Source organism: Crinia signifera, chromosome 3, assembly GCF_055691185.1.
Source record: "Crinia signifera chromosome 3, ASM5569118v1, whole genome shotgun sequence".
In the NCBI taxonomy this organism is placed as follows: Eukaryota; Metazoa; Chordata; class Amphibia; order Anura; family Myobatrachidae; genus Crinia; species Crinia signifera.
The window spans coordinates 223,263,056-223,324,003 of NC_139219.1; the positions used below are offsets into that span (position 1 = coordinate 223,263,056).

General features: G+C 41.2%; 1 protein-coding gene and 1 long non-coding RNA gene across 9 annotated transcripts; one reads left to right on the forward strand and one right to left on the reverse strand.

Annotated features, from left to right (window-relative positions):
- Positions 1 to 2,956: 2,956 nt before the first annotated feature.
- On the reverse strand, positions 2,957 to 22,103 carry BCL6 (BCL6 transcription repressor). 6 transcript variants are annotated; one of them, XM_083177524.1, is made up of 10 exons: positions 21,960 to 22,103; positions 13,802 to 13,840; positions 13,364 to 13,538; positions 12,571 to 12,792; positions 11,477 to 12,439; positions 11,105 to 11,280; positions 9,266 to 9,433; positions 7,707 to 7,837; positions 6,537 to 6,674; positions 2,957 to 5,459 (listed from the first exon to the last, which is right to left on the reverse strand). In XM_083177524.1, the coding sequence occupies exons 3-10, from the start codon at positions 13,522 to 13,524 to the stop codon at positions 5,328 to 5,330; spliced, it is 2,091 nt and encodes a 696-aa protein (XP_083033650.1). In that variant the 5' UTR covers positions 13,525 to 13,538; positions 13,802 to 13,840; positions 21,960 to 22,103; the 3' UTR covers positions 2,957 to 5,327. The 6 variants fall into 6 exon arrangements, with proteins under 6 accessions (XP_083033650.1, XP_083033647.1, XP_083033649.1 ...); XM_083177521.1 differs by lacking the exon at positions 21,960 to 22,103 and adding an exon at positions 21,856 to 21,922; XM_083177523.1 differs by lacking the exon at positions 21,960 to 22,103 and adding an exon at positions 19,894 to 20,914.
- Positions 22,024 to 57,802, forward strand: LOC146064252 (uncharacterized). 3 transcript variants are annotated; one of them, XR_014471772.1, is made up of 4 exons: positions 22,024 to 22,691; positions 55,146 to 55,257; positions 56,198 to 56,321; positions 57,133 to 57,802. It is a non-coding gene; the product is annotated as an uncharacterized LOC146064252 (long non-coding RNA). The 3 variants fall into 3 exon arrangements; XR_014471773.1 differs by having other exon boundaries at positions 22,025 to 22,671; XR_014471774.1 differs by lacking the exon at positions 55,146 to 55,257 and having other exon boundaries at positions 22,027 to 22,691.
- Positions 57,803 to 60,948: the final 3,146 nt, after the last annotated feature.

The window sequence follows — 60,948 nt, forward strand, 5'->3', positions numbered from 1 at the left end:
ATCATGGAGCAAAGGAAGCATTTTTATGGGCCAAACAATTATTATTTTTTTATTGACTAGGAATTGGTGACACAATCACGGTATAAGGCAAAAAGTTGCTCGTTTCCAAGTTATTGTTAGGCAACTCTCTTATATAAAGGTTCAGTAGACAAGATGGAGGCATCCACTGTGGTAAGACATTGAGTCTAACTCTGAGCTGGACACAAGTGTTTGTGTGTGTATGATTGCACTGGAGCCAGATATATTACCTTATGCTAGTGCAATGACCCATACTGCTCGAGAAGATGCAACACCCTCGTTTTTTCTGTCACTGTTAAAGAGATCCATCAGAAAACAAGCTTCTCTTCACTGTATACAGGACACAAAATGACATTGAAGTCTAGTTACGTCCATGGCACTGCCATGACAAATCTCATGCATGCAACCTCAGGATATAAGGAGCTGCGTCTGACTCAGAAACAGACCCAATATTGGTACACTTCCATCTATGCTTAGTCTGAAAAAAGAAAAATTAGAGACCACTCCATAAAGAAGTATCTCGATTCCTGACTCAGACACTTCAACTTCATTATCGAGATGCAAGCTTATCAGGAGAAGCTCATTGATGTGGATACCTGACTACATTCCCAGCCTATAGTGTGTCACATAAGGACACATTGTTGAACTTTATCTATTTTGGCCAGGCTTCAAAGCAATCAACATCATATTTAATCTACATGCATGTTGATTATAGTATGTTGCAAGGTTTGTCTCTGAGGCTGTACCATGGACTTGTTTTCCAAGCGTTACATTCTCAAAGAACCTCATACTGTACATAAACTGATAATGGATAATACAGCGTGGCCCAGTGTCATCTGTCTGGAGAGGTTAGAAGTCTGTTTTTTTTACTCATTACACAGATTGCTCATTTTCCATATCATAAAACGAATACAGTTAAAGTGATGTTATCTATATTATACGTTATTAGTCACTTTTCTCATTTGAGGCTCCCAAAGGCTGGCTGCAATGACCTTCAATGTACACTGTATTTATGGGTGTCCCCTTTATAGTAGTAGTCTCAAAGAAAACATTTTTTTATTAATATGTAATATGATTCTTATTGTAGGTCACAAGGTGTTACCCATCCTCGACACAATATTTATATCCGGTTGTTTGGTGAACGCGTTGTAAAGGACCGCATGCATCCATGTCCAAATCTTGATCCAGAACCATGTCATTTTGCTTCTGATACCGCTTTCAGATCCCAATGCCAGGCATTTAACACTAAACCCAGGTCACCTTTTATACAGAGGGCTCACTAAATTTAACCCTTTATATAACTGCTGGATTGGTAGACCTAGGTTATTAGGTGCAGTGCTTTCACACCGCACCTCGAAAAGGGGTTTTAGGGTCCATGTACTAAACTTTGGAAAGAGGAAAAAGTGCTAAACAGCCAGCTCCTGTCATTTTTTCAAACACGGTCTGTAACATGGCAGTTGGGAGCTGATTGGCTGGGGCTTTATCTATGTACACTTTATCTCTCTCCAAGGTTTCATACGTAGACCTCTAAATGCAGTCTTCTGATCCAGCACATCAAACTCTGCATGAAGACAGCCAATGTTATTGTGTCCTATCCTCTGATTATTCGAAACCCTCCAAGTACTGCTGTTAGGGGTCTATTTATCAATAATCACGCACTGACTGCAAGCTGGGTATGATATTAGCACTTAAAACTTGCAATATGCGATTTAACTGCTGGAATGTACAGTATAAATGAACAGACACAGGGCGAGATTCACCAAACAAAAAATGCGGTAAAAACTGGGTTTTTACCGCATTTTCATATGCAGCAAAGCCCCATCGCCGGGGCTTTACTGCGGGGGGTTACGGCAGTTCTAGATAGCGTAACCCCATGGAAGCCTATGGGCTTCCCTTCGCGTCCCCCGCCGCCCCGCGAACCCCCCCGCCGATCCGCGACACACCCCCCTCACTGGTGTCCGGGCAGCCTCCTGCTGTGCTGCCCGGACCAGTGACTTCCTCCTCCCTGCACCTCTTCCAGCCAGGTAAGGGTGCAGGGAGGGAGGGGGGAACCCGCTGCACATCGCTGGCAATCGCCTTTGAGTTAATAATCTCATATGTTACTGCATATGCGATTACTAACAATGCGATGTGCACAGGGGGTTATTAGAGAATCCCGCCCACAGTAATGACACCAAAAGGAGTCCTGTCTCGGATGCAACTTTATGGAGATTTTGCCCCCAAAATTTCTGGATGTTATACCCAACAATTTATGGGGTGGAAACACAAACCACTTGTACTATTGTTGTGCCATGTATTGTCATCCCCATCTTCCACTACAGACCTGTGTCTGGTCTACTAGGCATAAATATTATTACCTGTATGCATCAAGGGCGGGGGGCGGAGAGGGACGTGGGGCAGCAGGCAGCCTCATTACCATATGGGAATGCCCATGAAACATGAGCGTTTCATGGCCGTTCCCATGAGAACACTGGGCGTTCTCATGGTAATGAGGCCGTGACACGGGTGGGGGGGGGGGGGTGTGGGCAGCTGACATCACCATATGTCAGCTGCCCGTCCATTTCCTCCCGAGGGTGCACGCATATGTAAGGTTGCCTCAGAGCAACCTAACATATGCGTGGGTCTTCCACATCATTCGATGGTCGCCGACCAATAATTTAAAATAATGGCAATAATTTAAAATAATCATTTTTCACCAATTTGGCAGTTTGAACCAATTTCTCATAATATTGGAAGTGTTGCAATTGCTGCAGCATGTACATAAGTATAACCTAAAACAATATCTCGAAACTGCTTTTACTAGACAAAACATAAACCCAGACAGGTTTATTGGACCTTTAAACAATTAAAACACTGTAGAGGCTTTATTACTGTTTACTGACAAATGGAGGATTTCACTTTCATATACAAATCTCAACTCGGACACCATTTTCTTGCTGTTAAGGATTTTATTTTTTCTACTTGTACAGCTATTGTTTACAATGCAATAATTCCGTTTTATAAACAGCCCAAACCCTGTCTCCCGGCAGTTTATTATTAACACAAGCAGGACAAAGCATCATGAAATCAACAGAAGGAGAACAAAATGAAAAGAAATAAAAAAAATGATTGACCTTTCCCTAAAGATTAGTGACTAGCTTTAGGCTGTACCTTTAAAAAGGAATTGGGATCAAACATTCATTAACCCCTTCACTGCCAGTGGGACTGACAACATGTTGCTGGACCCCCCTGGCACCAATAAGGTTAAAAAGGCACCAAAGACAAAATTTACATATTTACAAACATACATTTTGAACCAAAAAAAAAAAAAAATGTTACATAATCCTTCGACAGGGTGTCAGAGTTTAACATACTGTAAACTTTCACTTCCAGAAAACAAATAAAACATAAAAAATACAAATAGACTGTTGCGTTTAGACAAAATATCTTTTCACGTACACTGGTGCAATACTTTAAAATATGTTATAAGTGCTCTATCACAATAAAACAAATCTCAGATTGAATTCTGCCCGCAGATACAATCTAAACTTTTGCTGTATTTCAGAATTTAATAGCGCTTCGTTTTTTTGTAAATCTTTTTTTGTTTTTAATCTTTATAATATAGGTATATTTATTTATAATATATGTGTATATATATATATATATATATATATATATATATATATATATATATATATACTCTGCCATAAATTCCATTTACTTTGGTTACAACTATAACAAAGTTAAAGCCCTCTCTTAAAAAGCATACACAATAATTCTTTGTTCTATATTTTCTCTCCTTACATAGAGTGCATATTTTGCATACCATAAAATTAAATACTTTTGTATATTTTTTTTCAAGGGTGCAAGAAAGTTTGCGACTAGAAAAATATTAGATTTTGGTGCCTCCAAGTGCTGGTATAATATTGCAGCCATAGCAAAAAGGCACCTTCTGGGGTCACATCAGCCTAATGTACTGTACAAGGCAAGGCTACCACTGGCCGCATGACACCAGAAAGCCTTATTGCTGTAATTAGAAGCGACTAAGGCGGGGCAAGTGCTAAACTCTGCCTGGACAGAATGCAGCAGTTTATCGTCTCCCATTTAAAGAATGGGAGTCAGTTAATTCTGCCATGACAGTCTCATATTAGACCACAGCTTGGTGCATTGCTAGGCCTTTTAGCAGCCAAGAGATTTACATTGACTCAAGTTTCCCTTACCTCAGACTACATATAACATCTAGCACCTGGCACAATAACTATGAAGAAAGTGCATTCAGTCCCGTGTTGTATATACACGGCAGGACACTCTCCCCTCTAAGCAGGGATGCTCTTCCTGGGATAGTCATTAACAATTAGTGCTTTTATCTTCGTAATTGTATTTTATTTGGAAAATATATTCTCAAGGTGCCAAATACATACCACCATTTAAAACCACCATATGAACAGACAGGGACTATGGGTGCAAAATCTGCTTTTAGACAAGGTGCTTCATTGAAGTGCTTCATTGTATTGCATCCATAGAATTCCATGTCTTGCCCAAACATGTTGGTGTGATCTGTTACCATTGCCGTTTAGGGGGAGTCACGTCTAACACCACTTCCCAACAGGCTGTACCTGGTTTCCTTTTCAGTCACTAAAACATGGCTGATGGTAATAACCAGTCTACTGAGTTACACACCATTAGCCACCAACAGAGAAAATTCAACTTCTACTAAAAAGGTGGTCTGTTGGGTATCTTGGCAAATATTAACAAAGAAAAATGGTCTACTCCCAAAAATGCCTCACAGCAGACTTAGGAAACTGTGGGTCTCTAATTGTCATTTAAAAAAAAAAAAATTTCAGCAAATTGCCTGGCAAGGCATACCAAGACCTTGACTACTGTACAACAGTTGGATATCTACAAGTTGCTAACTTCTGCTGTTATAGCAAGGCTGCCTTGTTGAACCCCTCGCACTATATATAAATTGCATTTTGACCAATATATGGCTCTGCATGGGAGCGCCAGTGCACTGGGTCTGCACAGCAGGGTGTAACAGGCTTTGCATGTCCAATCACTCTTAGTTCAGTATTTACTCCTCAACACTCTGATTCTCTTGGGCTAAGAATTACAACGCTGAAATAATAAAGAGCGCATGGTCACTACACCACACACAGATATAGAAAAAAATATGTATGTATATGTGTATTTAATCTATTTACAATGAAGGGCGCACATTTCACATGACCAGGACAAAAATAAAATAAAAAAAGCTAAACCCGTTTTATTTCACCCATCTGCACTAACAGGTCAAATTAGAGGCACTCCAGAATCGGTGGACAGGGCCCGGCTCAGCAAGACTTGGGGAGCTCTGTAGAGGACACCCGATACTGGACTTTTGTGTTGGTGATTGCTCCGTGTTTCTGACGTAGATGAAGTCTCAACTGGCTCTTGTGGCGGAAATGGAGGTTGCATTTTTCGCACTGTAAGGAATAGAGACGTAGGAATAAATATTGATTTTGAAAATAAATGACAAAGTACAACAGCAATGCCCACGAAAACGGTAAGAATTAAGAAAAGAAAATCACATAGTGCACTTGTATGAAAAGGCTCAATAATGTATAAGCAGGGTGCAAACAATGTTACCTTTGATATTACGGTCTATAGAGCTGATTAAGGGGCACTTTTATATATCAAACAAAATCAAAATATTGGGTGCTAGTCCCTAAAAAAACACAGACACCACCTAACTGTATGTTAGAGGGACAGCAGCAGGTATCAGATAAGTGTTTCTTTCTATAGGGGCTGCTAAAATTTTAAATTGGCCTTTATAATATTGTTACAGACTTTCTGGCAGCCTGGTTCCCTCAGAGGAGGAATGTACAGGACACATGGCTTAATATAGGGGCAAACGTGGCTAAGGGAGATGGGCAGGGGCGTGGCTGCTCAACCGCCATCAAGGTTAAGTCCCTCTCCTGAGGCCATGACTATGATGGCGAGATTCAGTGTGAATGCATCATCTACCACCAGGTCCACCACTTCACTCTGCAAATGAAGTGAGACTTGCCCACTCTTCTGGGCAGCCGGAAGCATCACCTGATTTTGGACAGCCTTCTGGTCATCCCAGGAGAGTAGACAAGTTTGCACTAAAGCTAACAGATCGTGTTAGCCAGTTACGCCAAATTTTCTGGTAAAGACATTCAAAGGTTCCCCCACGTCATTTAATGACGGCACATGTGCCACCAGGTTTCAGACATGACGTAATGTGATCTAGTTTACAGTAGCTCCTTGTACTTTCCATACACACAACCATCATTTTTATTTCCATTATCTTGTGTATTCAGTGTCCTTCAGTCCTCTTACATTAAAGAATTTAGAGCAAACCATATTTACCTTCTGTTTCTTTTCATATCATTTAATTTGTTAATGTCATGATTCCTCTAAGTATATCGCTTTATAAAAAACAGACACTTCTAACTGGCTGAGGTCTGATTAATGTTATATTGCCATCTGCTTATCACAATAAACTCTATTCAGTATATGAAAGCCAGTTGACCTACATGATAAGGTTTCTCTCCGGTGTGAATACGAAGATGGCTCTTGAGCGTCTGCAAGTGCCTGAATCTAGTTCCACAGATCTCACATGGGTACGGTTTCTCTCCCGTATGAATCAGCACGTGAGCACGGAGATGAGCAACCTAGGAACACAAGACATATTACATGAATTTGTGCATTACGACATGAAAATTCGAAAATAAATGTGGTCGACTCGAGTTGCATTGCCAGTTTGACTATGCCCAAAAATGCATGTAAGAAGGAACACATTTGTAATAGATACTTTCGGAACACTTATTATTATGAACATGTCGTTATTATTAATAACAACATGTTTATAATAACAATAACAATAGTAAAGTGACATTGTATATATGCAAGAGGATATTACTCAGGAAAATACAAAATATATTTTATAGGTCATGTGACATTGAGCATTTGACATATAGGTAGTTGTACAGTACAACTTGTACTAGCTGGTTTTCTTATAGTATAGTATAATCTGTAAAAACACTATATGACTGTATAAAGTCCATGATTTGGACAAGCAGTAAAACTGACGTTAACCACAACCACCATAACCAGAATTCTGTTCCTGAGACTTATGTCAAATCTTAAATAATAATCTGAATAAATGTTGGCATAATAAGCATCCCCTTCTCTACCCTCAGCCAGTGTTCACATGCACCTCCCTAGTCCCCTGAATACGCCCATGTTATATTTGTATGTTCAAATGTACTGACAGTTTGACCCTGCTGACTACTGTGGCATTTTATAAATGAACGATTATGAAAGTTTCATTACGTAGAATTGTGGTTTTCTAGATCTATACTTTGCTCTCCAGGTAGGAAGTGCAGAGCAGCAGACAACAATAGGAAGTGTCTGGCAATACTCATAAGAAAGGGTCACTATAAAGTTTAGGGTCACCATCAAAAAATTGCTATGTGCTCCACAAATGTCTAGATTGGTGCCAATCACCAGTATAGGATATATTAGCCTCAGTGTCTTGTTGCACATCTTTATCCAACTAACCCTACATTGTAAAAGAAGGCCTAGAGGTTTGATAGAGGCGATACTGCCGTCAAAGAAAGTAACTAATTCACTGAGAAATAAATGTAACCATACAAATCAGCTACATAAAACTATGAACAAAAATAAGTGTGGTAACAAATTACCTGTACAAATCGGGCGCCACAAGTTTCGCACTTGTACGGCTTTTCTCCAGAGTGAATTCTTGTGTGGGTCTTTAGGTTTGCAGGTCTGTTAAACTGTGCACCGCAAATACTGCAGCGATATGGTTTTTCACCTAAATACCAAAAACAAAAAAAATTTGGACTTGAAGAGTGAATATAAAAAAAAAAAAAAAAAAAAAAAACACACACATTAGATAGATAGATATATATATATATATATATATATATATATATATATATATATATATATATATATATATATATATATATATATATATATATATATATATATATATATATATATATATATGAGGGGGTACAAGGCAGCACTCACTCGGATTTTCTTGGAAAGAAGCACTCACAGGCAGGGAGTGATGGTCAACGTTTCGGATTTTAATCCGTTTTCAAGGTCTTGAAAACGGATTAAAATCCGAAACGTTGACCATCACTCCCTGTCTGTGAGTGCTTCTTTCCAAGGAAATCCGAGTGAGTGCTGCCTTGTACCCCCTCCTGCATCTACCCTTCAGCAGCACCCCGGTCTGTGATACCCTCACTGTGAATGCTGGAGTGCCGGTTTCCAAAAATCCACATATATATATATATATATATATATATATATATATATAAATACAACTGTTGATAAAAAAACCTATTTTTTTTATAAAACAATTCAGAATTCAGCATACAGTATCAGACACAGTGATTTTCAATCCGTTTCATAAAAACATGGGAACAGACCCAACGCGTTTCGTCACCGAAGAGACTTCATCAGGGGTACTGGTTCCAACACCTTTAATTCGCATGGGTACACTGGAGTGAATTCCATAGTGGTGCAATTTGACATCATACAACACACAATTTAGGTGCAATTTGACATCATACAGTACAACACTGACGTTAGTTCTACAAAAAATTTTTCTCATGTGACGTCATTTGAACGTTGAGGTGCCAATAAAGGTCCAATCCCATGCCGTGCGAATTAAAGGTGTTGGAACCAGTACCCCTGATGAAGTCACTTCGGTGACGAAACGCTTTGGGTCTGTTCCCATGTTTTTATGAAACAGTTTGAAAATCACTGTGTCTGATATGCTGAATTCTGAATTGTTTTAATAAAAAAATAGTTTTTTATCAACAGTTGTATTTATATAAAAACAATTGTCCATTGAGGTGAAAGTAGCGCACTTTACATTTTTCCTACCATTTCTATCCCACTCTATCCTCCGCTAACAGGGAGGTTTTGTAAAGTGCAGCTGACCAATAGAGCACAAACAACAGTCTGTTCTTTCCGAACACACACACATACACACATACATACATACATACATACATACATACATACATACATACATACACACACACACACTGACTGTTCTGTTTAATTCGGTATATTAAGGCTTCAATGGGTGCAAAATTCTAATTGTATAGAATACTGTATTACATAGTATGGCCAATCTCTCAAGCGCTGCAGATAATTGGTCATACCCCAATCATGTAACTAAAAAAGTCAATCTGACCAATACTTAAAGCTATCAAGAACATACCAGTGTGAACGGTCTTGTGGCTGGCAAGGTTTCCCTTGTAGCGGAATGAGGCTTGGCAGCGGTCGCATTTATAGGGCTTGTCACTGTGCATCTGCAGAGTGTGCCTTTTTAAGGAACCTTCCTCAGAGAAACGGGAGTCACATTCATTGCAAAAGAATGTGCCATTTTCTGTGAAGAAAATACAAAATAATTTCAAGATTCTAAATATATGGGATTACATTTGCATTTTATGATGGGAGAGGGATTGTCTATATATGCAGTTCCCATGTACTAAACAAAACTGTATCAATGAATCAGACACCAAATTATATTAATATCATGCATTACAAAGCATGGAAAAAGAAGACTACAGTGTGTGTCAGTGGTTCTCAAACTCGGTCCTCAGGACCCCACACAGTTCACGTTTTCCAGGTCACCCGAGAGGTGCACTCATTAATCACTGACACATTTTAAAAGATCCACAGGTGTAACTAATTAATCACTTGATTCTGTGAGGAGACCTGCAAAATATGCACTGTGTGGGGTCCTGAGGACCGACTTTGAGAACCTGTGGACTATGTTAATCCATATTGGCTAATTTAACAAATTATAGTGGTATATGCAGGTCTCTCTCTAAAACCTAATTAATTACAAAGGCAACTAAAATCTAGTTAGATTAGATCACGGTCATCACTTTGATGGATATATTTATTTATTTATAAATCGATTCAGGAACTCTGGGTCTAGGGGTGCAGCTATAAAAAAAAAAAAAAAGGATAGATAGATAAAGTTGCAGTCAATGAGCTCCAAACTGACATGTTCCAGCATGTTTGAAAAAGGACAGGAGCTGATTGGGTCTCCTATTAAAGTTAAGTTAAATGTTGTAATGGAGACTATTGTATAGGCGGGTTCCTCTATCCGCTCCAGCTGTCTGGACCTGTGTGATGTTATAGCCATAACCGGAAGTGCATCACCGGATGCTGGGACAGTGTTGGCAGCGTAGAAATATTTTGCACTTTACATTTTGTTTGGGTGTCCTAAGGAAGGGGTACCAGAACCTGAAACATTTACTATAACACACAGACTGTTTCACCATTTATGCAGTGTCTGAGTGCCACCTAGTTCCCTATACTATAGAGTGAAGAAGGTGAGATAGATAGATAGATAAGATTAGATATAAAGAGAGAGAGAGATTGAAGGGGCACTCACCAGATTGAAGGCATAAACAAAGAGCAACTGATTTCTCACATATCAGCAGCAGAGATTTGTGAATTTCGGTCCAATTGGACCATCATCAGGCTATACAGAAGCACAGTTATACATCCATACAATTAGAGATCATGGAGCAACCAACACGTCACTTATCTCTCTGCTGCTGATATGTGAGAATAAAAGTTGGTCTTTGTTTATGCTTTCAAACTGATGACTGCTCCTTCAATCTCAGTATACATTAGATTGCCGTTTTAGTGTCTGCCTGAGAGAGTCTGCCTGCTTGTGAGTGCGGTCATGCTCATATATGTGTGTGTTTCTAGAATAGCTACAAACACACACATATATACACACAATGAAAATTAAATTGGCACATAACATTTGAAACCTGACAATTACGCTTTCATAATGTACACTAAACTATACATTGTGTTTGCTTTACTCTCTTACATTTTACCTCTAGCTGGTGATGAATAATGATGTTGAGTGGGTTTATAGAAGAATACCAGCAGAGGACAGACATATAAAAAAAAACCTATGTAGTCATTTACAGAGGTTTTATTTATATATTTTTTAAACAAAAGTCAATTGTGCTTACACCTGAAAAAGCCGGAAGCTCATTAGCAAATGAATATAAAAAGGCCGACATACCACAGCTTGAGTCGGAATATTCCGACTGGGTTTCAGCAATCTCTTCTCCAAAGTTAGACCCAGGGGTGTGAGGACAGATTTCAGGAGGGGATTGTGATGAAAACATGTTGAACTTGGGTGTGTGGATATAGAGAGGTGAATGTCCTTCACTGCCCAGAGGTGACCCTTCCATACTCCTGTGAAAATAAAGAATACAATATCTATGTGTTATGCGGAAAACTACATGTACAAAACAGTCATAATACCTACATAAAGTAAATGAGGGTCTAGCAAATGATGTAAAAACACATACATAATGAAATGCAACTTTTACTTTATAGCCAATGCCAAAATCAAGCTAAGCAGTCTTTTACAGACTGTTACTGTCATTACCTGTTTACAATGTTGTTCAGCTTGCTAGCCTGGGGTGCTGACGAGTCATCAATGCTCTCAGTAAGCTTAGCTGAGGCTTGACTGTCCATACTTTCAGACTTGACCGGTTGTTGACATGATGACTGTGAAGTGTAGAACTGTGGAGACAAGTTGCCCATTTCACTTTGGTTAGCGCAACCTTCTTTTTCTCTCTGGTTAAGGGAATTAAGCAACTTATACTTTTTCCAGTTGCAAGCCTTTGGGTCTGTAGAGGGCTTGGACATAGGGGAACCAGATCCCTGTGAGATGCGTGCATTTTTACTGCTGCTGGACTCTGTAGGAGAGTTAGGTTGGCAGTCAGACTTCTGTGGACTCTGAGGGCTTACAAGACCCTTGCGGTTGACAGGAGAATTTGCAGGTTTAAAGTGCTGAGTAATTTCATCCTCAGAGGATGTTCGCTCCTCCTCTTTCCCTTTGTCACAATTGTAGAATGGGCTGCTTCTAACAGAGGGACCAGCAGACCGGGAGCCAGCAAGCACATTATAGTGAGAGTCACTACGTGGATCTTCCAATGCAGCTTCCTTTGGTGAATAGATGTTGCTGTGGCACATGTTAACAGATATATCTGTCACAACTTTCCTGTAATCTCCTAACACAGTCCTTGAATTTTCTCCAGGCAGCACACTTTCCTTAGGATATCTATTGGCTCTTTGGATGTCAGCCATCTGAACATCTCTAATTTCATCCTCTGGGAACAGGAATCCATGCACTGGAATGTGGCTGTACAGTGGGTACGAGGATTGTGAACCATTGTACAGGTTGGGAATATAGGATCTTCCATCGCAGATGGCTGTGTTCCGAAGCGGTACAGTATTTTCTGACATCTCACAGTTTCTGTAGGCCATAACATCTGGAGCTAACATTGCTCGACTTTGTAGAAAATCCTCCCCTTTAGAGGGCTTCACGGAACTCACAAGATCTTCACTGTGAAAAACAGAAAAAGCCATTGAATGATTTCATTGTAATATCTTGAGTGAAACATTTGCAAAATACTTTTGCTCTAATTATTATAGAACAGCATTAAAAAAAAAACTAAATTTAAAATGAAAAACTACCTGGTCTTGAGGAACCTCTGACAGGTGTCCACAACATGTTCCATCTGTAGGTAAAGTGCAGTGCTCATTACTGCCATAATGTTGCTGTCTCTCAAGCTAAGCCGAGATGTGTACATGAATTCCAGTAGGACCCGGAACCCCTCAGCACTGATTTCTGGATCCAAGTTGATAATGTTCATATTGCATTTCATCTGGTCAGTGAAGATAGTGTAGAATAATCCACTGCAAGAAGATAAGAAAAATTATGACTCTCCCATTAATCACAGAGGGCTGTGTTCAATGCGGGCGGCGGTTTAAACCCCGCGCCATCCGCTCACCATATTCTACGTTCCAGGAGAATCCTCGCTGTCCGAGGATGGCAAGGATTCCCCCAAACAGCGAGGCTTGCAGCTAATGCAGGTAGCCCGCTGCATTTAGCCGCAAGAATGACTGTTTTAGCAGCCACACACACCGTTTCCCCGTCGCTGCAAAAACCTAGCCACATGGAAACGGTGTGTGCAGGGGATCAGATGAATACTGACCCTGAGAGCTGTGACAGCGAACAGTCGGCACTGCTCGCTGTCACAGCTCACAAAAATGTTTTTAATACACACAGAGCCTGACGTATGCTTTAAAATGTAAGTTTCTTTTCTCCATTAACAATAGACATAGATTTGCAAAAGATTCCTGAATAAATAGCTTTAGACACTTGCATGCCCTCTATAAAACATGCAGCAGCTCCCTAGATCACAAACGCTAGTTTAATAGCTACCAAGGTAAATAATGAATTAGATTCCAACAATTGCTCCCTTACCTGCAGGCCATGAGGACCGTCTTATGAGCTCGGAAGTGCTCCCTGTTCACAACGATGATCACATCTGTGAGAATGTCCCTACTTCGAAGTCGGTTAAGGTTCAATAGGACATCACTAGCATGTCTAGTGAACTGGATGCAGCTGTCAGTTGCAGATGTCATTGTTGCCCCTATCACTGATGTAAAAACAAAGACATAACTTTACAAATGATTCATGAATTTCATCAAGTATTAAGATTAGTGAACTAAACAGAAGACAGTGCAGGAGACAAGTGTTAGACTCTTGAATGATAAATCAAACAAGTTTCAACTTCCGCATTTAGCAGTTTGTGTTAATGTGGATTAGTGAATCTTCACCACATATGATAATGGACTGGTCATGTAGATGTGATCTCATGTGCTCACTAAAATAGATTCAAATATATGTCAGACCACTTACCCAAAATCACAATTTATAATCCAAATTCCTCTTTGAATCCTGAAAAACAAAACACAATGGAAGAAAATATTAATTATGATTTAGAATGACAATAACTATAATGATACAATATTACAATGGTGGTATGATCTTCATCAGGTTTAAAAAGCCTCGGACTAAAGCTGTTATGGGACTACAAGTCCCAGGAGTAGACTTGTACCGCAACAGGAGGAAAGTCACAAGTTGCATACCCCTGATTTATATAAACAATATCATCTTATTCATTTAAAATGGCAAATGATATATAGTTAGCTACAGTATTGATGTTAAATAGTTAACCTATTTTGTGCTAGATGAGTAAGCTAGAAAGTAATAAGCAATTGTGACTCATTAGTCTTCCTGTTCTTTGGAAGTCTGAAACTATGCATTTCCCTTATTGTGTGGTTTGTTGCATTTTTCTAGCACATTCACATGCATCCCAATAATACCAATGGGGAAGAAAAAATACCTGGCAGGTACACAATGCTACTCTGATTGCATTCTAAAAGGTGCCCACACATTGATAGATTGTACAATCCAATGGGTGGGATGTACTAAAATGACCGGCGGGTGCACGCATCAGATCATGATTATGCCCACACATGGAAAGTTTTTGAACGATTGGTCGTTCCGATCGGTCAAAAACAGCCATATCGTTTAAAAAAAATCTTACCGTGTGCAGCAGCTTAAAACTGGACAACATGATAAAACTGCAAAGCTGGAAACATTATCAAAATAGATTTTTGTATCTACAGTATATAAATAGTAGACAGTATTGCAATGGATGAGCAAAACAGATGCCTTTCAGAGACAGATGACATGTTTACCATACACATGCATTATATCATTCTCAAAATAGGATAGTGGCAGTTTGGGCCAGTTGACAATTCAGGCATTGGCTCGTCATCGGGTTAAATCACATATTCATTCCTTGTAATTGTATTCAAAGAGTTAAACATGTCCTGCAGTGAAACATGTAATCACAGGAATGGCCTATACTAGAAGACCATGTCTGAAAGTTCTTCACCTGTCTTGGCAACTCTCTGCAATGACATCACAGCAGCCAATGTGAATCTGTCAACATGAGTGGGGAACATAACACATTCTGTACAGCTACAGAACAGGGAGAAAACAACACTTGTATAGCCAGGTGTTTCATTGGCCAGAGCTTCCAAAATAAAGTATTTCCCCTGTTACTCTTTACTATACCTGACATTCCAGCATGGGTCATCTAATGTTCCTTCTAATGTAATGTACTTGTAATGTTCTAATGTAATATTCTGCACCCAGTAAAACATTCTTTAAACTCAGGTGACCACTCTGTCACATGGTACAATTAACAATCTGGTCTCACTTTATCGGGCTTACTTATTGGTAGGCCATTGTACAGTATAACAGAACTAAAAAAAAAAAAATCAAATCTTTTCCATGGAAATATAAATACACATATGCAATTAGTTTTCTGCTGTACAGATGTATAAGCAGTCTCTCCTTAATTTAAGTCTGTACAACTTTGTCTGGACCATCCACAGCGAGCTGGGCAGCCAGTTTCTAAAAACTGCAAGATGTAGGCATAAGAAGGTAGAGTCATTTACCTTACACATAGGATGCTGAGGGCAGACTCCTGAATGCATGGATCTGACTGGTAGAACATTAACTGCCATGCATCCCATGTTGTCATTAAACACAACCTGCCCACAGATGCTGTACATTAACACTGTTTTCAACAGAGGAAAAAAGGGGTGGATATTCCAGCCATATCATTCTGGGAAATATTTGACTCAGACTAGGATTACTTAACCCAATGAACTCCTCTACAATTAACTTTCCTGGAAAGTGCATTCAGGACAGGCAGTTACAGTATGTATCCTGTTCTAGATTTCCTTTACAAAAAGCAATTATCAGAAGTTTGTGTGTGTGTGTGTGTGTGTGTGTGTGTGTGTGTGTGTGTGTGTGTGTGTGTGTGTGTGTGTGTGTGTGTGTGTGTGTGTGTGTGTGTGTAGGGGGGGGGGATACCATCTATTGTCAAAAAAGCAGTAGGATCCATCTCAAAGGGCACAGTTGTGAAAAAATGTAAAATATCAGATTGCAAATAATGGCTAATGCAGACATGTCCAACCTGCGGCCCTCCAGATGTTGTGAAACTACACATCCCAGCATGCCTTGCCATAGTATTGCTATTAGGGAATGCTAAAATTATTGCAAGGCATGCTGGGATGTGTAGCTTCACAACAGCTGGAGGGCTGCAGGTTGGACAATCCTGGAATGGTTCTGATGTTTTAAGAATATTATATTATAGAACACACACACACACACACACACATAATATTCTATATTTAATATGCTATATACCCATCTCACATCACAGGGGTGTGACCAGTGCTCCTGGCACACTGGATTTTCCCTCATTCCCCTTCTTCATGAAGAAGTACCTTTAATGGCAGGTCCAACCCCCACCCCCCTAAACACACAGCTGAAACGCTATCAGGTGTGCAATCTGACAGGCCATGAACACAATTGATGCACAACTTTGCAAAAGAAAAAAAAACTGTAATAACTAATCCCAGCTGATTTCAGTACAAGGCCAAATAGTACATATTGCCCTCTTCCACAATGTATCAATAAATTATTTTCTGTCTAGCTCTAGGCACAGTATTGATTCTATGACATCTCTCGAGCTTCAAAACAAAAAAAAAATAGGTGGCAATCTTTCTAATAGGAAATGTTTTTGGCTGGATGTGTCACATAATTCAAAGAGATGCATTTGATGTTGGTTTCGTTATGAGAGTGGAATAAGTCCCTGTTCTCGCCAATATCTGAGACATACATTCTGAGCTAACAGGACTCTAGAAAGTACTAAAATCATCTGGTCCCGCTAGTATTTCATTGGTAGATCAGTCAGGGAAAAACAAACCCACATTACAGTCATGTGTTTGGCAGCAGTAGCAATACAAGTAAATCCGGCTTGTTAAAGAAGAACTTTTTCCAATATAAAGTGCGTCACTGCTCATACCGTCAATTAAATCGTTCACTGGAAAACCGTTGCGTAATATAAAACAGGGCAAGGCAATGTGTGCCACTCCAGCTGCTATGGGACTACACATGCTAGCAAGACCTGCTGCAGGTTTAGAATGCACTAACATTCTGGGATGTGTAGTTCACTGCAAAGGGAGAGCCACACATTGCCTATCCCTGATGTAAAATATGATACCCTTTACAACAACAAAAATCTAATCTATTCCCCATAAAACGATAAAGAAAAAAATAAAGAGGGGCAATTCTCCCAGTTTGCTTTCCAGTTGAGAATCACTTTCAAGTCAAATGGATTAATAATTTAAAAACACACAAGTCGCCTGGGATTTGTGACTGGCAGTGAGATGTGCCTGCAATGTTACTCATTGCTTATTTAACCAACAACTTGTAACAGTATCAGAGAAGTGCAAGTTCTAAGTGTTACCACATGAAGTGACACTTCACAAGGATAGTAGTTAGCTGGTTAATCCTGTTGCCAAGGTGAGAACCATCAGACTACAGAAAGGAAAGCATACATATAATCACCAAAAAGGGCTTTGTAAATGAGTGTAAACAAATAAGCAGCAGAATTCTGTTGATATGTACAGTACTTCACCTACACTAAATGTAGCCATAGCCCCCATTCGTTTCCAGTGAGTGGCAATACACAGTAGGAAAGCTTTCAAGCTACAGTAGTTTACATTCTTGTACGGAAAAGGGCCAACACCAAGCAGTTTTAACATAGATGTGCGTAGAAATTCTTTTAAAAATGTGCTTTTATTTCATAGAGGCCTATTTATCATTGGATCACATATGCAATACGATGTGGGCAGCTTTTACCGCCCAGAATCGCATTGCAATATGCAATATTTTTGGTTGAATCTATCATCCTGTAGAGGCAGGGCCCAGGGCCCCCCGAAAGGAACCCGTCCTTGCGCTTTGCTTCACCGGGTGCCAGGGGTTGGTGCATGCACGGTTATTGCTGACCCCTGGCCAACCCCGCTGACCACACTGCCCTGAAGTTGATACATTGGGCAGCATTGCATCCCCCATAGTAACCTATGAGTGGAGTGGCTGTGAGCAGGATCAGAGATTCCTGCTGCTGTCCCTCCTACATACATCCAGGGGATACTCAAAAATAGAAAAGGGGTGTTTTTCATGAAATTATACTGTGTCAATGTTCCAAAAAAAAAAAAAAGTTTTCAAAGCTCAAAAAAGAGATAAAATTGTAAGAGATCAACCAATCAGCTTCTGCCTTTCATACGCTAAGCTGTGATTAAAAAACTTACAATTATGAGCTGATTTGCTGGTATATGATCTCTCACAATTTTACAAACATTGACAAATACCCACCACAGGCTGCAGTAATTAGATTATTATTGGGCAGCAAAAAATATTTCAAATATTTAAGGAATTTAACAAAAAAAAAAAAAGCAAAGAAAAAAAAAAAGCAATCAATCAACTCTGATGCTATCTAACAAGAGACATTAATATTCTGATCTGGTCTATAAGAAAGACACAGAAACAAAATGCAGTGTGTCCTGTACCCCAATGAATGCACTGGAAGTAGTATAAATGATCACAATTAGAATGTCATTTATAAAGAAATATGAAAAAAAACAAAACATAATTGGCTAATTACACAGTCATTCTTGAAATAGATGTGTGCATTCTTGTGCAGTACTGCAGCAGCAGCAGCCACACGATTTAGTCCGTGACATAACTTGTGTAGACACTGGAGGGCAGTAGTAGATTTCCTTTTCAGAATCTGACATGTTTTCAGAATGGCTCCCAAAAAAAAAAAAAAAATGTTTTTGGATAAACACACACACACACATTTGTTCTGATGTTTTGCCTTTTCTCGCTTAAAAAAAAGCCAGCTTCTTGTGTAACTTTGAATCCTGAATCAATATGTGATTTCTTTTCCCTCCCCCCACCAAGTCACCCTGGCTCCAGAAGCTTGGCCATGAAATAACAGTGTTCAAGTATATGGCTTCTAGCCTTGGCAGGGGCCAGCCTTGGAATGCATTAGTTAGGAGCTGCACAGAAAGACACCTCCTTTGTAACTTAACCCGAACAGTCTCCCTGACAGAGCCAACTAACCTCCCAAGGATGACACCAGCATCCAGCCAAGAAGGAGATTTCTATTATGGGGACATGAAACCTGTACTTCACACTTTCTGGTGGCTTGTGCCACCCAGCCTGCTGGTACACTGTACAACAGAAATGAAAGGACATGGGGCACACCAAGTCCTATATTAGTGATACTTCCAGTAACTGGCAGATATCTCTTTATAAGCCTGCCAAGTACCACGTTCCATGCAGTGGTCAATAGAGTTTAAATAGTAACACCAAATACTATGGTACACAGCTTAATAAAGCACAGCTGGCACTATAATAATTAACTTTGTACAACAGTAAAACAAACTCTGCGAACATAGTCAATGGGGAAGTCAAATATATTATGGCGGAGGAGCCAGGTTGTAAATAGGAGACAAGACAGTAAATCGCCTGATTGATGGAGTGTTTTCTGTTTTGTGTTTTTGCTACACAGCTGAAACATGAGCATAGGGCAAAAATCCATTCGTGCCTTACAGCCAGTGCAGAGGAATGTGAAACCTCCAGTTAACCTCTCTCAAGCCACAGGGGGATAGAGTTTGTGTTTTAACTCCTTCTCTACATTAGATGGGTTACATCATTTGGGATTAAAACTCCGATTAGGATGTGTGCGCAATTGCGATCTGAGGCTTGTTGATTTCCCACCACAGTGTACGCAAAAACAAGCAGAGAGGCTCTAAATTTAGCGAGTCACTTGGGAATCGGAATAGACACTGCCAAAATAGTACTGGCCACCAGAGGGCGCCGAAGCATCGCATACATCGCGCAGACATATGTTATTTACCATTATTTGGACAATGTTCCGCTGAAGGTTGGAGTCTCAGACATGACTGATTATTGGCATATGTAATCCAAACTAATGTGATCGTTTCTATACAAGCCTTCCTATACTTGGTAATGAGCAGATTACTGACAGCGCAGAGGCTCCGCTTACTCCTATTTACCATTGTCTGTCACTATCGCCGGAGTACGGGGAAGCGCTCCTGCCGGGAGCAAAGCTCTGTACACACCGGACTGATGTGCGATACCAATGTGTCATGCTGTGACGCCTCAATCGTGCGGGGCTAATAAGACATGACAAATCTATTCTGTAATCGTGCATCAGTAACATTTCCACACTTAATTTGGGATACAAAACAACACTTGTAACAATACGATGGCCATCTACTGACCACTACGCAACTATGTACTAACAGGACATTCACAAAATATGGCTACAGCTCAGCATTTGTATGAAACCCCGTTATGTGATCTATAGGGGAGTGTGCCGCTATATAAGGGGCGCTGTTATATTTAGGGATCGTATGTCCTGTAAGGGGGCTCAGGTGTAGGAGGAACACCCTGCTCCCCACACATAGCAGGCGGATTTGGGAAGCGTGGAAAATACGCCTGACACTCAGTGGGTATCAGCAGGAGAGATGGAGCATATGTGGGTGCTGCCCAGCCAGGGAGAACCCCCTGTTCCCAGCATAGACACATCTCCAGGAATAGCGTGTGGACCGGGGCCAGCACAACTTCACTCTGCGATGCTGATTTACGAGGCTGCTGCGTGTGCCAAGTTCCTGCATAGTAAACACAGAGCACATAGGGGGGCGCACTGCGAGCGCAGATGCGCATTTCTCCAGCTCCTGTGCCCCCTGTAACAGCCATACCCCCTCTGTGCGCCTACAGCCGGTGCCAGCGTCTAGACACCCATAGCGAGCACAGCCTCCCCTGCAGCGCTGTCACCCTGCACTAACCCGTATTAGGGCCATTAGGAGGAACACTGCGGGGACCCGGGACAAGAAATCCCCCCCCTATGACCATAGTGCCCGGGCACATACAGAGGGGACACTGGCAGCCTGCGCACCCACTGCAAGGCTACAGCCCAGAGAAATGCCAATGCCCAGCCCCAAACGCTGGAAGCAGGCCCTCTACACCACCCAGAGCCCGGAGAGCGGGTGCACAGCTCTGGCTACTACCGTTTTACAATATAATACATTTTTAGAATATATATATATATATATATATATATATATATATATATATATATATATATATATATATATATATATATTCACACACGCAGCAAGTGGTGTCTAGTCAGATAGCCCCCGAGATTACCCCATGTAAAGAGTACAGGTGCAGCCATACATGTGCCAGCCTATACTCTACATGCACAGCAGCCACACAGCGCCCGCATACTGCTAATACCCAGAGCACGCTGCTGTCAGTGATCGATCGCACACACGGGCACATCACTCTGCCACTCGCATTTACCCTCCGAGCAAATGAAGAGAAGCCAGACACAGAGGCTGACATACACACACACACACTAGACTGGCAGTGTCAGAAACACACAGGGGCAGAAGCTGGCACACACAATAAACACACAGGGGCATAGAGTGGCAGAGGCTGGCAGATAGTGAGTGAGGAGCGGGCAGTCACTGCTACACTCAGCCACAGCACAGACAGATGCATGACACTGCTCAGCGTCCACAGACAGTCTATCACCCCCTGCCACCCAGCTGTCCCCTATGTACAGCACTGGCACCCAGCAATCCCCTATGTACAGCACTGGCACCCAGCAATCCCCTATGTACAGTAGGCACCAAGCTATCACATCACATAAATATATATATATATATATACACAGTAAAACAAGATAAGCCGAATCTATATGAGACAGTCCTGTCCAATCCATGGCAGGGAACAGATAACGCTATCTAATGTTCTAATCAATCTTCCACTACAAACACATCATAAGCTCCTAGAAAACATCTACAAAGTATAAAAACACAGCGGAGCAGCAGCGCTGGTAATAGCGCAATAGGCGCAGAGCGCCGCCGGGAGCCGCTGCCCCAGCTACTGGCAAGTGATAGGAAAAAAAAAAAAAAAAAGAATTACAGAGAAAAGCGAATGATCACCTGGTCGGGCTTTCCTAGAAAATCCTTGCATCACCACTTCTAAGAACCCCCAGTTCTAAGAATCAACAGGGCTCAATTCTCGGAATTTGAGCTTCTGATCTTACCATTATATGCAGGCAGGGGAGGACGGAGAGCCAGCCAGCCAGCCCCTTTCCCCTTTCTCCTGCCCATCGTTCTCGCCCAGAGGGTGCCAGTGGCCATCCAAAGCCACTGTCCTGCCAGCGGAAAATGCCCCATACAGGAATACCTCTTTCCGAAGGGTACGCTCCAGGTAAGCGGCATTTGGGGACCCTGGAGCCTCCTGCAGGACTTGGTATCGCCCGGCTGAGGGGTCACGTGGTGCGCCTTCGGCAGTGACGTAGGCTTTCAACTTGAAAGGACAGCCCAGAAATTCTGAGAACTAATTTGCTATTCTGTGACATAAGAGAGGGTCCGGCGCCCGCGCTGCGCTGTGTGTATGTGTTGCACATAATCATCCACTTATTACCCAGAACAGAGGGGAACACTGCAAATTGCACACAAATAAAAGGCTCCTTCCCTACATACTCCGCATCAGATGCAGCTTTCCTATAGGCAGCCATGCTCTAGGCAGGGTGGCATTGCCAGCTCTGTGCCCACCACAGGCTGCTCTTTGCCATATCAGGGGCTGGAGGACTATCCAGCTGGATCCCTCATTCTGCAAGCTGGCTACCTGGACCTGAACACTGCATTATTACTGTCATCTCCTGGGCAGCTGGCCTACCATTGCCTTCATTACTGAACTCTACCAGCGGACTGTATTGCTATTCTTCATTTATCCCATGGACTATAAGTGTGGTATGGTATATGCTGTAATGGTAATATAGAGCACATTGCTATCACTGCATGTCATTGTTGCTGGTGTGAATGGTAATGTCTTTCTGTGGGATTACTTTCAGTTGTATACATGTTCTGTGTGTGCAGCATTTTTCTGGCATTTCTACTTCTGACCTTTAGATCACAAGGAGATCGCTGCCCCTAAAAAAAGAGGACACTCAGGATTTGTCATACTGTGTATTGTGTGCTGCTATATACATGACTGTTAACAAATAAATAAGATATAAACTAACATGTCGATACACAGGACAGGTCTATTTGGGTGCATGGGTGGGGCTTCTCTGTCTACAGGAAATAGACGCCTATTGCTGTTTAGCATTTACAGACTGTCTGTACTGTATGATCTATTCTCCTGGTAGAGAGGGTTAAATAGACAGAACATCACAGAGAGAGTGATGGACCTGAGAAAGAAGTCAGAATCACTCTTACATCTGTAGCCGGAAACAGGATTATAGCCTAACTAATCAGATTGCCCATGGTTTTATGTTGCAGCCTGTGTCTAGAAGATGACAGCATTTTAAAAAAAGTGACACTATGGGTTTAACTCATCCAGTTCCTGATTATGATTCTCATTTGCAAATACAACTGGCTGGCAAGAAGGTCATATTCCCAGGAACTACACTGTCATGTGAGGCACACACATCTCTAGGAAGCAGCATGGTTATTAAATATACATTTAAACATACTCATGTGTTTGCAGGCAAGCAGAGAATGAACTGTTAGCTATTTGCACTATTTATATTGTAAAGGTACTTCCTACAAGATCCTGCAAGTATAAGTAGCCTGTATGGGTCTGCATGGCTGCCACTGCCCTCTCAAAGTCAACTGTTTGTATTGAATTATATTGTCTTTTTAGTATTCAACTAGTTGTGATGGCTCCAAGGTGCAACCTCATCAGTAAACATAAGTATTGTTTTACAAAATTGCATCATGTGCCAACTAAATAAAAGCTTCTAATGAGCATGATAGATATATATATATATATATATATATATATATATATATATATATATATATATATATATATATATATATATAAGCTTTCCCAAGAGAGAATTTGCAGTTTACTTTTGTTTGCAGAGACTAGAACTGCAGCTATTCCGATAGCAGGCCCTGTTTACACTAACGTATCCCGTGATCTAGTTTAGATGGGCTGGGTTGCTATAGTTTGGCCTGTTCTGTCTCTGTGTGACCTACTTTTTAGCAACTGGGTGCTATGTACCGAAGTTGCTAATGGAAAGTAATCCAGTGGGTGTTCAGTCATCCTGTCTATCCAGAATCTTCCCCAAAATATCTGTAGTGTTAATGGTAACTGCAAACTACTGTCAGAATATTTCAAGTTACATAAGCTAGTTTGACCTAATTTACCTAAACTCTCTTTCCTCGCAGCAATACCTGATAGGGAAAACCACTTTCTGCTAAGAAATGACCAGTTCATTTGTCCCCTAACAAATGACAGTTAGGTGCTCAGTGCTTTTTATTAATCATGCCTACTGTAGGTGTTAAACTCAGTACTGTGATATTTAAGAATATATATGTGGGCAGTTGTGCACCGATAAGTGAGCGATGTAAAGGCTGCGTTACAAACTGTGCTTGTTAAACAGCTTAATACCACCAGAGTGTCTGGCTTTTTAAATGCCCTTTGTGCACTTGATCCTATTGCAACAGATCTAAGCTGTTTCTGATCCTTCTCCGAAGTAGAACCTAATTGACAAGCACTGGTACTTTTCCATTGAAAGCAACTGTCCCTTGGTTTGTTTGTACTCTGCAAGTGGAAGCCTTCTACAATACATTCCAGTTATGGGTGCATTCTCATGGGTCTTGTGCCAGAATACTGCAATGTCTGTCCAGAACCTACATTTACTGCTTTCTATCTATTTCATTAAGAAATGCTAGATTGTTAATCCTGGTTAATCAATAACAGTATCTCTTACATAGAAGCTACTATACAAGGTGCAAAGTCTGAATGGTAGAATAGGTGAACCAACAGCCTGACTACAGCTATTGTGAATGTAGTAGGCCTTTCTCACTGTTATGCTATATTCTGACATCTGTAGATGCACATTCTCCACAAGCCTCTACATCAAGTACTTGGATGAGACGAATAGGAACATAGACACTTCCAAAATATTCCCTTTAGCCAGTGGTGTAAGTTTGTCCCAGTTGCCCGGAGGCAAGATATATATTGGTGCCCCCCACCCCACACACACACACACACACACACACACACACACACACACACACACACACACACACACACACACACACACACACACACACACACACACACACACACACACGCAACCTTGATTAATATATTAAATATGTGTTCAGTTTTCAATTAACTGATTTAGCAGGGTATGAGAGGTGCCCTCCCTGGGAGCAGGAGCCCGGCGGCAGATGACTCCATTGCCTCCCAGAGTTCGGCCACTGGCTTTAGCTTTTCAAAGCAATGCCTGTTACCTTACTGATTACAGCCTGCATTGACTGTCTGTATACATTAAATATAGAATGTATATTTTTAAAGCATTTTCAAAAAGTCTTAGAAGATTTCCAGGGTATTTAATGCACAGGTGTAACAATCGTTTCCAAAAAACAATGCATTTTTTCCTACCATTACAGCTCCTTTCTAATAGCAATTTAGCATTGTCATTAATATATCTAAAATGTAAATGAACTTCTCTAAGAACATGTGATGTATATTTAATGGCATCAGTGTAATACATTACTACTGACTTATAATATGATGTTACAGGTTGTGCTGCTGTATACACAGCACTCTGCACTTCCTATAATCACCTACCAGCAGAACAGTTCTATGTCCGTAGGTGCGCTCATTTGCACATTTGTTAGTGTCTCATCATTATCATAAGTACAAATTAGAACTAAGACTAACGTGAGCAAAAATGGTTATCGAGTAGGTACAGCAGCATTAATAATATAATGGTTGCATTTGCTGCAATTCACTAACCTAACATGAATATATTTTATGTATGTCTGTAATGTAATTCCACATTGCCGTACAGGCCAACAAGATGTTCAGTGCTTACCTACAGTCACAAGGATAGGTTTATTTTTTTCTGAAATAAAGGTATACGGTTGTACCCAGTAGCTTTCACAGTCCACTATCTCATGTTTACTCTGAAATCATTGTAATGCAAGTAATGATTTCAGATATTTTCAAGGGAGGTTAATTCTTTGCAGATAATTCATCAAGGCTACACTGCAAAATGCAATCCAAGTTTTTTTGACTGGATCAAATGTAATTACAACGTAATAATAGGCGTATTATTCTTTGAATGTGCTTCAATTTACGAAAATTAAAACAAATACTTTGCTATTTCACAACAAGTAGGCAATGTTTTTACACCATTTGTATGTAAAAATCAATCACATAGCGAGAAAGGATTGGATTAGAAAGTTGCAGCTTCTTCGTAAATGTTTTTGTGATTGAAATCTAGAGATTTGCAGCAACAAATGGCGGTGCAGTCCCAATTTTAAACCCTAAAGTCCCCAATTGGTTGTGTTATTTTTTATTTTATTTTTATTTTGGGGGGGGGTTCTTTTTTGGGGTTCTACAGAAACCTATAGTCAGAATGAGTTACAGTTTAAATTATATTGTAACCAGCTGATGTTCAATAATGCTGTCAAAACTTTTTTGTTGACAATTATATCCAACCTGTCATCATTATACAAATATTGTTTTATTAAGCTAAGCTATTTATTCTTTGATAAATATGTCCAGAATGCTACCTGTCTTATACTTTACACAGCAGACACTGCTTGGGAAGGCTCGGTCTTGTCCTTTTATATTTTTACAGATTTCACGATGTTGGAATCACACACTTAGGGAAGCCAGAATCAGTAAAAAAATTTAGGAAGGTTAACTGACATGTTGTGCTTTATCATTTCATCTTTTTGTCCCCCCCCAAAAAAAACAAAATCCTTTTCATGCATTACCAAAGAGCTATAGGTGTAGCTATAGCTATTTGTGCTGAAGGGGAATGGAAATACACTATTTAAACCAATCATATGTTATCATATATGAATATATATGAGGTTTTGCCATTTGTTATTTAGTTGTCCTTTTAGTACTAATCACTGCCGTATTTCAGGGAGTCCATGAAGATTGAAATAATTAAAAATATTTCTGTAAGCATTAGAATATTAAATGGTAATTTATTGCAGTAACTTTATAACAATCCTTCCTATACTGGGGTTGCAGATGTAGGAATTCCAATGATGACAAAAATTTAGAAATTCGGCATATAGGAAAGACAGGAATGCCGCTATAAAACTCTTATTCTAGCACTATGAACAATTCATGCAGCATGCATGATTGCTGTATGCAAAGTCCCCAAAAGGCAATACATGATTCCACAGTAAATACAGTACAGGTCGGGTATCCCGTATCCGGGCATCCCGTATCCGAATTATTCCAAAAACCGTGGTTTTTTGGAATAATTAAAAAAATTTTTTATTTTTTCCCCCCCTAACCCTTTTTTAATACTTACCAAGTCCTCCGGCGTCCACGGCAGGCCTTCAGCATCCTCTCCGGCGTCTCCAGCGGTCCCAGGAGTGCTTTGCGCAAGTGCGCGCGCGTGCCGGTGACGTCACCGGCGCGCCAGGGAACTTGCGCAAAGCACTCCTGGGACCGCCGGAGACGCCGGAGACGGTGCTGGTGGCCTGCCGTGGACGCCGGAGGACTCCATGGACGCCGAGGGACCATCGGGGACCCACCAGGGGCAGGTAAGTATGACTAAAAAAAAAAATATTCCAAAAACCGGAATATTCCCTTATCCGGAATCGTGGTCCCGAGCATTTCGGATAAGGGATACTCAACCTGTAGTCATATTAGAAATCTTCTGGCCATTCAGATTGTCACATTTCTCTGTTTTTCTGCAAAATCTTTTTTTCATCAGCATTTGATAGTTTTTATTTATACAATTAGAGAACATCATAAAAGCACACCTTTAATGTAACCATGGGCTCGATTCCGATTTGGCTGCGAATTCACACAGCAGACAATTATCGATACACTCTGCTTGTGTATGGTTCGCAGTACACATGTGCGAGGCCGTGCTGTGATAAAGGGCCTTATTCTGGTCGATGCGTAAATTTCCGAATTCTTTCGGATTGCGTTTTTTAGCCGTCTGTGCATGCGTTGGCAACGCTATGCGCATGTGCCATGCAAGGTCTCCGTACTTGTTCTCACTAATACCATACAGAAATGTGCACCGCATTCACTCGGGAGATATGGGCGTATTATGGGCGTCATTCGGAAGTACACAGGGGCGTAGTTTCAAAGTGGGCTAAACTGGGCGTAAACATGGGCGAAAACGAGGGAGTGCACTAATTCTGGTAGGCGTGCATTCGGACTGAACACCGACTGCAAACGAACCAAAAGGCAAGAAATATGCGGTGTCCATAAGCAAGTATTTCTTTGCGGACACCACTCGGTCATGCGCTAGGCATTCGGATCGCCCAATTAGTACTCCCGCACCTGAACCAATGTCACCTGAACACAATACAATCCACTCCTCTACTCATTACTCATTAATTACACTTTTTTCATTGCTTCAATTGGAAACCTTGCAGCTTAAATGGACCATTACTAAACACACAAATCTATGCTGAAAGCACGGCTGCATTTGTTACACACATTTACACTGCAAGCAATGGACAGAACTTGCTTTCACTAATATAAATATACATGTCACTTTTACATTTACCAATAACAGCACACATTTGGGGATCAAAAGATAGTGGTATGTTTTGCGGAAATACACTGCATCGGTGCGTACGGCCATGTTCCCATCCGTTCTGACGCGGTAAGACCGTGCAGACGCTGTAAGACCGTGCAGAATATGTGTGTGGCCACCGCACACGCAAGGTTTGGATGTCGTCCGTAAACACGCCCTCTTCTTAAAGTGTGAGTCCGTCCGAATGCGGAGGACCGGTGGGCGTTTCTTCGTACCATGTCCGCACAGCGTAGCGTGCGGACCGCTCAGAAAGAATTCGGAAAATTACGCACCAACCAGAATAACCTCCAAAATCCTGCTATTATTTCTATAAGCATGCCGTTTATACGGTGATTGACAGGAAGTAGGCGTCTGGAGGGGGGAACGGCGATTAGTGGGAGTGCTAAATGAAATGCAGGATGTAAGAAAAAACGCTGGGAGTGACCAGGAAAACGTAGATATGCCCACATGTTTTAGGGGAGGGTGTGTGATGTCACCTCCAGGCCGCTGAGTAAGTCTCTGGCTACTCTGAGACTGCGACGACTTGTGCCCAGTGTAACAATCATTAGATGGTGAGCCTGTTACGATGGGTTTTAAACATTTTTGTATGGCTGCAAATGAATGTGTAGCCGCAAACATGCATTCACATAGCGATCACATTAATTCACAGGGCGGGATTTCACTCTAGCAGTGTGGCGACTTAACTGAATGCAGGCCGTGCTAATTTGTGACCATGTGATCAGGTCTGAAATACCCCAATGTTCTGTAGTAGTGGTGGATTTGTAGCTATTTACAGTGGAGTACCGTATACATTAAGGCGTATGGTTTTGGAAATTATGTTGCTCTTGGCAGAGTTGCTGATGGTGTTGGTGGTAGTGATGCTGGTGGTGTTTTTCTTGGTGGTGGGGGTGGTAGTGCTAGTCATGGTAGAGCTGCTAATGGTGGTAGTGTTAGTGGTTCTGGTTGTGGTCATACAGGAGGTTGTAGTGGTGATTGTGGTAGGGTACTGGTGGTATTGATTCAGGTTGTCTGCTGAGCTGGTGTCACTGGTTGTGCTGGTGGTAGTGGAGGTGCAGGTGGAGTTCACTTCACACACATACACACACACACAAAGATACACAACCACAAACATACACATATATAAACTTTGATTTTATTTGTTTTTAAATCGAACATAAGATGCATCAGTTCATGCGTATAAAAGTGATATGTTTTAGAGTAACATACATCAGTTTTGCAATCTTTCTTTTTGCTGATTGGGAGCTGCCATCATTTACTTTATCTCTATTACTGGATGAGATAGGAATGTAGAACAATTACAATTGATTTTTCTTTAAAAGTGTAACAGGTCAAGGAAATTACAATAATGTGTTCATTACTGCTACAAGGGTAGCTCTCGAAATGAAATACAAAATGTGGTTTACACTGAAATGTAGCAGAGTGGAGTGAGCAACCTGTGTATAATTCCAGTTATCAGAAGTGTTGATATACTGTACAAAGAATGACAAAACACCTTCCTCCTATACCAGCGTTTCCAAACATTTTTAAATCATGACACCCTAGCGTATCAGATTTTATCAGGGCACCCCTAGCCTAGCATAAATAATTTAATATTGTATTTCATGTTCATCAATAAAATAAGTAAACGTGCCTTTTCTGTCATCCTTGGGTTTAGTTATGTGCTGATGGACATTTATGCTGATTATCCACATGTTTTATGATTAGCAGCCACTACCACTTGTTTTGCCCATCATTTTAACCCTAAATAATTGCCTAGGCACACAGTTTAGGAACCCCTGTCCTATACAATGAAATGACATCACAAAATATTGTGTGTTTTTTTGTTTGTTTGTTTAACTGTATGTAGTGTCTCACTTTAGGGGACCATAGACAGTCAATGATTTTGAAAAAAACATTGTTCTTGCTCAGGGCCTGATTGAGGTATGTGGGGGCCCTGGGCAACACGGTTTGCGCGCGCCCCCACACACCCCACACACACACACACACACACACACACACTCCCCCCCCCCCCCCCCCGGCCTGGCACAGTCCACACACACACACAGACCCCCCGCCCCCGGACGGTACCTTACGGGGATCGGTGCTGCGCTGGGTCCCTGCGGCGGATGTGAGGTCAGCAGCGGGGTCCCTGCGGCAGATGGGAACTAGTGGGAACTACTAGTTCCCATCCACTGCAGGGTCCGCGGTGGACCTCGGCGCACATACACCGCAGGGACACACTGGCACCCACCCACTGCCCGTCCCGCTGCCTGGCACCCACCCGCCACTGCTGCAGCAGTGGGGTGGCGGGGGCCCTAGAATGTGTGGGGGCCCTGGGGCAACCGCCCCGTGGGTAATCTGCCTATGTTCTTGCTTCTGTTTAATAAATATTCCTTGTTGCATTTATTTATGAAATTCTGAATATACAAAATAATAAAGAAGTAATCTGTGCTAACCTACCCGAGCTTAGCCAACCACTGCCACTTATGCTTGTGGCACTGTCACATGTGATTCTGTCCCTGCTCAGTGAGTGGGGACATATATACCCATGTCCCATGAGTCAGGATGAACAATCCAACTATAGAGATAAGAGCCAGTCATTTGGGGAGAGACTGGATAAATGCATTAAAGGGGCACAATGTTATCTGTGTCCTAGTCTGATGCAATTCTAATTATATCATTATCTCATCTGTTTAATTGGAATTTTTTCAAATTAGCTTATTAGCAATTCGTTAACTTATTATAAATTACCTTAAGTCAACATCCACTTATAACAGTTTTGTAAGCGAGAAACCCATTTACAAGGCAGTCCTGTATAGACACTGGGCCTGCTTCGGGTACCGACGGAGTAATGATTCATTAAGCAATTTCTGTTATTCTTCGCTAGACCCAGTACAGTTCTGCAACATAGCGCACACATCAACAGTAGTCTGTCAGTGACCGGATAATGAAGATTTCCTGGCCTATTTGTTGAATCTGCGGCAGCATGACACCTCCTGCTGCATTAACCTATAAGTGCTGTCCCTGCTGCTTCCTAGTTAAGAGATAGCTGCTCCTCTCCAACCACATCTTAATCAGGACCCCTGCTCTCTCAGTGCCAGTCTGCCTATGCTGCTTCAGAGATGGGCGCAGCTGCTAAACAAAAATATTCGAATGCCATCTTGTGTGAATTGGCACCTCCTGCCAGCTTCTCTGATCTGCTGCTGCATCTGAAGACAGATCATCTGCATTCAAATTGCTAATTTGAGTGAACCCTGGTTTTCGCAAGATGGCCGTGTTTCCATGTTTATGGATTTAGGGAAGCTGCACCTACAGACATAGCCATTGACCTTGGAACACCCACAATATGGGGCGGACACACTCCTATTTTCTATAACGCTGACTATTGCTGTTTTTTGCTCATTCCCAAACAGCGCAGTGGTTTGATGGACACTATGGGGTTTATTTACTAAGATGAAAGTTCTACTGAAGATTGGGAGTTGCTATGGGCAACCAATCAGATTCCATTATTATTATTATTTATTTATTAAAGTTCCTTATATAGCGCAGCATATTCCATTGCACTTTACAAAAGGAGACAGTGATACAACAAACAGGGTATTTACAGACAGTCAAAAGGTAGGAGGGCCCTGCTCGCAAGGTTAGAATCTAGATTCTGATTGGTTGCTATGGGAAACAGACCATCTTTAGTAGAACTCCCATCTTAGTAAATAAATCCCGTGACCACCAACACAGAAACAGATCTGCACATGTACAATACAGATCCAGCGCATGCACACATTAAAAAACATCAGAGATTTCCGGCATCTCTGAATTGGTATGTCCCGGGATTGGCATCCCTAAATGCCAGGGTTCGGCCCGGGTTATTTTTGCAATGTGAAAAGGGTACTACTGTTTCTACCTGATTAATAAGCCTTGCTCTAGTTAAGTCATCAGTCATGTGTAGTTACCTACATTTACATACAGATGTAGCCATGCTCATCGTTGCACGTGACGATTGACACAATCCCCTTGGTATGCGCATGTGTATTTGGCGCATCAAGTAAGAATAAGCGGTGGCAATCAGGCAACGATGAGCACGGCTACATCTGTATCATTGCCACCTACCAACGTAGTGTCTGCCAATATGATATGCATTTCTGGGTTTTGGGTTCATATTTTTTTTTCTCTATTACATTAATCAGTGTAAATAAGAATTAATTGAGAAATAGCCATAGTGTATTATTTACATGTAATAATAATATGAAACCATAATATTTTCCAAAAGTCTGTTATGACTACATTATGGGCCTTATTCTAGTTCACTCTTTCTGACAAAATCCTTCTTGGATGGACAAAACCATGTGCACTGGAGGGGGGCAGATATAACATGTGCAGAGAGAATTAGATTTGGGTGAGATATTTTGTTTCTGTGCAGGGTAAATACTGGCTGCTTTATTTTTACACTGCACTATAGATCTCACTTTGAAGTAAAACCCCACCCAAATCTAATTCTCTCTGCACATGTTACATCTGCCCCAACTGCAGCGCACATGGTTTTGTCCATCTAAGAAGGATTTTGTCAGAAAGAGTGAAACTAGAATAAGGCCCTATGTATCATTAGATGTTCCTATAAAAGGCATAGGTAATTCTGGTAACTACAAATCATACAATTGTATGTAAATGTGAGCATATTGAAAAAGATTGGCAGAATAGTTAGTTATCTTGGTCTGAACTCTAGGACCTTACAAACAAAATGCAATATGTAACCATTTTATAACTAGGAACTCACAGCATGTAGGCATAAAGAGGCACAATATATAGAATATAATGACATTAACATAAGTCATAAAACATAAGTCATATTTAGTCATATATATTTTATCACACACAAAGCTCTTTTTTTTTTTCTCTTTATTATCCATATTCCCTGTAGTATGCGTCCCTCATGTTTGCCTGAATGAGCTTGTATGCTTATTTTAGCTTTTATTAGTTGTAATTGGAACAAAATAACATTTATGTGTAAATAAAGCACCAGCTGAAAAATGACAAATCTTTTACAGAAATGGCAAGCTGACAATGTGTTCCTCTATTTCTCTCAGCTCAAGCACAACACAAAGTAAAAAGCATAGAAAAGATCACACTGGAGCACATTGGAGATATTTTGCTACTGATGGGATTGGGACACTGAGACCTAGTTGAGCTGCGGTTAGACATGACTGTATAGTACATTTGCTCATAGAGCACATACTGTAGGTGCTGTAGGTGCAGGAGCTCCAACTAATTTTATTACAGTGCTCTAGGCAGCATCTAGAACTCCACATTATTTTACGGTATCACAAAATAATTAGGTACTTATGTATTATCTGGGCTCCCGATTTTTTCATTGCATGCCACTACTTAAGGCATGCAATGCAATGCGATTTTTCATTGTAAAGACCCGATTTTTAATTGTATAGTCAACCATGGGTGATTTCATACCCCCACTATCCAACTACGCATGGAGTTGATTTTATATAGTGTGGCGAGCGCAGCGAGCCACCGTGCCCGAAGCGTGGCGAGCGCAGCGAGCCCCGCGAGGGGACATGGATAACTTTACATGTATTTTGCGTCCCCTCGCGGGGCTCGCTGCGCTTGCCACGCTTCGGGCTCGGTGGCTCGCTGCGCTCGCCACACTATATAAAATCAACTCCATGCGTAGTTGGATAGTGGGGGTATGAAATCACCCATGGTTGACTATACAATTAAAAATTGGGTCTTTACAATGAAAAATCACATTGCATTGCATTGTATGCCACTATATTGCATGCGATGCGATGCGATGCAATGCAATAATCGGACGCCCAGGTAATACATAAGTACCAATATTTACAGTAGTCTATATTTTCCAAATATAATACAACAGGGTAAAGGTATCAAACTTGATAGAGATAAAGTCAGTATTAGATTTCCCATTAGAAATGAGAGACACGATACATACGGGTGACCAGTATACTCCCCCTATCCATAACCACCCTTCCGGAAGCCTAGTAACCATCCTGCATAGAGTCAGACCCTAACCCTCCCAATTAGTGCATAATGCTAACCAATGTATCCCACCACCAAAATCTAACCCCTCCCACCCCACAGGCTAACCCACCCTGCAGATTAACTCTAAAAGCTCCCATACACTACAGCGATTTGGGACAATTTCACCCGATCCCAATGGATCAGGCCGAGAAATCGGCCCAAATCGAATTCCTTTGATGACCTCTCAAGTCCGATGCGCATTGGACCTGAGTCGGAGGTGGTCCAACCTCAGACCCTCCTCCCGGCGGTGGGGAACAGTGGTCACATGCAATACATCACATATGAAAGAACCGCATGCGATCCTGCTGCCCGCCCGGGAAAGTCTTAGTGGCTTGCAGGGATTGGCTGGCCATATATTGCCGCAGTAGTGTATGGCCACCTTAAGTCTCCCCTAGTGCCTAAGGCTAATCCCCACCACTCTTTACCCAGTGTCATTTTGATGCTGGCATCAGAATTGTGAACACCAGCGTTCTGACCGCCAGAATGCAGGCTATGAAAGGACAGTTCGAAGCTAATTGGTTGCTATTGGCAACTTCTCTCAAAGGTTTCTACATCTCCCACAATGGGCATTAATTACTTTCAAAGTGCAGATGTGCATTAACCCACATTTACCAGTCAGAAGTCAGCTTTGACAGGTCAAGGGTTTGTTAGGCAATAAAAACAAAAGTCTGATTCCTTACATCCTTGAACTTTGTTATGATGTAATACTCACATTCACAAAAACCAGGTCACACAAACTACAACATATAAAACCCTTGTGAACTCAGGTTGTAGATTGGTATAGGTCTTGCACATAGATTGGATACCAGTTAGCAGAAATACTCTGAAATAGGGTTGTTGCTTGATTGACAGGATGGACCCTACCCCAGGACTAGCCATGTTATAATTCGAGCCTCCAGATCTTACTGATCCATTCCCTGCACTCTTAACCTCATATCACACTGACTCCACACAGGGGTGATGCACCCTATCAGCGGGAAAATGGGTCATTGGGTCGACCCATATTATGTCGGCATGCACAAGTTCGACCACTGAAGGTCAACATGGCTTAGATCGACACATGAAATTGGTCGACATGGCTAATGTCGACATAGTTGGGATGTCGACACAAACATTAGGTCGACAGTGGCAATGTCGACATGGTTTTCACGGTTTTGTCCCAAATGTCGACATGGACACCATCAAAGTGTACCGTGTCCCCTTACAGCGTCGAGCAGGTGCCTTGCTGCACTCAGCACACTATTAGATTCTCCCACCACACCGTAGTAGTGGATGGTGGGGCAACTAGGTCTGAATGGTATTAGTTTAATATCAGGTCTACTGGGGAGGTGGGATAGGTACATTTTATTAAGAAATTATTTTATGTTGTTAGTATTGGGGGAGGGGTTATTTTTTATCATCATGTGATTACTTTTAATCTCATGCAAGAGCTTGTTGCAAGGTGGATATGCCTAATCATTAAATATGGTGGCCGAATATTGAGCAGAGAATTTGTGTGCCTAGAATGTTCCATCATTGTTAGGCTTTGCAAAGAAGCTGTCCTTTACAATATAAGGAGTTTGAGCTGTGGCGAACACTGGGAGTGATCTGAATGAATCCCTCGCAGGGAACAATGCAGAGAGAAGCCCATATACTTCTATTTGACAACGCCCGCTATAGATGGCATTGCCTATTGGGTAAGTTCTGGAAAGTTTTGCTTTTCAGAGTTTGGTGTTATGGAAAATGCAGTCAAATCTCCAAAAACTAGGTTTTTAGAAGTGTGCCATTTTGGATAGTGACTGAAGGGGATAAATGTGTATTTGGAGAGTAACTGTCTGAGTGATGTGATTGCTGTGTATTAAAGACATTAACCCCTTGAGTGGTTGGTTTTGCTGGGGCAAGACAAACCTACCAGGGCAGGTTTGTACTACCCCAGCAAAACCCACCACAGATCGTAGAAGCCCCCCTCACCTTCGCTCCGGCGTTTATACGCTGGAGGCTGAGCTTCACTCCCCTGGTCTCGGGCGCCTGAACTCCTGAGCTACGTCACTACTGTAAAGTGAATGACGGCTGGGGAAGCAGCAGGGGTCAGGGGAGCTCCAGCGTACAATGGCCTGAGCAGAGGTGATAGGGGGTGTGATGGGGGGAGGGCTCTAGAAGTGGTGCCCCAGTGGTGCACACCTGGACACCACTGGCGCGCACCTATTACTCTGCTGCGGCCTGAACCTGAACAATCTCCATACGTCCTTTGATCGCATCTAATCTCCATACGTCCTTTGATCGCATCTAATCCCTCGGTTTTATGCCATCCTATTACTTAGTTTAGAACTGTCTGCTGAAGCAGAAATGTTTATATACTCTGAAATTGTCCTATACTGTCTTGAACTGTAATACCCCATACACACGGGGCATTACAGTGCTTAGCAAAGATCACTCAGAACAGATCGCTCACCACACAGCGATGCACCAGTGATGTGTTCTGAGCCAGTGTTCTCTGGTGAGAGAACACTGGCCGTGACTAGATTTATACAGCATTCAGTATAAATCTAGCCCGGTGATAGCAAAGCGCAAGATCGCACATAGCCGTCGATGGTGAGCCTACACACATCTCGATCAATGCTTAATTTCTAGTCAAATCGCTTAGAAATGGGCTACAATCGCCCTGAGTGTATGCCACATTAGTCACTGTTTACTTGTTTTAGTTTACTTGCTTAAAAACTCTATAACTGGGTGCTGCAGATCCCTTTTGGCGCTATATAAATAAATGATGATAATAATAATGAGGGAGCTGTGTACTGTTAACTCTCGTGAGTTGGGCAAGGCCGAGCACAATATGCTATTTGTCAGTATTTTTAAATCATTTTCAAGTACACGTTACTGCTGAGTCAATGCACCTAAGCACATCATGCACTGTACAGGATCACTTATTCACTACATCCCACACCTACAGTATTAAGTTGTAAGCTTGTTTTGGCAAGACTATATTTACCTTCTTTTTGTGTAATTGATTTTTTTTTATATTACCTCCACGTAGAGTGCTGCGTAATAGGTTGACACTTTATAAATAAAATCTAAATATATATCCAAATTTACAGGTAGTTCTTTTCTGCATCCTAAATGTTAATCTTAAATATTAATTTATAAATATCAGGGAACAAGAACAAAGTATGAGAAATAATAAATGTAGATAATAAGAGGAGTTGTACTGTGAATTGAAAAAGGAGAGTTTTCAGGAGAGTTTTCAGGAAAAAATCTTCAGAAAATCTTTGGGCTGACATTTGGCAACTATGTTAGTACTCTGTAAACAGCCTACAGTAGTTAACTACTTTATAGTGTCAACCAAGTGGCAAGGCATGTCAACTACACACTTCCATTCCCTGATGCAGTATTTGAATCCTCCTCATAAAAATTGACAGTATATCCCCCTTTCTTACTCAGGACAGCAAAACCCTTGTTCAGGCTTGTTTTCCTTTCCTGCAAATCCTCATCAGTGCTGGAGGAACCCCTATACATAGCTACATCACGCAAACTTTGAGTTCTATGTGGCGTAATGACAGGAACCTCCCCAAGTAGCGAGGGTGGAGCCAGCAGAGCGCAAGCTCCGTGTGCTGAAGAGTAGCAGGATCACACTCGCTGCCCGCCGGTCCGCCCTCCAGATGGCGCCTGCTCGTCTGCAGCCAAGGCTCTCTGTCTGAGAGCATTACAGAGACCCTGCAGCCCCGCCACCACCACAGTAAAGACACGCTAACAGACTTGCGTCTGTCACACTGACAGTGGCTAGAGGTGAAAGAGGACCTCTAGCGGCTGTCTCCGTTTGTGGCAACAGCCATCTTTGGAGGGGCACAGGCAGTAGCATAATGACAAATGATGCGCCCCGCCTGGAAAATTTTGGCGCCCCACCCCTTTTCTGGGACAGGAACTGAAGGATGCTGTGTGAAGCGCCAGCGCCGCAGTGTCCGGGAACTGAAGGGTGCTGTGTTAAGGGCCAGCACCACAGTGTCTGGGAACTGAAGCACTGAGAGCAGACACCAGGGACAGACAGTGGTGACAGAGTTTGAAAATTCAAAAGATAGGCCGCTGATTGGCTTGGATTCACAGTGTCCGCTCTCAGCGATTCAGTTCCCGGACACTGCGGCGCTGGCGCTTCACACTGCACAGGTACGGGGTACCACATCCCCTGCGATGCTGCACCCAGAAGGGGGGAGGGGCGAGCTGGGGGGCGTAACAATAGCACCTGCAGACCCCCGGCACCCACACTTAGTCAGCGCCTCCCCGCCGCTGCGGGGTCTGCAATGCTAGAGAGACTCTGCATCACTGCGGTGGACTGGCAGGTGGACAGGAAGGCTGATGCGTGGGCAATTTAACTCCCACTGGGCAATGAGCATTTACCTCCCGCTGGGCAATAACCATGTGCTCATCCATGGCCACAAGTATGTAATCCCCCTTGGCAACATGCATGTAATCACCCCTGGCAATGAGCATGTAACCCCTGGCAACCATCATTGAACCTCTGGCAACCAGAAGCTGCATGCACTTCAGGGGCATTATGCATCTAAGTAGCACTAGTGGGGGTGTTATATGTGTAAGCAGCACTAGTGGGGGCATTATGTGTGTAAGGCAGCAGCACTACAGGGGGCATTATATGTGTAAGCGGCACTACTGGGACCATTATGTGTATAATGGAGCACTGCTGGGTATGTGTATGTGACACTACAGGGGGCATTATGCGCAACAGCACTACAGGGTGCATTATGTGTAAGTGGCACTAAAATGCCATGGAGGTGTGCAAGATTTATAATTACGCCATTGCATGTATAGTTTTACCCTAAAGCATTATGGTGTTTGGCATAATGTGTAATGAGCATTACGGTATGGCATAAAAGTGAATTAAGCATTATGATATGTGGCATGTGCAATGGGCATTATGGTGTGCGGCATAAAGTTACTTAAGCATTACGATGTGTGGCATAATGTCTATTAGGAAATATGGTGAGGGTCATAATGTGTAAAGGGCACTACAGTGTGTAGCATATTCTGTAATGGGCATTACAGTTTGTTTGGCATTATATGTAAGGAGAATAGCTATAAGAAGGAAAAATCACTGGGGGAGGGGGCGCCGAAACATATTGTTGCTCTGGGCACCATGTCACCTATCTACTCCTCTGCAAGTATGCCAGCGTTGAGACTATACAAACTTTAATTCAGCCATACTCCTTATCTGCTTCAACCCTCTACAAATCAGTTCACCCCAGAGTACAAATAAAACAGCTTACAAATTCATAATCAGCACCCTCCTGATATATGTTTGACCTTTTCATGATTATACCAAAACTCTACCTTACCATTCTACATCTGACAATCACCTACAAGTCTACTTCTGCACTTCCCCACTTGTAGAACTCCTTCCCTGCTTAATTAGTCTCTACCCCTACCTCTAGTCTTTCAAGCACTCTCTCAAAATCCTCCTCTTCCCTGTAGTCTACGCTGCCAACTACTCCCTGTATGCACATTCTTGTGCTCTATTAGCTTCTATTGTTGCTGTTTTTGCCCTCCATCTAGACCAGCGGTTCTCAAACTGTGGGTCCCGACCTTCTCAGCATGGGGTCACGACTCCATGTTGCTGACCATCAGGCTGATGACTTTTCTAATCTCCGTCAAGGAGTCTGAAAAGTCTGTTTAATTGTCTGTTATGTTAGACTCCTCCCATCATTTTGTGCCTCCACAATGCTGCCATGTATGTGCTTTCTGCTGCCTACACATGTGAAGTGATGACCTTCTGCAATAATTTTCTGGGGTCCCGTAATTATTTTAAAAGTCAGATGGGGTCCCAGAGCAAAATAGTTTGAGGACCCCTGATCTAGACTGTAAGCTCTCATGAGCAGGATCCTCTATATTGCATCTCTTATGTTAGCACTACTTTGTTTACCTGGAATATATTTGTTACATTTTAAAGTTGGCCTTTGACCTTTAAAATACAACTCCACAGGTATTCAAGGTGCTAGATTTAGATTTATGAATGGATTTATACCTGCTACAAGTGATTGTATGATGATTGCAAATACCCCTAGATAAAATGAAATAACTATATACTATACTTTCCTATACTTTTTGTAATGCTTCTATGTTCAACTTTGTGTGATTTTTCTGTTTCATTTATACTTATTGATATATAATGATATATTTCTTACTTTTCATTGTATTTGTATGGAATTTGTACTTTTTAATGTGTTATGTTCAATTTATATTTGTGTGACTTGTATGCAGTGAAATTAGTGGCATCTTACAAATAAACAGCGATAAAGCAGAATGTGTAGGTTTCTTTTTTATTATAGTATTAAAGTAAGTAATTGACTGTATCTATTGCAGTAATAATAACATAACATTTTAATTTATATGATTTAATTACTAATAAAATTACTGTTGGAGTTCAATTGTGACTAGTGCTGTCATTTAGTCCTAAATATATATGTATTATCTTTGTTACTGGTCAACACTTGCTAGTATTTTGGTCAACAGTGGAGATTTTTTTTTTTGGGGGGGGGGTGGGATCACATATTTGTGTTGAAAATATAAAGCAGGGGACAGAAAAAATAAAATATTTTGACAACACGAGAATGATAATATACAGTGCAACTGGAACAAAGCTGACATTCAACAAGCCTATCAAGGGAAATAATTGGGAGTAAGAAGGGTAAATAAAAAATCTTTAAGTACAGTTATGGATGGGATAATGGAATGAAAATAACCCCAAAATAGGGAAAAATACAAAATAGGAAATGGTTAGTGATGGTGTGGGGGGAACAAGGAGGGTGGCGTCCCATGATCTCACTTACACATCTACTTCTCATAGCTCACAATATGGGTAAACACAAAAAAAGGAGAGGGTATAAGGGAATACTGTATCCCATGATGCGCTTGATAAAAGTTGTGAGGTATAAGGAAGAGTGCTGTGAGAATTAGAATGATGGAGGCAAAGGGTCTTAAAAATAGATACATACCATGTAATTTGAGAGATTGGGGAAGAGTGAAGAGTGCATTGTGAATAAAAGAGGCTGAGTGGATGGAGGGTTGATATGGAAGAGAGAGCAGGGATCAAGAGGGAGATGGGTTAGCAAGCCAGGGTTGGGAAGATAATGAAGGGGTGGGGCAAATTTTAGGACTAACAGAAAGGATATACAATAAAAATTGTGGGAACAGAGAGTGTATGGTTATGCAAGATCAGGAAGGATCGCATTATGAGTCCTGAATTAGAGTGACCAAACTGTGTGTGGAGCTGTCTACTCTGTTGTTGTTGAGGCTAATAATATACTTAATTTTATACACAGACCAAATTGTGTTAGGGAGCGCTTGGTGGCACAAGATGAGGCGGGTGAGGGGTGATGTTGCTTTTAAGCCTGAGCTATTTGGTATTTAGCAGCACAGCTATATATTCAGGATCAGTTTATTACAGTACATGATTGGATAACTGGCAGACTGGGGCACATAGGAGTAGCAAAGCCAGGAAAACAGGAGAGCTTAGAGGAGACATAGGGGGACATGTAATAAGATGGGAGTTGTATTTCAGCTGGGATGTTGCTATGGGCACAGAATTTAAAAGTAGTGGATTTAAAAAGTCTGATACAAAATTTGTATTATATTCTGACTAAAATCTATTCTTAATACTGCTGCTCATGTTATTTCCATTTTTGCCTCACTGCCTCCCCCCTGTGCAACTTCCTACCCTGGCTACATATCTTACACTGGCTACATATTCGCCCCCTACCCTGGCTACATATTCCCCTCAGAATACAATTAAAATCCCTCTCGCTCCTTTCTAAGGGCCTTATTTTGGTTCACTCTTTCTGACAAAATCCTTCTTAGATGGACAAAACCATGTGCACTGCAGGGGGGCAGATGTAAATTGTGCAGAGAGAATTAGATTTGGGTGAGTTATTTTGTTTCTGTGAAGGGAAAATACTGGCTGCTTTATTTTTACACTGCAATATAGATCTCACTTTGAAGAAAAACCCCACCCAAATCTAATTATATCTGCACAAGTTACATCTGCCCCACCTGCAGTGCACATGGTTTTGTCCATCTAAGAAGGATTTTGTCAGAAAGAGTGAACTAGAATAAGGCCCAAAGACCCTAATCCTTCCTTCCAAACCTACATGTTCAAACTCATTGTGTTTCTCCTACCGTCTTCGCTTGTTTCTCATCTTCCCCGATCACATTATCCCATGCCTGCTTCCAAGATTTGTCCTGCTGCACCCTCGCCACTGGAATATTCTGCCGTGCCCTATTTTTCTTACCGTCTTCCACTCTTCCTAACTTTAAATGTTCTTCCTGAAAGAAACACATTTTCACTAAAGCCTACGAGGCCTCCACTCACTTTTTCTTCCTATCCACCTTGACCTTCCCTATTCACGTTCCAACTGCTTATAGACACTGCATACACATGTAAACTCTAAAGCTGGGCCGTCTTCCTTATTGTTCTTTCCTCAGCACTATCCTTACCACCAATGCGCTCTTCTATCTTTCAGCAACTCAGCTTGCCAATATGATAAGTGCATGTTCATTAAAAGATTTTGAGCCTTTCGCTGCAACTCTACTACATGGTCTCCCCAGCAAGTTGCCCTATCCTACCTCCAGTACTTTTCATTCCGTATCTGTGGTTTTATGGCAAAACTTGTAATTAGGCTACCAAGTATTTACTGTTGTGCATTTTTTTATAATGTAATCTCTTGTACAGTGCTGCATAAACCTTTTGGCGCCTAACAAAAGATAATAATAACTGTAATAAAAATAATAATAATAATAATATAAAGGTAATAATACTAGGCAAGTACAAAGTTAATCAGCTGTTACAATTGCTTATACCTACTTATTTTCCAATAAGAGCATTTTTTATATCCATGTTTACAAGGCTCCATAAAATTATATAGATTCTAGAGATGTACAGGCTCTGATTTACTCTGATTTCAAAGCAGGATCTTATTGGCTATCAACTGTCAACAACTGTCATGTGAACCTGCACATCTCTAATAGATTCAGTATCTATAGTTCAACTTTTACAGTTGAACTATAGATACTTTTATATAAAATAAAGTATAGATCTTAACATGGTTATTTGATAATTGAATAGGATTAAATATGTAATTAATGAATACTACATAATTCATAGGCTGTGAAAAACAGAAAAGAAAAGGTAACATCAGGTTAAAAAACAATCAGCAAAATGTGAAATGTCAACATTTCCAAGCAGTCAATTCTAGATAATTTATGTTTCAATTTAATTTTGATTTAACTGAAATAATAATGTATTACATTTAATTTCTCAGTGTAGACAGAATAGACTACAGAGGATCCTGATAATTTGTGATAGATGTGTGTGATGCAGTTTTGCATTTTCCTAATTCATTTTACCAATTACAATAAATACAGTGTGCGCTTTGTCAGTTCATATTATATAAAATTGATTATACAGCTAATAGGAAACAGTATTGTCGCAATCAGCAGAGTGGAATATCATGATTTCATCAAATACATTTCTATGCATTTTGCTCAGTAAATAAATAACTCTATTGCTAATTGACAGTTATTCCATTGAAATCCATAGGGAAGACGGTAATGCATAGTTGCCACCTTTCACTATTTTCTAGTCAAGTGTATTTGTGACAAGTTTATCCCAGAATTTTATATACAGACACAATACACACAGCCCCTAAATTATATTTAAAAACATGAGCTGGTGACATATTTAAAATTATTTAGAATGCAAGCGGTTTACCAGGAATAACTTTTTCCTTAACAGCATTTTTAGGCAAAGACTTATGGGCCCTACAAATGGAGCGATATTCAGGCATTTTCTGAGCGATGTTACATCATTTCACTAAATTTCTTAGAAAATGCCTAAATATAGCTGTGTGTAGGGTACACAACAATGTAAATACACAACCCCACAAGTCTGTATCTGGCACCGATAAATAACTCACATATACATTATTAATCGGTCAGGATCAGTGTTCTCACCGGAGAACACTGCTCATGACACATCACGGGTGTGGCTTAGCCCACTGACAGTCGGGATTCTGACAGTCATTTGCCGGCACTGAAGGTGCCCATACACGGTACAATTGCTGGGTGCTATAAGATGTGCTCTCATCACACGTCTCATTGCGCAGCTCAAAAAGTGTCGTGCTGCACATACTTTTTGTACTAGATCTAATCTCATTGCATCTCATTGCATTGCAAAACCTATGCGATGCAATATAGTCCAAATTGTATACAATAATTGTACCGTGTATGGGCACTTTCAGACAGCAGGGCGAGTGCAATGAACCCCTTGTGGGCTAGCTGCACTCGCCACACTGTGGGCACAGTGACTCACTACGCTTACCACCTATTCTATTCTCCCTCTATGGGGTGCTGAGTGATACGAGCATTCTGAGCAATGCAGCATCGCTCAGAAAGCTCTTATACGCACGTCGTTAAGTGTGTAGGGCCCATTAGATTTATTTCAGAAGCACTATGTAATAAAACATTTTATGTTAAGTTCAATATTGAGAGAAATATAATCAGAAATAGTGGGCAAAAAAATAAAAACTATTGACACTATTCCAAAGTTACTTTCACTTTCACACCTAGGCTAAAGGGCCGTAGTTATGAATAATTCATTAACATTATATAACTTCACATTACTTTTCTTTATATAATCATATTCTGTAAACTTAATGATTTAAATGGTCTGTGTGAGGTAAATATTTAATATTGATTCCTGTTGTTAAGTGGCATGGACACGGTGCAATTTTGACTATATAGTCAAAATTGTATGAAAAGTTAGTCAAAATCATACAGTGTTAAGGGGCTTGTGATTCCAAGGTGTGGCCCGGCAGCGTTGGTATCACAAGTAAAAATACACTGTGCAGTGTATTTGGCTATAGACCAATCGCACATAGTCAAAATCGCATTTGAATATAGTCAATAATCACAAGTGCATATAGCCAAAATCGGTTCCATACACTTTAAGGGGAAATTGCAGTCAGAATCGTCTATGGCCAGAATTATGAGAATATGTGCAACTAAGTAATAATACTTTGCTAAAGATATTACTATACATATCTATTTTATATTACTATTTTGAAAATGTTGCTTAATTGTTTTAATAACATATATTTCATCACTTTATTTTCTTCTTATTATATAAAATAATTACAGAAGCCTCTGTTGTCTGCAATGGGAATCCCTCAGAGCTTTTGCTGTACCTTAATCACATTTCGCATCATGTGTAGCTAGTGTAACTGTACATTACAGTTCTATATGTATACATTAAATGAAGATGTGCCAATATTATAAAAAAATTGTTATACTTTTTATTAAATCAGTTTTAAAATTGCATTTGAAAAAAGTCTCCTTATTTTTTTCTCTTGACCAATCCATTTCTGATCTTGCCAATATATATTTTTTGGCAGTGTTTATAAAACTATATACACGCCTGAAGCATAACTCTGTTACCTGAATATCAAGATTAGAAATTAGAAATTAAATGATAACAAAGCACATTCCTACATGAAAGAGGATTTGTCTATTACAAAGATTTTCCTGTGTGTTCATCGATATATATATATATATATATATATATATATATATATATATATATATATACTGTACTACATAAATCTATATAGTCTAAACAAATAAACAACATGGGATATTTATGACAAGATGTGTCCTGTAAAATAATATTCTTTTTTTGCATCGAATAAAACATTTTGTGTTGCTAAGCATTAAAGGGTTAATGGGCTTCCTTTAAGTCAATGCCCACAGCAATGCCAAGGGGAATATTATTTAATCAAAAGTGCAAATAAACTCTGCATGATCAGAGTTGTAAAACAGCAAGTGAAATAAAAAGAGCTGTTTTATGCTAGGAACTTAGATGCATATACTGTGACTTTTTAAAAAAAGAGTCCTATTAAACAGAGAAGGGAGCTAATTGCTTATTATTTCATGTGTTCAGATAACAAATCTCTAGCTATAAAACCCAATGAAGCATGACCGCACTTATTCTGATATTTTAAATATAGCTGTCAGCCTGGGCTGTTGGTTACTCTTGAAGTCCATGTATTAGAATGCGGTGCCTTCAATTATGCTTCTAATTGTAGGGGGTCTACCTGTTTATTTATTTACCTGTTCTGCTTGTCATAAATGATCACAAAAGAAAAGTTTCACAAGCCCTTTGCCAATTTTCATTAAAACATATGATTTTGCTGATGTATTTTAACCAGAAATTCTATATGGCAACTAGTACGGAAGTGGAATACACCACTTTCGATGACCTCATAATCACTTCCGCTATACCTCCGGCTGGATGCTGCATGGACTGTTTAATGGTGCCAGCTGGCTCATTGGAGCATCAGCCATTGACCACACTCTTCCCATCCAGAGATTAAAGCACAATCGCATTTGACATACTGGTGGTCAGGGGCGTAACTACCATAGGTGCAAAGGGTGCAGCTGCTATGGGGCCCAGAGCTGAAGGGGGCCCATCTTTGCTGCAAACTAATATGTTTTGCATAAATTTATCACCATCAGTTGCTAAATAGGGGGCCCTTACAAACTTTTGCTATGGGGCCTACGAATATCTAGTTACGCCTCTGCTGGTGGTGTTTTTTTAGTGCCAGTGGGCATGCAACCTAATTCATTAAACGTGGACGTATAATACAGACGTGGAGTAATATAAGTTTCATACTTTATAGTTTTTATAAGGTTACACGTTTGTGTACATAACAAACATAAAATAATTCAGATCTATCCGCCATCTTTATATACACCTCCTATTTAATATTCTTTAGCTGTGTTTACCACTACATTAATCGCACACTGTTTTTGTGGTTCTTACTGTTGGACAGGCCAGCTAACTTATTTGTCATTCTTTGCACTCTTTGAGTTGTCAAGTTGGAACAGTTTAATTTGCTTTTACTGGAATTAAGCCTGGAATTCAAAAATGCTTGTGGTAGTTCCTCTACTTAAAAATACATGTTCACTTGTACAGGCTGTAAATATTTCCCTTAATCGCTTATTCAACTGACAGAAAAAGTAACATTTGTAATTGTAACTCGCTGGAAATATATCTTAAAAAAAAAAAAAGAAATATATTTCAAGCAGCAGTCTTTGGAGTCTAGCACTGCACAGTGTTTGGTCACCGACTGCAAATATCAGAGGAGCATAACTCTCATGCATTGAGCTGCAACTTTTGGGATCTGAGCTTCATTGGGCTTATTCTGTCTCCAAAGGAAAGGAAGATATCCTACCAAACACTCAGAAGTCTGTCGCTCCTACAAGAATCAGTGAAAAGGAGTTTTAAATGTAGTAATGGGGAGATATCTGGACGGGATATGGGGCCTTATTCTAGTTCACTCTTTCTGACAAAATCCTTCTTAGATGGACAAAACCATGTGCACTGCAGGTGGGGCAGATGTAACTTGTGCAGAGAGAATTAGATTTGGGTGGGGTTTTACTTCAAAGTGAGATCTATATTGCAGTGTAAAAATAAAGGAACCAGTATTTACCCTGCACAGAAACAAAAAAACTCACCCAAATCTAACTCTCTCTGCACAAGTTACATCTGCCCCACCTGCAGTGCACATGGTTTTGTCCATCTAAGAAGGATTTTGTCAGAAAGAGTGAACTAGAATAAGGCCCATGGTCACTGGGTCACCAGCATTTTGGTCGACAGTCATTAGGTCGACACCATTAGGTCAACATGCATTTAGGTCGACATGAGTCTATGTCGACATGCGGGAAGGTCGACATGAGTCAATATGTCAACATGGGTTAGGGCAACAGTCAAAAGGTTGACATGGGGTTTTCCACATTTTTCTTGAGCCGACATGTGCCGACCGGCGGTATATCATGCCCTACCATCCACTAGGGCTTGGTGGGAGAATAAAATAGTGTGCCCGAAGCATGGTGTGTGCAGCGAGCCATGCGAGGGGACGCGGTGCTACGTTTCAGTGTCCATTTCGACTGTGTCAACATTCGGGACAAAAAACTGTGAAAACCCCCATATCGACCTTTTCACTGTCGACCTATTGACCCTGTCGACCTAATGACCATATCGACCTAACTCATGTCGACCTTCCTGCCTGTCGACCTAGACTCATTTCGCCCTAAATGCATGTCGACCTAATGGTGTTGACCTAATGACTATCGACCAACATGCTGGGGACCTAATGATCCACACCTATCTGGACAGCAATAAAATTAATCTGTCATTATGAGATCGATATTCAACTACAAGTGACATCCATGAAGTGTTGTAAAATATGCAATGGGTACTGTCATTCTCAAAATAAAACTGCTCTATAATAATAACATTGATCTATTTCACAGGTTCTCAAACTCGGTCCTCAGGATCCTACTCAGTATATATTTTCCAGGTCACCTGTGCATTTAAAAAAATTGACAGTTGATGATCCACAGTGCTCCTGCTTGGTGACCTGGGAAACATAGACTGTGAGGGGTCCTCAGTGGCAAATGTAGGAATTTTAGAGGGGGGTTTCCAAATGTAAACCAAAATCTCCCACTCTGCAGCACATTGGAGTAAGGACGAGAGTCTGGGGGAGCAGTGATAGCCTTAAAAATTGGTCTTTTTATACACTGGATACTGTATGGAATATATTATTAATATTTAACAATTACAGATTGTCTATAGTATAGGCTGTTTCACACATTTAAATAAGATAAGTGATCAGAAGGTTAAACATATGATAATAAATAAATACACAAACATAATAGAACCAGTACTACACATTCTAAGTTCACAATCTCCCAATTCATGGTAAGTCTACTGTCTCTTCCTCCTGGCAGCGCTGGCCGCACATGCGCAGACCCCCTGGCAGCCAGCAAAGCAGATCGCAGAGACAGGCCCTTGTTCCCGTGTCTGCAGGAAGATACATCCCACCGATAAGATCACATATTGCAATGCGATCCTAGGTGGTAGATCTTGCCCAGATCGCATTATATATGCAACCCTATAGTAAATGGGCCCTAATGTTTCAGACTGTGTGTTTGTGTGTGAATGATATGCTACATTATACTGCACTAGACTATGGGCCTAATTCAGAATGGATTGCGAATCAGAGAATTCCCATGATTGCATTGTGCATGCATGCCGCAATTAGTATATATATATATATATATATATATATACTGTATATATATATATATCCATACACATAAAAGTTGCAGAATAGTCACAGTTTCACTGACAGGAAGCCAGCATTTATGGCCAGAAACATGGCATTTTGTGGGTGTGTTTGTAAAATGCAGGCGTGCCCAAGAATTTTGTGGGAGGGCCTCTGATGTCAGCGATGACCACTTCTAGCCAGGTTTTGACGCATGAGCTGTGTAACCTGCCAATGCCTGTATTAAGAAGGATGTATCAGCTGACATGAGTGGAGCAGGTCATTGCTGTTCTATCTAAACCAGGGATGTCCAAACTTTTTGTGACGAGGGCCAGATTTGGTGAGGTGAAAATGTGGGGGCCGATCATTCAGCCTGACATTCTTTGAATCATTAATCACATCAGAATGGTCCCCCACTCTGCCCCCATTCACTCTATGTCCCCCAACCTGCCCCTTCACTCTATGTCCCCCAGCTTGCCCCTTCACTGTATTTCCCCCGGCCTGCCCCCATTCACTGTATGTCCCCCAGCCTGCCCCTCCTTCACTGTATGTCCCCCATTCACTGTATGTTCCCCACTCTGCACCCATTCACTCTGTCCCACAGCCTGCCCCCCTTCTCTTAATGTCCATCAGTGCCTCCATTCATTGTATGTCCCCAAGCCTGACCCTCCTTCACTGTATGACTCCCATTCACTGTATGACCCCCATTCACTATGTACCCCACTCTGCCCCCATTCACTGTATGTCCCCCAGCCTGACCCTCCTTCACTGTGTGTCCCCCACTCTGCCCCTCCCTTCTCTGTATGTTTCCCAGCCCCTTGTGTGAGCCAGAGGAAGGAGAGGCAAAGCAGGCACTGAAAGGACAGGAGATGCTTGGGCTCCTGCTGCTGCCCTCCTCCGCTCTGCATGTTATGGGAGCAAGCTTCCCCCTTGCTGCCCCCCTCCCCAAACACTGCTGTCACTGTGATTGTGGAGTAGGGTGATATACGATTGCAGCAGCAGGGGTAGGACGCCAAACACATCTGACTGTGGCGGCCGGCACCTCCTCACTGCAGCAGACAGCAAGGTAAAGGTGCGTTCACCGGGGCCCCACCTTTAGTGTCCTGTGCTTCCCACATCTGATGCTCTGCCCGCGTCCAGCTGAAGGCTGCGGGCCACTTGAAATGACAGCACAGGCCGCAATTGGCCCCCGGGCCTGACTTTGGGCATGCCTGATCTGAACTGTAAAATCTAGAAATCATACTGTAACATTTGCATTAATTAGGAACAATGCAGCCTGAGTATATTCATGTTTATACATTAGTATGGAGTTATCCTATACTTTGAAAAACCTCAAAAAGCAATTCTATTAAATGTAAATATTTAATTTGAGTATAACTAAAAAAAGTGTAGCCTGTGTGCTTCCAGCCACAGTCCCCGCTTTTGGGGATTTTACTTTATCTCTCTGGAGAAACTAAGATTCTATAAATTCCACCTCATTGGCCCTTTACAGTCCCAGGTTATTTGCTATTATACTTTGGGTAACTTCACTCTCCCTGAACTTTACAGCAGCTTTACTGATTTGAAGAACTACTTTAAATTGTTGAAATTTGATATCAAGACAAGTTATATTAAGAGCAGAATTGTACTTTCTGTACATTTTTCTCCAATATATATATACAGTATATATATATATATATATATATACAGTATATATATATATATATATATATTTATTATACACACAAACACACACACACATATATATATATGAACAAACAGAAGTGACACTCAGTGGCTGGAAAAAGGTGGATGGTGGGACTTAATTTAATCCATCAACGTTTTGGGGCAAGGCTGCCCCGTCATCCTGAAGATGGGGGTGGCCTTTCCTCAAAACAATGATGGATTAAATTACAGTAAGTCCCACCATCCACCTTTTTCCAGCCTCTGAGTGCCACTTCTGTTTGTTTATACACCTGTGGTTAGGTTATCGTCTGTTGAAGGCACCAGAGCGAGGTTTATTCACTGCTACTATAAGACCTGAGTGACGGATTTTCCTTCTCCTTTATACACACATATATATATATATATATATATATATATATATATACAACAGGAAAATAAGTGCGCAAAAACCTTGAGATCAAAATAGCAGAGATCAATTATCTTGTCCAATAATTTTCAGTGCACTTTGGGTCAAATCCACCCGGCGGCTCTCAGCACCTGGATTCCACAGGTGAATGTGTCTAGAAGGATAAATTAGAGCGCTCCATAGTGCAGTATGAAATAGTAAAAAGCAGTGCGTCTGTGTCCAGCTGCGGGGCTGAAAACTCCATGCCAATGTGTATAGTTTGTACACCCACTATCCATGTTGGCATGGAGTTGATTTTAGATAGCATGGCGAGCGTAGCGAGCCATCAAGCCCACCGAGCCCACCGAGCCCACAGCGTGGCGCCGTGAAAGTACACTAGTACCAAAAGTTTTTTTTAATAAAAAGGTATCCAAATATAAAACATATATGAGGTAACGTACCAGAGTGGGCAGTTCAACCACCCACTATCACAGCATTAAAGTCTGCGTATCCACATAGATATGTTGGAGCGGTTACACTCCCGTAGTCATGTACATGTATATATATATATATATATATATATATCTGGAGAAAAGGGGGGTGGAAGGAAGCGCTCGATAGTGCAATATTATTTTGATAAAAAGGTTTTATTTTAAACACATAAAATCAGACCATCGGTACACTGCTCGTACCATTAAATTCCTCAGTGTGGGCTATTAGTACCACATGGTGTAATTGATAATATAAACCCGGTCACCCGGTCACCGTCTGTTCTTGTAGCTGCCTCCTGGCAGGGACCGCTCCGTCACCTTTAGCGCTTACAGCACCTTCCGGCAAGGACTCAGCGTGTGCCCCTCAGCTTCCCGGCAGCAAGACTTCAGACACGGTGGGTTGGTTTGCGTCAGGTAGGACACTCCCAGACGCGTTTCGCCTGTAGCTTCGTCAGTGGGAACGAAGCTACAGGCGAAACGCGTCTGGGAGTGTCCTACCTGACGCAAACCAACCCACCGTGTCTGAAGTCTTGCTGCCGGGAAGCTGAGGGGCACACGCTGAGTCCTTGCCGGAAGGTGCTGTAAGCGCTAAAGGTGACGGAGCGGTCCCTGCCAGGAGGCAGCTACAAGAACAGACGGTGACCGGGTGACCGGGTTTATATTATCAATTACACCATGTGGTACTAATAGCCCACACTGAGGAATTTAATGGTACGAGCAGTGTACCGATGGTCTGATTTTATGTGTTTAAAATAAAACCTTTTTATCAAAATAATATTGCACTATCGAGCGCTTCCTTCCACCCCCCTTTTCTCCAGATACTATTGGTTCTGATTGGATCCCAGGACCCATCCAGGTGGGAAGCAGCGGCCAGCAAAATCAGTGACCTAGTGCTAAAAGGAAAATTGAAGGACAACAGTGTCTGATGAACTGCATGAGTATCCAATAATGGACTTTGTTTAAACCCAGGCAGTCAAGCTAGCGCACCTACATACCCCCTCTTGCAAATAATATATATATATATATACAAGTACAGTGCAGTGGGTGTATACTGCCCGGGTGCAGTACTCAGAAGGAACAATACAGCAGGCAATAGTGGCACTCCAATGGACTTTCAATAAATCACGTCCAGACACAGGGTCATACAAACATTGAATTTGACGTCAGATAAGAACCATTTGGCCCATCTAGTCTGCCCCTTTTACTGACGTTTTACTGGGTCACTGACGTTTCGGATTTTACTCCGTTACTCCTACTTTGATAACGGAATAACAAATTTACCAATAATGCAGTACATTGAGAGTAGTTGAAATGTAGGGGGTGTTGGTGCAAGGCAGGATGCAGTTTACCTTTCCCCCAAAGATGACAGAGATGATAATATGTTGGGTGGTGGAAAGTCAGGTAAATTACGGTACAGTACATGTCTTCCACAGCAGCAGTGCATGGGCCATGCAACAGCAGCCTATTCCTGTAATGTAGGGGGTGTTGGTGCAAGGCAGGATGCAGTTTACCTTTCCCCCAAAGATGACAGAGATGATAATATGTTGGGTGGTGGAAAGTCAGGTAAATTACGGTACAGTACATGTCTTCCACAGCAGCAGTGCATGGGCCATGCAACAGCAGCCTATTCCTGTAATGTACAGCCCCTTATGCTTACTAATGATACTAGCTGACAGTCTCACCCAGGGCCGGCTCTACCATTAGGCGGCTGCCTAAGGACGCCAGCCACTATTGTTATGAGGCATAACTTAGTGGGGGGAAATTTAGCAATATAAAGGGTGTCATACTGCAATTATATCTTGCCTCCCTCAACCTAAAGCCTTCTAAGGCCCATGAACACATTATATTATTTCACTCTTTCAATGTGAATGATTTAACAGTATACAGTATTTTGTTAACTATGAGCTGACAATCAAGTAAACACAACATTAACCTCTTGCCTTTTACAATACAAAGCTAAAATGATGAGCACATAAACAACCAACATTTCCCAGACATCTTCCTATTCTGCCATCTTGTACTTTTAAGTTACATTTTTAATGTCTCAATTCAAAAACATGACTTAGCTTATCTTCTACTGTCTAGATCAGTGTTCCCTATTCTGGATGCCCTGACACATTAGTGTTCCTCAGGGTATTTTCAGGAATGTCTCAAATTGGTGGTCCAGGACCAACTCAAATTATGTTTTGCCAATATGACAGGCAAAATCAGTGCTTGTTGCTTCTGATCATAAAATATGTAGACAAACAGAAGCTAATCCTGTCCACTGGTATCCATCCCATTTCCATCTGTGCTGTCCTGACTATTCCTCTACCCTCTCCTCTGGTAGCCTGCAATCTCCTCATTCCCATACAGATTACTTTATGTAGAGTGTTGGCATGACTGCATCACGACAGGAATATGACATTATAGCCCTGTGCTACATACCCAGACCACACAGATGAGAAGCTGCCAGATGCCTGCCCCTTCATGTCAGAAGTTGGTTTTCAGGGGCAGATTTATTAAGCCGTCTGAAGTGATAAAGTGGCCAGTGATAATGTACCAGCCAATCAGCTCTTAAACTATCACTGCCTATAAATTGATAGTTAGAAGCTGATTGGCCAGTGATAAAGTATCAGCCACTTTGTCACTTCACCAGGCTTAATAAATCTGCCCCACAGTGCGGGGATGATACAGCGACAAGACACTGATCAAGTGATATTATGCCACTCCTTCAGTGTATATGGATTCCCTGTACTCTGGTATTCTGAGAAACCACTCAGGCAATGGTTGCGTTTGCTGTGGGGTAAAGAACAACTAAAAGCCTTTATTACAATTTCTATTCCATTCTTTTAACAATTGATTCAATTTGCTGGTAATCTAAGTGCCATCTTTGCCAGCATGATCTTTTACTTTAATCTACAAACTCCAGAAGTATCAGCTGAAAGTGTCTCAGTTGTTCAATATGCTTTATGTACTGTAGATTGACCAGAGACCTGAGTATTTGATGCCTTGGAATGAAGGTTGATTTAACACTGAATTTATATCCTGTCAGACTGAATCTGGGATCATTGAATTTAACAAATAACTGCAAGGTGATATTCTTTGTCTTTTAAAATAAAATGTTACTTTTACCTAGGGACATAAATATAAGCCCTTTCTAAGTGATAAGCTTGGAATGTTGCTATGGAAATATGTGTACTGATTGGGTGTATTGTTCTCAGCTGATAACAGATCATTTCATCTCAGTCATAGACAGTCACAAAGGTTGATGATGTCAACAAATAAAAGGAAAAAATACTGAAGATATCAATAAGAAAAAAAATAATAATAGTGTGTGTACACTATCTACCTACATAAAGTGGTTTGACATATGTTTTATATGCAACAAAGAATAATTATTTTCATTTCCGCTGTCTAAATGGACAATCCTCCACCAGATTAGTAACTTAGTAACAGCATTTTTATGACTTCAAAAATGTATTTCAGTAATAATAAATGCAGGACATAATAATAATAATAATAATAATAATAATAATAATAATAGTAGTAGTAGTTTCCTATGTTGATGCCGTTTGTCTTCATGGTATCCAAATGATATATCTACAGTACACTGTCTAGATAGAAAATAAATAGTTTGACAGCATCTTTCATCACGGTCAAAAGGTTGACAGGTAAAGGTGCACAGTGTTTAAGATTGACAGGTACAAAAGGTTCCCCTTTGGGCAGTTTTCATGCATTAAATAAAACTGCTCGAAAGAGAAAATATGTATTGCCAAGTTGGATGAATTAACACAGAGACTGAAGGTAAAGGGAAACTTGAAGGATCTCCTTACATTCAATGAAGTGGAACGTACCACACTCTTAATGCCCAAAACAGAAAAGGCATTCCAACATTAGGATATATTTAAGTGGGCTTTCATAAGCAGATACAGTGCTATACATAAAGATGTGGAGAATGTTCTTTGCCGAAATTGGCATTTGCATTTGAATGCCAATTTTAGATTTACCTACCAAACCTCAATTTATTTACAGAAAAGCGCCTTCACTCAGGGATCACTTGGTGCGAAGGACAACAGAGGTAAAGACCCATCAGAGTGTCAGGGCAAAAGGGTTCCACCGCTGTGGTTCATGCAATGTGCAAGACGAAGAAGTTAAGGTGAAGAATTCACTGAATTTACAGTGCACAATAAAAGCTTTCATATAAAGCAATTTATAACCTGCCACTCAAAAAGTGTTGTCTATGAGTTGCAATGCTGTTGCATGCAGACTTCTCTATGTTGGAAAGACATCGAGAAAGTTGAAAGTTTTCACTGTGGAACACATTTACAATATTCAAACACTTTAGAGTAGAACATGAGGCCAAAGAGTGTTTTATTACCAATTTCTTGGTTATAGAACAGGTTTTGCCAAAGTGGGGAACCTGTGACATAGGGGGTTATTCTGATTTAATCAGTCCCCCGTGTGTTCGCACGGGAGACCAATTTTTAGCGCATGTGCAGTTATGCGCATGTGCAAACACTTGGTGCAAGTGGGCACGATGAACTGCATGTTTGCCGTCCTGCTCACACCTAGCATTGCGGGTGGGGGGTGGCAGCGGGGGGCACAGCCCTTGGGAATGCTCCCAGTGTTTCATGGGCGTTCCCATGAAACGCTGGGTGATCCCATGGTAATGGCCCAGTGATGTGGGTGGTGGGGGCGGGCAACTACCCACCCACTTACTGAACACAGGGCACTCAGAGATCTGAGACACCACAGAGGTGTCTCAGATATGCGAGCGCTTAAGAAATCATTCAGAAAGTTGCACTCTTGTTCCCAGAGGCCTAAATGGTGTATTTGAAATAAAACCATTTTTAACCTAAGTTCTCCTCTTCCCGCTATTTATATTTGTTATTGGCTGTGGCCCTTCATTATACTGTTGGTTTTTCATTTATTTTGTATATTGACCACAATTTTTTTTTTTTTTACAGTTATGGACTTCAATTTATCCAGTTAATGAATTTACTTGATCTTTGTAAGTGGTGTCCGAATCATATGGCTCTAAACTGGATAAAATTAAGGGGTTTTGTTTTGATTAGTATGTACTCCAATTTTATGTAGCATTTTTCATATTTAGATTGTAGTTTTTATAAGTAGATTGCAGTTAGTAGATCCTTTTGGGAGGTTTATAAATAGATCCTTTGATGAAATACTGGCTGTCCGCTTGCATTTCTGCTAAATGGATTGCAAACAATGACCACTTCCTGTCCTTTGAAACGCATGGCCATCTTGTTTCCGGTCTTGAGATGGATGGATCAGAAACTGGACGCCGATTAGCAGCGACGGCAGTACACATGTGACACCATATTAGAATAGGTTTATATATTGGATTTTTAATGCATTATGGACACGCTTCTGAAGAAGAAACACGTTAAGAGTGTTACTGTTTCTGGACATTCACCCTGACATGTGGACGCTTTGCTGGCTGTGGGATTCCTGACTGTGACCTCTGATCCAGATTGAGGGACTGTAGTTGGATGCCCACTGAATAACTTGCCTGCCTGCCTTGCTGTTTGCCTGGGTTTATGTCTTGTGCTTTTATACCATGTCACTTTATTGTAAGTGCATTTTTATATTAAAACCCGTTCTTAGTGATCTGCACTATTTTACCTCTATTTTTCCCTGCTTATGCAATGGAAAATCTCATCAACAGACCTAGTATACCATATATGGTTGTGATTTGAGGAGACAATCACCATACGTGATCATCTACAGTATATTGTGCTGATATCCGATTTCCATATTAACATATTGGGTGTTTTTGTCATGTGGTTAACCATAAAGCACTCATTTCATTGTACTCTCATTTCACAATTGTCTAGGTACAAAAGGTTGACATGACAATGGTCAACAAACATATCGTAATATTTTTTGGGGGTTTTCACATATTTATCATCTACATGGACCATGGTTGGGAATAGTAACCAGTGCCGAATGCAATAGTAGCGGGTCAATCCACCTTACAGAAGCATGGCAAGCTAAGTAAGCCTGTGAGGGTCTATGGTTATAATTGTGGTCACATATAAAACATAGAAAATTAAACAAAATCTTGTATTGTTCTTTTTTTGTCGAACATTTCCATGTCAACCTTTTGTACCTGTCCAATGACTACCTTTTCCTTGTCAACCTAATGCATGTCAACAACATGGGGTTGATCTAATAACGATCTATCTAATTGCTGTAGATCTTCTGTATAACACCCCATCTGCATCTATTGCCAGTTATCATATGGTAGAGCCAAGTCTATTTGACCATAATTTATTTATTTATTTATTTACAGGTTCTTATATAGCGCAGCAGATTCCGTTGCGCTTTACAATAGTAGACAGTGATAAAACAAACTGGGTAACAACAGACAGACTTGGAGGTTTGAGGGCCCTGCTGCAAGCCTACAATCTATAGGGATATAGGGGGAAACACAAGGACAGGCACCAGTAATACCATAGCAGTCCCACCAAGTTACAAGTCCAGAAGGGTAGCTATATAATACATAAGTGCCTCAGAGGGTTATGCATGTAGAACTTAAACATTATAGGCTTGCCTGAAGAGGTGAGTTTTCAGGGAACGCTTGAATGTTTGGAGGCTATTGGAGAGTCTTATTGTGCGTGGAAGGGCATTCCATAGGATGGGAGCAGCCCGATGAAAGTCCTGTAATAGTGAATGGGGGCTGGTGATCCGTGCAGAAGAGAGACGCAGATCTTGTGCAGAGCGGAGTGGTCGAGATGGGAGATATTTTGTGATAAGTAGAGAGATATATGCTGGTGCAGTATGGTTAATAGCTTTATAAGTTAGTAGAAGTGTTTTGTATTGAATACGGTAAGATACAGGTAACCAATGGAGGGACTGGCAGAGCGGATCAGCAGATGATGAGCGTCTTGCAAGGAAGATCAGCCTAGCAGCAGCATTTACAATGGATTGTAGTGGTGAGACCATAATGATTTTATTCCTATTTATGTTCTGAAACACATAAGCTAGGCAGTGGCTCATGCAGGGGGGGGGGGGGGGTTCTGAGTACCCAGAACCACCCCCCCCCCCAAGAGTCTAAGGGCCATTTTAAAAATCGGCCCTTGGGAACCGGAGATATCTGACTTTAAAGCAGTGGTCCCCATCCAAGCCTGTTAATTGCTCTTCCAAGTCAGATATTTCAGGTTCTGTCTGACTTAGAGCTTTTTGGTGGGTTTATTCCAAAAGCTGGGACTGTCCCCTTTGACAGACACTAGCAGCTTGTCTCAACTGTTCCCAGAACCAAAGATATCAGCCTTCCAGCAGCTGGTTACTGCTCCAGCTCCACACACCTGGTATGTAGTTTTATACACTCGTTGGCAGATTGCTCTGCCTCCTGAATTCTGATCCCCTAGTCCCCAATCTAAGAAATCCATTTACGGGAACTGGAGATATCTGCAGTCAAGCAAGCTGTCCTCCCACAAGATAATTATGAATAATAAGCCCACTCCACTATACACCCCTCCTCTGCATATTTAACATCCTCTACCACCCTGGAAGTTATGTATCAGGGCCCCTTCATTCAGCCCAATGCCCCCTTCTCCCACCATCTGTGCAGTAAAGGGGTAATTAGTGTAAATTACTGATCCAGGCCCTACATGCGGAGTGGTTGATATAATACCCCCTACCACCCATGGGACATCAAAGCTTCCCCCACTCCTACCACTGGAGGATCAGTAGGGGCCCCAATACATTGCTATGCCCAGGGGTCTACACTGCTGTTGACGCCCCTGTATGTATGTATATATATGTATATATATATATATATATATATATATATATATATATATATATATATATAGAGAGAGAGAGAGAGGTAGACGGCCTGGCACTCCCTCAGCTGGGATTCAGTACCTGGGTGCCTTCTGGAACAAACAGGTAGTCTCGCAGGAAGGAACAGACAGCGGCACTCCAAGGGTTTTCAACAGCGTGTATTAAAGCAAACCAACGTTTCGGGGTATCATTCACCCCTTTGTCAAGGTTTAAGTGCAATAACTTTATTGTCTGTTCCTTCCTACGAGACTATATATATATATATATTTATAACTGGCGGTTCTGGCAGCACTCAGAGATGTTCACAAGTTTTTTCGCAAAGTGAAACTTTAATCTACGTTTCGAGGTTAAAGACCCCTTCATCAAGATCCTTATCCTGATGAAGGGGTCTTGATCCCTGAAACGTAGATTAAAGTTTGACTTTGTGAAAAAACTTGTGACCTTCTCTGTGTGCTGCCAGAACCGCCAGTTATATGCAGTGGCTGCAACGCTACATTGGAGGGCACCAGGGCAAAGACACCCCGGAGATACCGTCGATATATAAATACATATATATATATATATATGTGTGTTTGTGTGTGTGTATATATATATATATATATATATATAAATATATATATATATATATATATATTATTATTTATGTACATTTGATCTATCTATAATACTTTAACTGACCCTGCATATACTGATACTGGGTCACCCAAGTGTCCATCCCCGTGCTTTGCTCCGCCCCTCTGGAAACCCTCTTCTGAAAATCCTGCATTTGCCCCTTCTAGCCAATGTTTTTAGTCTGAATCTGGGCTTAAGATAGACGCAACATTAATGTAAGCAGTGGAGTGATTTTTGCTACTGTGCATGCTTATAAGTCTTTCTCCATATGTACCACAATGATCTTGTGATGGAGGTCGCAGCGATGATGTATTTGCAAAGTTATTGATGGTAAAGAGGGTTCAGAGCTTTTGACTGCG

Excerpts from the sequence above, each read along its gene's own strand:
- BCL6 (XM_083177524.1), bottom strand. The coding sequence starts at position 13,524 with ATGACATCTGCAACTGACAGCTGCATCCAGTTCACTAGACATGCTAGT. Across the intron at positions 12,793-13,363 it reads ACGGTCCTCATGGCCTGCAG|TGGATTATTCTACACTATCT; the intron begins GTAAGGGAGCAA and ends ATCTTCTTGCAG. Across the intron at positions 12,440-12,570 it reads CAGAGGTTCCTCAAGACCAG|TGAAGATCTTGTGAGTTCCG; the intron begins GTAGTTTTTCAT and ends TGTTTTTCACAG.